The sequence below is a fragment of the Mustela putorius genome, unplaced genomic scaffold (genome assembly GCF_011764305.1).
Source record: "Mustela putorius furo isolate JIRA1106 unplaced genomic scaffold, ASM1176430v1.1 tig00003898_pilon_pilon_pilon, whole genome shotgun sequence".
In the NCBI taxonomy this organism is placed as follows: domain Eukaryota; kingdom Metazoa; phylum Chordata; class Mammalia; order Carnivora; family Mustelidae; genus Mustela; species Mustela putorius.
In genome coordinates this window covers 33,765,483-33,828,298 of record NW_025422047.1, presented here as the reverse complement: position 1 = coordinate 33,828,298, position 62,816 = coordinate 33,765,483, and the positions used below count along the sequence as shown (strand labels likewise).

General features: G+C 39.8%; 2 protein-coding genes and 2 long non-coding RNA genes across 14 annotated transcripts in view; 2 read left to right on the top strand and 2 right to left on the bottom strand.

Annotated features, from left to right (window-relative positions):
- Nucleotides 1-2,364: 2,364 nt before the first annotated feature.
- On the top strand, nt 2,365-7,757 carry FOXA1 (forkhead box A1). Of its 2 annotated transcripts, none has more exons than XM_004773313.3 (2): nt 2,365-2,658; nt 4,987-7,757. In XM_004773313.3, the coding sequence occupies exons 1-2, from the start codon at nt 2,587-2,589 to the stop codon at nt 6,325-6,327; spliced, it is 1,413 nt and encodes a 470-aa protein (XP_004773370.1). In that variant the 5' UTR covers nt 2,365-2,586; the 3' UTR covers nt 6,328-7,757. The 2 variants fall into 2 exon arrangements, with proteins under 2 accessions (XP_004773370.1, XP_004773371.1); XM_004773314.3 differs by lacking the exon at nt 2,365-2,658 and adding an exon at nt 3,472-4,719.
- LOC106003810 lies at nt 6,463-33,613 on the bottom strand. Of its 4 annotated transcripts, none has more exons than XR_001176515.2 (6): nt 33,220-33,613; nt 31,445-31,540; nt 17,808-17,944; nt 15,489-15,629; nt 11,221-13,638; nt 6,463-9,980 (listed from the first exon to the last, which is right to left on the bottom strand). It is a non-coding gene; the product is annotated as an uncharacterized LOC106003810 (long non-coding RNA). The 4 variants fall into 4 exon arrangements; XR_006602820.1 differs by having other exon boundaries at nt 6,463-11,361; nt 12,358-13,638; XR_001176514.2 differs by having other exon boundaries at nt 6,463-13,638; nt 33,220-33,581.
- LOC123388281 lies at nt 30,216-48,391 on the top strand. 3 transcript variants are annotated; one of them, XR_006602822.1, is made up of 4 exons: nt 30,220-30,589; nt 31,092-31,265; nt 35,381-35,677; nt 48,049-48,391. It is a non-coding gene; the product is annotated as an uncharacterized LOC123388281 (long non-coding RNA). The 3 variants fall into 3 exon arrangements; XR_006602823.1 differs by lacking the exon at nt 35,381-35,677 and having other exon boundaries at nt 30,225-30,589; XR_006602821.1 differs by lacking the exons at nt 31,092-31,265; nt 35,381-35,677 and having other exon boundaries at nt 30,216-30,589.
- A 1,923-nt stretch (nt 48,392-50,314) lies between these two features.
- The window catches only part of MIPOL1 (mirror-image polydactyly 1), a 343,108-nt gene continuing 330,606 nt past the window's right edge, over nt 50,315-62,816 (bottom strand). For all 5 annotated transcript variants that reach the window (XM_013046227.2, XM_004773315.3, XM_013046226.2 and 2 more), the window contains one exon: nt 50,315-50,447. In XM_013046227.2, the coding sequence (XP_012901681.1) occupies nt 50,381-50,447 (67 nt within the window). In that variant the 3' untranslated portion in view covers nt 50,315-50,380. The remainder of the gene's footprint in view (nt 50,448-62,816) is intronic.

Genomic DNA, 62,816 nt, shown 5'->3' with positions numbered 1-62,816 from the left:
ATGAGCTCTAGTAGATTTAGGAAGTGGGCTAAAAGTGAAAGAATATTTGATGTTTTAATTGACCCCCCCTATAAAATGACAGCACCCCCCCTTTAGGCGCCGGCTTTTTGTGTACCATAAAAGCTTTTACTAAGTTGTCACTACCCATGGATAATACCCTAGTCATGCTCCATGTTTCTGAAGAGCCAAGAGGGCGTTGGAGAATCACTGCGGGAAGGAACAAGGAAGCTCATTAGCACTGAAAGTCCCCCTGAACAGGCCAAGGAAACTAAGCATCCGTGTTCTTTACGAATGGAACCAGGGTCCTGCTGCTGCTGGGAACTTTGCACAAAAGAATGAGTTTCTGACGGATGCTCTGAGAAATCTGTGCAGATCCACACATTTACAGATACATTTACACAAATTGATGGGACTTGCAGTCTTAGGGGCAGGGGGCCTGCTGAGTTCCAGGTGGATTTAATTTCACTCTCATTCCATTCCTTACAATATGACATTTCTCTCCCCTCCTTTTGTTAAAAAAAAAAAAAAAAAGGAATTGTAATCCAACGCTTTTATCTTTTTTATTTCCTTAACTTCACATCTTCACCCTTTTGGGCTCTCCTGACTTAAGAGATTTGTTTGGTTCGAGGATTTTACGTGATTCTGTTGCCAGATTTCAAGGAAGAAAGATTTAAAAGAACAAAGTACAGAGGGAAAAAGGTATCTTAAAGACAAGTTAAAACACATTGCTTAATATGAGATTAATAACATGCTTAAAACTTTGCCAAACAAGAATATTTGGCAGATTTTTAGTCATTTTAGAAAGATTTTATTTTGTTATTGCTTCAGGAAAACTAGTGGATTCTACCTAGGGTAGGACACACACATGGTCACCCACACACTTAGAAACAGACATGGCCACACTCATTTAGAAGCTCACACACATTCATACACTCAGAAATATACTTGGAAAACTCACACCACCCCACAACCTATCACCAGCTCAGCGCTTATCAATCACTTTAGTTGGTCCTTCTCCAACAAAAGTGATTTGGGGCACTCACTACCCAGGACCTCACAGAAGCCAAGAGGCTTTGCTTTGGGGAGAACTTCCCACCAATGCCCAGGATCCATTAGGAACCAAGCAAGCGCCTGCGGTGCTAGCTTGGCCCCTCCAGGTGAGAGATGGGATCAAGCCCCGCCACAGACCATCCCTGGCTTCAGCCTGGCACCTCTCTAGCCGAGCAGACGCATTCCCGCGCCTGTGTTCATGATCTCCCAGTTAACGCGCGCGTTTAGGGAGATGTCCCCTCCCCCTGACCTTTCCCTATCAGAAACCAGACGGTCGCCTCCAGCTCAGTCCCCGGGGCTGCGGAAGGGGGGCAGGAGGAGGAGCTGGATAGAGGAGGACGGCCCGACTCGGGTGCGCCTGCCCTATCACACAGACATCTGTTCTCAGCCTCTTCCTCTTTATGATCGCTACAGATGACAAGGGAAGTAGAGCGGACCGAGGCGGAAAAAAAAAAAAAAAAGTTATGTCATAAAGATATAAAACGGTGCTGTGACTCACCTGCTCTTAGCCGCAGGTACGGGTTTCGTGGCAGCGTCTCCAGTCTGCTAGCCAGGAGCCCAGATAGGCCTAACGTCACTCGGCAGGTTGACTCAGATGGCCGAGTTTCTAGTGAAGGGGTAAAATTGGGGCTTTCTCCTTTTTTCAAGTCTGAAGTCGGGGAAGGGGGATCATCTGTATTCTCCAGTCTCCCGGGGTTGAACTTTGGGTCAGTAATCAGTACTGTGGGAGCTGGAAGCGGGCAGAAGAGCAGGAGAGGCAGGGGATGGGACTGCGGCCGGCGGCCCCCGGAAGACGGTGGGTCCCCCTGGGAAGGGACTCTGGGGTTATTTAGCTGGCACGGCCCCGCGAGCCGGCATCCAACGCCACCGCCCCCAGCCCTTCTCCGGCTGAGCCGTTCCTATCCAGAACTCTAGTTAGCTTGCCCGGCCCCGCCTATTTTTCTTTTTTCCTCTTCCAAAGGGGTTACCCCCCCCCATCCCATTTCCCTCTTCCCCCAGGCTCCGGGCTTAAACCAATTACGCTGCTTTGCAAACAAAGTGAGGGCCGGGTTTGAGGGAGGGGGCTCGGCGGGAGGGGGCGCAGGGGGCGCGCGGCGGCAGCGCGGCTGGGCGGGAGGCGCGGCGGCTGGACTGGCGGGCGGCCGCCTCGCAGGTGCACCTCGGGCTTTGTAGGTGCGAGCGTCTTTGTGCGGCCGACAAATGGGGAGAGGACGAGGAGGTGGGCACTCGAGCGACGTAAGATCCACATCAGCTCAACTGCACTCGTCTCGCAGAGGCCGCCCGCTCACTTCCCGCGGAGGCGCTCCCGGGCGCCGCGCTCCGCGGCCGCCGCCTGCCCCCGCCCGCCGCGCCGCCTCCGCTGCGCACGCCGCGCCCCGCAGCGCTTGGCTTCCTCCTTGCTAGGGTGGTGTTGGGCTGGCGCGGGCGCTCGGGTGACTGCAGCTGCTCGACTCCCCGCCCCCCAGCCCTGCGCCGCGCGGCCGACCGTCGCTTAGCACAGGGCTGGATGGTTGCATCGGGCAGGGTTGCTCCAGGATGTTAGGGACTGTGAAGATGGAAGGGCATGAGAGCAGCGACTGGAACAGCTACTACGCGGACACACAGGAGGTGAGAAGTGGGCAGCAGGTGGGACCCTCCCGGAGCCCCTGCCGGGGAAGGCCTGAAGAGGCGGGCGGCTGGCGGGCTGGGGGCGGCTGGCGGGCTGGGGGCGCCTTCTCCGTGCCATCGCTGCGGGTCCACCCGAGGTGTTCCCGGACAGGCCTTGGCCGGGCCTTGGAGACCGATCCGCTGCCCCGCGGGGGAGGCTGGATCCCGGCGTTCGGCGCTTGGAGCGGGCCAGAGGGTTTTAGGAAACTCTGGCCTTTGAAGGCACCCGCTCTGGAAAGCGCTTGCCTCTTCTCTGCGGAGAGCGGGAGCCGGAACCAGGCCCGGGGTGCCGCGGGTTGGCGGGCGGGCGCCGGCAAGAGTTGGAGGTAACTCTAGGATAAAGGCAGAGTTCTCCAGCAGGGCGGCCTCTTCCTCCCACGGATGAATTCTCAGATGTCTTCAGATGAAAGCACGCTGCCGTTGAGTTGAGCGTCTTAATAATGAATCGATTCCGAAATTTTAGAAAACTTCTTTAAAAGCCCTGTTTGGGGAGAAGTCGGCTCATTTTACTCTAAAACCGCTGGGTGGCGCTGGTGCGAACTGACTTTTCCTCCAGCACCCCGAACAGAGAACCTGTTTCTCCTCATTGTCCCCTTGGTGGCACGTTCGTGTGGTTTATTTTACAATGTGCACAAAGGGATTGTGAGGAAAACCAGGTACCGGCGGGACCACCACCTACTAAAAGTATTTCTCTTGAAACAGCTGGCAATTAGCCTCCAAAAGTTCACCATTACTAAAAACAATTATCTATAATCTTGGAGAGAGGACGACAAAAAAAAAGGGGGGGGGAGAGAAAGAAAGAAATACTTTAAGACATGAACAGAAAAATATAGAATCTGGAAATATTTGGATGGTAATTAATTTCTTAAATTTATGTATTTATATATTCACAAACTTAGCTTGAATTTATTTGCATACCATAGCAGAGTGTGCCTAGTTAAATTTGTACACCTTTTAATTTTTCAAATGAAATTGTACCTACTGCTGAAAAAAATCAGACATTACTTTTGTTAAACTATCAGAAATGTTTTTATTTTTCCAGACTCTATGATTTTAACATACATATGGCATTCCCAAATTGCTATTGATAAGGGTTTTCTTCTGATAATTTAAAAGTGAGCTCAGAACTCTTCCTCGGGCTTAATTCGGATGCAGACATCTCAACCCACTAGTTAATGAAGTCCCCTATAGAAAGAACTTTCTTACAGGTTGAAGCTGAGAATTGGGAAACAAATAGCATTGGGAGAAAATAAGTAGACTTTGATTTTGAAAATTTAAAGGGGGATTTTAAAGCAAAGCTTTGAAATAATCATGGCAACATATCAGTATGGGAAAACAAAATAGATCATTTTGACAAATTGAGTCACCAAAATTTTCAAATGTTATGGGGCTGGAAATAACGAAATTAGTGCAACTTCCTGAATGGTTTAAAGAGATGTACATGTAAAGTCAAGTTAAAGTTAAGTGTAGTGCATTGATATTATTATGCACTCCCTCCTACCCCCCCCCCATCTATTTTTAGGGTTTTTTTTTTTCCAAAGACTTACTAAACTTCTGAGTTTCTGTCGCTTTTAATATTACAGGTACTACAAGTAGATGGAAAACACTCGTTCTAAACATAATAACGAAAAGTCACCATTTGGGGGAAAACTAAGGCGGTAAAGCCAGTTGTTGAGAAACGGATGGTCATGTGGCCACGAATGATTAGTTCTATCAGGAAAAGTTTAATTAACAGCCACCCTGCATAGCCGAGGCTACTGTGTGGTCAGCCCGGCCTGGCAGGCTTAGGTGAGCTAGGCACAGAGCTAGTGTTCTGTTGCCCGCCCCGGGGGACGACACCACTGCACCCCGTAAGGTGGGGTGAATAAGCAAAGTCAGAGAATAATTCTATTTTCGGAGTTTACCTCCTTTTAACTAAAATGACTTTGCTGAGGGTAATCTGGGGTGGAGACTGGAATACCAACTGGCGTGGAGGCAGAAGGCGATGGAGGGGCCCTAGAAGTCGGCCCCTGAGCCTGGCATGTAAGGCGATTACACATCTTCCTGGGGACATATTTTCTGTGAGCGCTTGTCTTTCAGGCCTGCCGCGATAAGAGTTTTTCCCTGCTGTGCAAGACATTTCTTTACTCTTTCTAGGGAGGGCGCCTGACGGTTTGCCCGGGGTGGGGGGTCCTGCGCTTTGCAGAAATGCTCCCCGCACGTCTCCGGCTTTGCCCCCGGCGGTAGGCCGCCCGCTCCCACTACTAACCCCGCCCTCCGGGGCCTCTTTCCTCGCTGTCTCCGCTCCAGGCCTACTCCTCCGTCCCCGTCAGCAACATGAACTCGGGCCTGGGCTCTATGAACTCCATGAACACCTACATGACCATGAACACCATGACCACGAGCGGCAACATGACCCCAGCTTCGTTCAACATGTCCTACGCAAACCCGGGCCTGGGCGCCGGCCTGAGCCCGGGCGCCGTGGCTGGCATGCCGGGCGGCTCCGCGGGCGCCATGAACAGCATGACGGCGGCGGGCGTGACGGCCATGGGAACGACGCTGAGCCCGGGAGGCATGGGCGCCATGGGCGCGCAGCCCGCGGCCTCCATGAACGGCCTGGGACCCTACGCGGCTGCCATGAACCCGTGCATGAGCCCCATGGCGTACGCGCCGTCCAACCTGGGCCGCAGCCGCGCCGGGGGCGGCGGCGACGCCAAGACTTTCAAGCGCAGCTACCCGCACGCTAAGCCGCCCTATTCCTACATCTCGCTCATCACCATGGCCATCCAGCAGGCGCCCAGCAAGATGCTCACGCTAAGCGAGATCTACCAGTGGATCATGGACCTCTTCCCCTATTACCGGCAGAATCAGCAGCGCTGGCAGAACTCCATCCGGCACTCGCTCTCCTTCAACGACTGCTTCGTCAAAGTGGCGCGCTCCCCGGACAAGCCGGGCAAGGGCTCCTACTGGACGCTGCACCCGGACTCCGGCAACATGTTTGAGAACGGTTGTTACTTGCGCCGCCAGAAGCGCTTCAAGTGTGAGAAGCAGCCGGGGGCCGGGGGCGGCAGCGGGGGTGGCGGCGGCGGCGCCAAGGGCGGTCCTGAGAGCCGCAAGGACCCCTCGAGCGCCGCCAACCCCAGTGCCAACTCGCCCCTTCATCGGGGCGTGCACGGGAAGGCAGGCCAGCTAGAGGGCGCGCCGGCCCCCGGGCCGGCTGCCAGCCCCCAGACTCTGGACCACAGCGGGGCGACGGCGACAGGGGGCGCCTCGGAGTTGAAGACGCCATCCTCCTCGGCTGCGCCCCCGATCAGCTCGGGGCCCGGGGCGCTGGTATCTGTGCCCCCCTCCCACCCAGCGCACGGCCTGGCACCCCACGAGTCCCAGCTGCACCTGAAAGGGGACCCCCATTACTCTTTCAACCACCCTTTCTCCATCAACAACCTCATGTCCTCCTCGGAGCAGCAGCACAAGCTGGACTTCAAGGCATATGAGCAAGCACTACAGTACTCGCCCTATGGTGCTGCGTTGCCCGCCAGCCTTCCCCTCGGCAGCGCGTCGGTGGCGACCAGGAGCCCCATCGAGCCCTCAGCCCTGGAGCCGGCCTACTACCAAGGTGTGTATTCCAGACCCGTCCTAAACACTTCCTAGCTCCCTGGGACTGGGGGTTTGTCTGGCATGGCCATGCTGGTAGCAAGAGAGAGAGAGAGACAGACAGACAGACAGAGGGAAAGAGAAAAATCAACAGCAAACAAAACCACACATACCAAGCCGACAACAGCATAATAAAATCCCAGCTATTTTTATTTCATTTTTTGTGTGTGTGCACAATCTTTTCCCCAGTGCAAAGGACTGTTACTTTGTTATTGTATTTGAAATGCCTTGTGTATATTATTACAGAGAAAACCAATCCCAAACCAACAAAATTTTTTCCTGCAAAGTTTAACAATCTACAAATGTATATATAAAATCCTCCTACTTCCTTATTCCTTTCCCTTTCTTCCCTCTTTCCCTCCAGACACGTCCTAGTCTGTGCAGGGTTTATTTAAAGAAAGAAAAAGAAAGAAAGATGGTCAGACTTGTAAAATATTTGTTTGTGCTCCCCCCCCCCCCATCACCTGACCCTCCACAAGTTTACAGGTCTATGGCAATACTCTTAACCATAAGAACTGAAAGGGTGAAGAAACAAGTTGACACTAGGGGCTATTAAAAGTATTTGAAGGACAACACTGCTGTTATGCAGCAAAACATAAACTGATTATAAACATCAGAGCCATTTGTTATTCAGCTTCCATTTCTGATACATTCAGATAGCAGATGTCTTAAAATGAAATACATATATATTATGTACAAACTTATTTATGCACATGCTCAACTATGTAGACATCCTCCATATATTTGCATAACACGTAGAAACAATAGGTTAGTGATATACATGGGACATTTTCAAGAGTTGCCTGACCAAGAAGTTACAAAGACACCCTCCTCCCTTGTCTTCTCCACCCACATATAGCCAACCCTGAGAAGAATTGCCATCTTCAGTAACTCTGCTCCTTGTTTTGCAGAGTGCCATTGTCATGTCATTCTGAGGTCACATAACATGTATAAAATTAGCTTTTATGTATCTGTACCATTTAAATAATATTTTTCCAGGAAAAAGGAATATTACAATGTTGGAGGAGAGATAAGTTATAGGGAGTGGTATTTCAAAATTTGGTCTGAAATTCCAAAATCTAAATGATTGTGGCCATTTTAATTATTGCCATTGTGTGCTTGTTTCATTCAGTGTTAATGCACTTTTCACAGTTGGACATGGTGTTAGTATAGCCAGACGGGTTTCATTATTCTTCTTTGCTTTCTCAATGTTAATTTATTGCATGGTTTATTCCTTTTTTTTCTTTATAGTTGAAATTGCTTTAAATGATGGTTAAAATTACAAATTAAAAATGTTAATTTTATCAATGTGATTGTAATTAAAATATTTTGATTTAAATAACGAAAATGAAAATTTTAAGCCGTGGAATATGTTCTTGATCATTTGCAGTTAAGGACTTTAAATAAATCAAATGTTAACACAAAAATATTTGTTACTTTCCTCAATTAAATCCAAAGTAAGTATTCTGAAAATGATATTTTCCAAAGTCCAGCACCGAATATAAATGACGGAAAGGAAAATGATCTAAAACAAAATTGTTTTGTTTATTAAACGACCAGGAAGCTAGTAAAAAGAAGTCAAAGAAATCCAATAAAAGTGGGTAGATAAATTGATCTAATATACTAAGAATTGAGATTTTTAAGACTAATTATTCCCTCCCAGTAGTGTTTAATTTTTTAACATGAGCTTAAATCTTCTCTGTTTCCTTTGAGTCTGTCCACAATGAAATCAAATTTATTAATATAACTACATTTCCCCTTCCCTAATGTCTAATTTTCCTTTATCTGAGAAGTATTCCAGTGAGAATAAAATATCAGATGTGGCTGATAAAATTAAGTTGTCTACAACAGAGAATCCTGACCCCCCCACCCCCATTAAAAAAGAAACAAAACTTAACCATCCTGGTAGCTTTGGAAGGGGCCAAGGAATCTAGTTAAATTACTCCTGCAGGGGAAGCTTTGTGCCACCAGGACATTTCAGGGTAGCTGCTATTTTGTATCTTGTGAAGATACTTTTTAAAATATTGTTTCTAAAAATACCATTCCTGAGAACTTAAAGCTGATGATTTGTTTGCCTTCTAAGAAGCTTTTAAATGCAACTTCACACCCCTACAGTTGCTTGAGATCACAAAATCATTAATCTCCTTTGATAGCAGGCTCACTTTCCAGTCCACCTATTTCTTTGTAAGTCTTGTTCGGATTGACATCAACAATAACAACACCAGTCCTAGCAGAGGCTAGCCTGCCTGAGCCCTTGTGTATGAACTCCATCCTCGCTGGGGCTTGAACTTGGCCAGCCTTTACTTTGATCGCCCCACTCCACACTGCGGACAAGATAAAAAGAGCCGTGTGAGTCCCTTAATTATCGCGTAATTGCCTCCCCAGATGAGAGAAGGGGTGGCATGTAGCACTTGAGAAAAATCCAGAAATCCCCCCCCCCTTCAGCTAATGAAAGGAGGAGAGGGAAATAACTTGTTTGAATAATTTAAAAATCTAATTTGGAAGCTTTTTGGGAAGACATTAAAATCCCAAAGAGAGGAAAAAGCTTTCAATCTCAATAGTTATTTATGTTTCTATACAGGGTAAACAAACCCGTTGGCAAATTCGAATTCCAAATGTAACATAAGGCCGTGAGTTTGGGCCGAGGAATTTTACCAGCCCCACTGAGTCTATATCGTCTAACTTTTGCGTTCCCCTCGGTGATGTTCCCTTGCCTCTCTAACATATTAGCAATTTCAGTGTCTTGCCTCCACCAATTAGGCTTAAGTGGGCCTCAGCTCGTTCTGTCTTACTTGGCTGAGACTTTTTCTGGGCTTGCAGGGGGCGAGGCGCCGCAAGTTGCTGGCAGAGGCCACTTTGGAAACCTGCCTGAAAAGCTAGCATGGTGGGTCGCAGGGACCTGGTTTCGTGGGCTTCTCGCGCGCTTTTCTGCCACCTCTGAGCAGTAAAGCACCTCCGGACACCTTGAGCGCGTCCTGCCGCATCTGGGCGACCTGCGCCCGGCGCGTTAGGAAGGACGCCCCCGGGGGCCCGGGCGGGCGGTTGCCGGGGAAGAGGGACAGAGCAGGACCACAGGCATCTCGGGGTGACAAGTGCAGTTAGTTCTGTATTGTTTGGGCATTTTCCCCTCCTAGCGAATAAATCTTCTGTCGAGCCCGAGACCTAAAAGTCAACAAAGAAGGCCAGGCGTCGCTTTACCGCTCCCGCGGCCCCAACGCCCGCGTTGCCGCGGCGGCTCCCGCTGCGTAATCCCTTCCTCGGAAACCCGGACACACAAACGCCGCAACGCCTGGGGCTGGGGCGCCGCGCCCCAGGGCCAGGAGGAAAACATCTGTGGTTCCAAGGGAGTGCTGCGACGACCCTCCTCGAGCGCGCCGCCTTACCTGGCCCCCGCCCACACCCCTTTTCGTCTTCAAATTTCTCTATATCTTCATCTCAGACACTCGTTCCTGCAGATGAGGGCGAAAAGGGGATGCTGACCGCTCAGCCGCGGTCCACCGGGTTCGCTTCATTGAGGATTTTCCCTCGAGATGGGGGAGGGGTCTCCGGATGGGGAAGGAGGGAGGGGAGAAGAAAAAACCTTCCTTGCAGATCTTGTAGTGCAAAGCTTCCAAGGCTCTCCGATCCAGTGACGACGCCACTACCGAGCACTTTTAGAAAAAAACAACAAAAAAAAAAAAAAAGAAAAATGTTTTGGGAGTCAATTCCTGGGGAAGAGAACTTCACATGTTAACTTTCACCTTGTTCCGGGACTGACACATTTTTTAAATTGATAAAAAGAGAAGATACCTAGACTCAGCTAGGGGGAAAGCTCACCAGAAACTACACAAGTTAGAAGTGTTCCCAAGTAAAAGGCAGCTCGGTCTGTTTTCTACTGATGATTATTACACTGTTTACGTCACAGATAAAATTTAATTTCCATTTGTCCCTTCGTGAACTCTTTATAGCAGAATAAACTGGTGAGCATTATTAAGGGAGGAGGGATTAAACAAACAATCCTATTAATGTTCTTAACTTCTGTTTTCATTTCCTGAAGCCTAGAATACTGGACTTCTTTCACTGAAAGCATAAAAAACATTATTTTTCTCAGGAGTCTAACAGATTTGAATGAGCCATAGCAAAAAAGAATTCCTGGAGTGATAATATTAAAAAATCTTGTTGTTTTAGTACTTTAAAAATGATCTCAATTCCACAAAAATGCTTACTAAGTTTCTTTGCAAAAATTTTCTGCGATCAATACAAATTCTTTTCAATGCAGACAAAAGTAGGAGACCTGTAGCCCAAATTAATTAACCTTTCCTCAAGATCAATTGGTTTTCTGTTGATTTAGCAGTAATATTGTAGAACATTTAGCTATAATGTATTTTAATGTGATACCTCAATATGTCAAGAGGAAACTCTCATTGAAAAGATAAAATTGATAAAATTGCTTAAATTATTTAATAGATGTTTAGTAATTTTTCAAAAATCAAATCTTAATTGCTTATTTGTATTGTAGTATAATGTGTTTTGCAACTAAATGGACTTAAGATAATGTCTAATTAGTTCAAGATAATTACGTGCAAAAGTTGATTATTCGTAAGCTACCTTGGGATAAATAGGTCATGAAATTATGCTGAAATTTAGAAATAAGATTTTCTCAAACAGAATCATGAACATCAATAGAAACTCATGAGAGTAAGAATGTAATAAAATGAAACAACTTAGAAGACTTTACAACCTTAACCGTTTAGAAATAGAATCTGGGGAGATATAAGTTTTGGTTTTTGTTTTTAAAGCAGCTATTTCTGCAACTTTTATACTCTACCACTGATCCTATTTGGTATATCCAAATAACATTTGATAACAGATTACTTTCAATGTTCTGGTTTTCTTCTTCCAAATACTTACATTTAAGACCATAATAGTTTCATTGGTGTTTCTCTTTTAGCTCCGGGTCAAGCTAGGTTCATTGAACTTTGGACAGCTCAGACTGCAGCACTCACCTTCCCACTGCCCCCTCCAGTCGTCATTCTAGCAAGCAATAGGGAGCTGGAAAATACCCATCCATTTCAACTTTAACTTGTAAAAGGCATGCATTTTCCTACTATAAGCATTTTTTTTTTAAATCTGACAAGGGGGAAATCCTCACTTGCTACCTTTCTTTTTTCTAGCTTCCTCATTTCTCCAATTATGTCAGCTGTGACTACACAGTGTAAGAGCAAAGCTCATGGTGAGCATAAACTTCCCCTTTGTAGTCCCAGAAAGTGAGAAGCATCCCTCCTTCTAGATGCCACTTCATGATATTTTGGGGTTCTCTATGTTCTACTCAATGTAGAGTATACAAGAAGAATATTCTGCCTCAAAATCTGGGAAGAAAAGGGCTTAAGTGGAATAGGTGGTTGAGAACTTCAGAATTCAGGTGGGATGCTGGTCAAGTCACATCAAGATGGAGTTCAGGACCACCAGCACTAGGGCAGGCCTGACTGGGTGTTCTAAGTGTGATGTTTCCTTGGGTTGATTTTCTACCTCTTTCCTCAAGACTACATCGGGGGCTTTTTAAGAAAAATCCCTGAAACCCAGAAGAACAACCTGGAAATACGCGCCTCCCGCCAAAAACAAACAAACAAACAAACAAAAAACCAAAAAACCAAAAAAAAACCCCACCACCACCACCAAAGACCTGCTTGGAAATAGGGAACATTGTAATCAACGGGCATTTCGTTTCTTTCCCTTCTCTCCCCAAATTTTAGTTACTCCTCTGCTTGTCTAATCATATCCCAGGTCAGTTTTTGTTTGTTTGTTTGTTTGTTTGTTTTCTCTCACACCAAAGAATGGTTATTTTAAAACATAAAACATAAGCAACTTATGAGAAAAATGTAAGGGGTTTGTGGTGGTTTGTTTCGTTTATGTACTTAATCTAGAGGACCCATTATGCACGAGGGAGGAGGGAGGCTCCCCTCTAGCGCTACACTCAGCTGTGATTTTCCCTGCCCGATGCAGGTGACGGGTGCGTGTTTGGAACGTTCCCCCAGCTCCCAGTCCCACCTGGGAGCCTTGGGCTTCTTCACTCCCATAGCCCGGCTGCAGACGCCAAACCCAACATCAGCTCTGTCCAGTGCGTCTTTCACCGATTTTGCCTAGGTGGAGGCCGATTCGAGAGCTCAAACTGCACTGAGTCGTCTCGCAGTGCGGGGCACCGGCCAGGTTTCCTCACCTTTGCCTGGAGTCACACCGCCTTCTGCCGACACGCGCTTCCCTTTGTTATGCCTGGCTAGTGTATTAATGGGGCGGGTAACCCGGATCTTTTGGTAGTTGGGGGGCGGGGTGGGTGGCGGGGGTTGGGGACCAGGCGGGGAACCGAAAGCTGACCCTCCGGCTGATGACTTTAGAGCGGAGAGCCCTGGGGCTGGCGGGCGGGCAGGCAGGGCGGGGTGCGGTGGGGGGGGGGACGTCGCGGGATGTGAATCGAGGTGGGAAAAGTTCATACCGAGGGCACGGAAAGTAAACTTAATTAAATGCGTGCACCAAGTTTTTGGAAAAGGTGACCTGATGCTAATGTTCTGTCCTGGGTTCAGAACTGCGAGGCGGGACGCCGCGCACGCTGGAGAAACTGCCCTGCCGGCGTGCTGCTGAGGGACTGCTACCATCGGCTGGTGCCCTCACCCCCGCCCGGAGCCCGGTCGCGCTGCGCCGGGTGGAGTCACAGGCGAAAAATCTTAACTGCGTGGGCACGGATGCCCCTCTCGGAGGGGTCCGCCCTCTCAGACTCCTCAAGCTCTAAGCCGGCCACCTTAGCTGCTCGGTTCCAGTGGTTTAAAAGTAAAGACTTCCAACCACCGTGGCTGGTGAGCTCGCGAGACCCCTGCCTTCCCCACCCTCACCTCTAAAGGGCTGGGCTCCGGGTCACAAGTACTGATTAACCACAGACGATGGAGCCCCTGCGTGGAGCCACGAAGTGGGCGCGAGAAACCGAGACCTCGGGCCGGAGGCCTTGGGGCCCCGGGAGGCGCTGCTACAGGGTGCGGCCTGGTGTCTGGTCCCTGCCTCCCAGGCCGATCCCGAGGCGGAGCCCCCTTCCCGCCGGGCCTGCCGCCCCGCCCGCCAGACGGTGCCCGGGCGCCCCGAGACATATGCTGCCCGCAGGCCGCGCGGCCCGACGTGGTGCTCATTGCTGAGGCGGTTCTCAGCCCATCAAAAGCCCAGGCTTTCTTCAGCCGTATGGGCCGCGAGGTGAACAACAATGGCCGGGCCCCTTCACTTCAAAAGCGGCGATCAGGGGAAAGGCTCCCCCAGAGAATTTTTTTTTTTCTCCACAGCCTTTCATTCCTAGTTTAAAAAAAAAAAAAAAAAAAAAAAAAAAAAAGGCATCAGCAACTCCAGGGCCCGGGCGAGCCTAATGCCCTTTGATGGGGATTGAATTCATTATCTCCAATAACACAATTGTGCTTGGCCAACGAAAAGAGCAAAGCAGAGCTCTATCCCGCCCGAGGGGCCCGGCCGGGCGGGGCGGGAGGGCGAGGCGCGCTCCTGGGACCCGCTCCGAGGCGCGGTCTCGGACCGCCTGGCCCAGGCTGTGGCTCCCCCTGCGCGCCGGGGGCGCGAGGAACGCGGGGGGCGCGGGCCCGGCGGGAGGCTGCAGGACCGGTGGCGCCGCCCGCGGAGACCGCGCCGGGAGGGGGCGGGGCGGCTCTCTCGTTTGATTTATTTTTCGTGTCTCCCTTTGCAATCATTCCCCGAGGGCCGCCCCGAGGGCCGGGTGTTTACTCTCTTCCCTCCAGGCCTCCAGTTGCGGAGCTGTCCCTGGCGCCCGGGGCGTGCGGGCCGCAAGGGTGGAGAAGCGCCCCTGTCTGAGCGCGAAGGGTCCCCAGCATCCCGGCCGCGCCACCCAACTCGGAGAGCCCTCGGTTCGGAGCCAGCTTTGCTCGCACCCTAGGACCAATAAAACGGGGCTTTAAATCGCCCCTGCTCTGGAGTCCTTTCTGCTCAGGCTCTCCCCACTTGCTCTCACGCCAGCCATCCGCGAGGACTGCGCGCACAACAGCGCTCCAGGGGCCTGGGCCAGGATGGCGGGGGCACCACGTCCTGCATCCGGACGAAGGGTCCGGGTGCCGCGAGTGCTATGCCACCCGCTTTGCTTCCCCCTGGGTGGACGCTGTCCCGGACCATGACCTGGACCACGGCGCCTCCTCCCGGGTTCCACCGCCATCCTTGCCCTTTCAGCCACCTCTAGCCCTTGCTTCTCTGCTCTCCTGAGTGAACGGAGGTGAAAAAAGACACTAAAAACAGGCAGTATCACGTGCCTTCACCCAGTCTGTGTGGGCATGTGTGTGTGTGTGAGAGACAAGAGAGTAGAGAGACAGAGAGACAGAGAGAAATTCTCTAAGAATCATGATCTAAGAAGACCTCTATAGCTTAGTGTCTAAAATACAGGTTTCAGTCATTCATTACTGGCTCTACCTCCTACACAATCCAATTGTGCCTCTCACCCATTACTGAGGAAGTTATGCATTGCGGTTTTATTTCAGTCAGACAAAGAATAATAAGCAATTTAAAGTTTTTTGGTTTTGTTTTGCAACAATACTTATGGAATCTGCTATAGCAGAACTATGGTGGTTCCTTGCCAATTAGTCATGACTATCCCAGTCTTCAAGTGACCAGTTCTTCACCTTTTTCTCCAAAGAATTACACACACACACACCCTAGAGTATACATGTGCTGGCTCTGATATACACAGTGTACACATACAATTAAATATCTGATTTAAAGGAGCATCCATGAGACCTTGCCATCTACAAAATGTCCCCAAAGCATGAAAGCAATAAAGTGGTCAATTGATTTGAGGAAATCAAGCAAAGCATTTCAGATTTAAGATATCCACCTATGCGTTATTCTCATCACAAAATATAAAAATTTATATTTAATTTATCATCAAGTGGAGTAACCTTTACAAATTTAGCCCCTACAACTCTGATCACTTCAATTTTTAGGCACTTGGGGGAGGGAGAGGAGGAAAAAAATCCAGCGTGGTAGGTAAGATTAAAGAGAAGCCTTCAGTTCTTCCTACCTTCATCTTTTTGTCTTATGGAACAGCATCCTGAATATAAATCATGTTAAAACATATATTTACTTTTGTGAAATCTTTTTCATTTACGTCAAAAAGGATATAAAACACTTACCTTGCCGATAGTCTGATACTCTAAGGAAGAAGTTCATGGATAGCACTATTCTTTAGATGTCATTAAGCTCCAAATACTTATTACAAGTTATTGAAGAGTGAGTGCCTTCTCTTCTGGACATTTACCCCACTTTTTATTAACCTATTAAAGAAAAGATTTAAATTTCAGTGACCAGTACATTTTGAGTGTGGGTCATCTTTGTCATTAGTTATGACATGCTCTTCCACATGTGGTGGATAGCTGCTTCCCTCACATGTTTAGAAATGTTGGGGAGAGAAATGCATTTATACCGGGTGAGGAGGGCAATGGTTTATTTAGATTTTACTGATTAACAACTTGAATATGAATTTAAGACAATGTGTATGACCAGAACAGGGTTCTGTGTAGGTAGAGATAGCTGGGCATTAATTTTTATGATATTTTGGGTACTTCAGAGTAACTACATTCTGGATGTAGTCTAAGAACCATTCTGTGAATAATAATATGTTCCAAACAACTACCAAAAAGCTTTAATTCTGACATATATCCACCAGACCACAGAAACTACAGGACAGTCCCATGGTTTATCACATAAACAATTTGTCTAGTGCCAGAGCACACATAAAGGATTATGTGACTTCAGGTAAGCAGGGCACCATAGGATGGATGAATTATTAAATAAAAGATACCATGATTTTCATGTGGTTGTCTTTGGCTATGAGACAAAATTGGGAGGGAAGGAAATGTAAAACATCTCAATAGAATTGAGAATTCCGTGTTATCTAAAGTACAACTCCCAAGTACACTTAGCCTTGAGATTCACTGAATCATGGGGCCATAGAATATGGTGATGGAAAGGACTTGTTTATTATGTTTTCTAGTCCACTCACCTGCAAGATTTATCCCCTTCAGAGTTTCCCCAGGCCAGGTCCAGAATAGATTTAAATGTCAAGAATTGAAGGACTCCCATTTCTTATCAGCATAATGGAGAAGCACTATATTCACAACACAAAACCTTTTGCCAATATTTTCTCTGATATTTAAGTAAAATGCCTCTTTGAGGATATATTTTTATTAGGTCTAAAACCTGTTTCAGACAGCTGAATGCCTATTAGTCAATCTGTATACATTTACTCACTTTAGTGCCTACCTAAGATTGATCCAAATTAAGTGCCCTAGGTGGGAAAACACTGTTAGTATGTATAAGCTTTTGATTTTTTTATTCTTAATTCTGAGAAGGGGATAAGAAAGTTAAACCTCATTAATTCACTTAAATTATACCAGATAATTATCAACAGGAAACTTGGTCCATCTGTGAGATACCATCCAATGCTAGGTCATGCAGACTCTTCACATTTTAAGTATGACTATGATAAGTCAATTTCTCAAAATGTGGAAGTGTTTAAACTATATGTAAGTTTTTCCATTTCTCAAAATGTGGGAATTTATGAAATTATAAGAAAAGAACATAGAAACTAACTTGGCGGGGGTGTTTCATTGAAAGGAAATACTGTTCCTTATACTAGAGTGAGTTTAGAGTATTTGTGAACTTGTGACCCACCGATTTACATGTGGCCTATTAGGAATATATTATGCCAGAGTTTTATATAGTAAAGAGACTGAGGAAGTTCATTAGAAAACTTCTAAAGAGAAGTTAAATTTTTAAATTTCAATTTCAGGGACAGAGAGGGTAGAACTTCAAAGTTGTATTATGGTTTGGAATCTTAGACTCAAAACTCTTCTGGGCTTCCATGGCTCTGAAAGATTCACCCACTTTCTCTGCAGTGACCACTGGGCCATGGTATGGTGAGGATTAACACTCCAGACCACACCTGTGTCTTAAGTTACATCTCTACCGAGTCAGGCAATTAGAAAGGAAATTCTTACAGAATCTGACAAATAATTCACTTTGGAAGTGTAATCACAGTAAGAGGAGACAGAGGTAAGTAGGGAGAACAAATGAGAAATTATCTTCAATGCATTCTACTCATCTGTCTTATAAAACAGAAGAGGTGAAAAGGAAAATTGGAATTATAATCAAAATGAAAAGTTGTAAGGCCTCAGATGACTCAAAGAGTAATATTCAGAAGTCGTGTAATAACATTATAGTCTATAAATGCATTAGATACAAGAATGCAAAGATAACAGTTTCTGCCAAGTAAGATTGTGTGACGGGCAAGTTCCACCCAATTCTTGTTTCATATAGTACAAGTGACGATGCTGGGTTTTATTTATGTCTCTGTATAGTAAGTACAGCATTTTAAATATTCAAGAGCCTTCTTAAATAGAAGGAGGTCTGTGATGTTTCAGGACATATTTCAAAGTCTTACATTCACTTACAGTTGTTACCAGATGAGACTGCTTGAGGAATAACTTGAGATTTTAATAAGCACAAGTTAACAGAATAAACCATAGTCCTTTTTATTTCAGCCTTATCTTCAGCCACAGAAAGAGTGGTGTAGTAGCCAGTGTTAAACCTGGGGAAAAAAAAAAAAAAAAGAACCCAGTGAGATCCTTCTCCATTACACTCAAGACCATTAAAAATGAATTTATCATGAAGGGTAATTAGCAGTAACTCTTATGCTGTGACCCCCCCTTCTCCCATTTTTAAAAAAAATGTTGTCAACTCAGGGGGTAAACTTGTTTTCAAGAGAAACAAGAAAATGGGGATTGGCAAGGGAAATAATACAGGATGAAATGATGGAAGAGAGTGAGGAAGAGATGCCATGGCAGAAAAAGTAGATAGTACTGGGTCTTCCATAGACTCCCAGACCAAGGGACAGGGGCAGTGAGAGAGGGGATGAAGGCGAATTAATGGCTGGACGGAGCTAGACAGAGTGTGCTGGGGAAGGGCCAGGCGTGAAAAGATTTGGTGTCGTCATAGCAACGGGCTCAGCCCTGCTCCCCCTGAAGCCCATTCAGCTCTGAGCTGCCGGAACACGTTTTTAATTAAAGCGTATAAAAGTTGTTTTGTAAGGACTTCTCCTCATCCGATAGATTTCAAAATGGTTAATCAGGCTTCATCTCCTTTTGATGCTCACAAGAGCATGTGCTCCGGCGGGCACAAAAACTGCCGCGGCCGCTGCCGGGTGAGTTATCTCTCAATCACACCTAATACCAGGAAGGAGCCGGCCAGCTCGTTATTTAGATACACGTAAACAGAATTCAGCGGAAAGTCGGGGGTCCATGTTTGTAAATGAAAGTGGAAACGTTAATTTTCTTTGCTCTAGATATTATGGAATTCACCCTTCTGGAGCGTTATTGTTTCTGGTTGATGTTCTCTCTAGCTTTTGAAAACAGCAGGATTTTTTTCCCCCTTTGGGAGAGACAGTATTCAAAAGCTCCCCAAAAAGTTACAAATTATTTGTGTCAAGTAATATTTAATCTAGCATGGATATACCAATTAAAACGTTTCTTTGGACCACTCTTAATGTAAAAAGATAGCAACCATTCCCTTCTTTTGTTGGGAATAAAAGGGCTCTCACTTCTAAATCCTCTGTAAATTCATAAAATATAGCAACAGTTGCATTTTCTTCTTTAATAAAATGGGTGACTTAATAGAAAAATGGTATCTTTTGTTTATTTACTAAACAACTTCTTAGCAGTGACCCGAACCTTCTCCAGGCTTTTGTGTCTCCCTTTCTCCTTTGCTAATGATCTTAGTTTCTAATTTCACTGAAAAAGGAAAAGGGAAAAAAGATGATTTTGCTTGTCATCCATTCCCATATCTACCCCATATCCCAACTCAACATTTCTATTTCTGTACCAATACATTCTCTGCTACATCCAGGATGTGAAGGAGTCCTGCCTTCTCTCCAGGACAGACACACGTCCCAAAGTTCTTAATCTCAGACCCCTCTCTGTTCTCATTGCTTTACTAGCATCTTCACTGTTGCAGTTTCCAATGGCTCCTTCTCCTCAGCTTCAAACATGCAGTGGTCATCTCTATTTTAGGGCGAAAAAACTCCTTTAATTGATTTCACAAAATCTTCTAGTTAACATTCCCTTGCTCTCCTTTTCACTGCCAAACTTTTTAAATGAGTGGTCTTTACCCCCAGTATCTCCTTCTCCACAGCCTTGCAACTTGATCTGTGGCCCCTTATCGTCTATCTTGAAAAAAACAACAAAAATCCTCCCCAAATTTCTGTCTTGAAGATCATCAGTGATACCTTGATTCAATGATGTTTTTACTCCATTTTCCCCCACCGAGTCCCAAATAGTTCTAAATACCCTTAGTAATGTTGACTACCCTCTCACCAAGGACCTCCTGGCACCAGCCTATCCTTGTTCTCTACCTTTTCATGACTGCTTCTCTATCTCCATTACTATCTTTTCTGCCTATTCCAACTTCCACTGCTCTTTCCCAAGGCTATGTCCGTTGGTCTGAGAGAGAAAACCAACCCCTCACATTTGGAAAATGGCTTGACACGTGCAGCTAGGCTATGGTATTTTTAGGAGTTGGCCTGGGATTCACAGGCCTAGGTGTTCTGTCAAATATAAACTATTTTACTGAACACCAACATTAGACAAGGACACTCTAACTGTAGAGAGGTGAGACAAAAGACCCCTTTGTAGTTTTGTCTAAGTATAGTTGAAAATCAAGTCACTGAAAACCACAAAGATAGCAAACATTGCTCATGTTTATTATACTAGTAACTGTTGCTTCTTTACAAATTACAGCTTTAGCTTTATTCCAGCCTTCTCTCTTTCTAGATAAGATTTCTTAAAGTATGGGTGCCTGGATGGCTCAGTGGGTTAAAGCCTCTGCCTTCAGCTCAGGTCATGATTCCAGGGTTCTGGGATCGAGCCCTGCATTGGGCTCTCTGCTCAGCAGGGAGCCCACTCCCCCCCCCATCTCTGCCTGCCTCTCTGTCTACTTGTGATCTCTATCAAATAAATAAATAAAATCTTAAAAAAAAAAGATTTCTTAAGATACTCAATCATAGAATTACCCCACATCCTGACAGTAACCATTTCAAAGTTCTACTGTCTTGAATCCTCTCACAAAGCATCTAACTTAAACCCCAATCCTATAATAAGTCATTTCTAACATCCTCTCAGTGAAATGCCACACAGTTCCCTATGGTGTGTGGTCTTATTTGCAAATAAGCAATAAAGCCATTTTGCTCAACCACAGATATATTCCTGACAGTCTTTGGCTAGAGCACATTGATAGGCCTTTGTTTCCTTGTCATATGGCTTGAGCTACCATGTATCAAGCTAAAAGTCCATCCCTGTCCTCCAACAAAATCTCCCATCTTATTTTTATGCCTATCTACAAGTTATTTCCATGAACATCTAATACATTAAATTATAGCAACACATTTCTCTCAGTAACAAGGCATGTATCCTGGCCTCCATAGTTTTCTTGTTTACTTTGTTACTAAGGCTTGAAAGGTCATAGTCATCATTGACTCATCCTTCTTATGACCCATATGTCCAAAACTAGTTAATATGCCTTATCAATAGCTCCATTACCCCAACCTTTCCTTCTTTGACATCCCAAAGGTCACAATTTTAGGCCATACTACTGTCCACTATTTGTCCAAATAGCCTCCAGAATCCTGTCAACCAATTTTTGTTTGTACACTATTCCTAGCCTAGGATTCTGAAAGTATACTGAATGCTTTCAGTGAACAAAAATAAGTTCTAACCTATTGAGGCCAGAGCTTTCACAGAAGTAAAATTAGGAACTACATGTGAATAAATAGCATGGTTTTCTCCCCTTATAAAAGATACATGTCATTGCTGCACACATGGAGTGGGGAAAGCAAAAATGCCTTGGTAACTATAGGACTTTGTTTCATTTGTTGGGGTCTTTTTCAGAGATATCAAGAAAGTGAGGTACATGTAGAAAATTCTGGGTAGAGGAGAACTGGACTACCTCCTGTGAAGGATGGTTTAGACTGGGGATGTTTGGTTACAGAATAAAACATTTCTGTTCCATTGGAGGGTACTATAATTAATTCAAACATATGTGAGAAAAATAAGAATTATTTATGGTACATCATTGTAGAAGGCAGAATTAGGGCCAGAAGGCAGAAATTCAAGAAGATGATAGATTATCACTCAATATAAAGACATTTGTAGCAAAGCTAGAGTAGAAAATAATGAGCATCTCAACATTAAACTCAAGTGTAGACTAGATGAGCACTTGGGTAAACATTTTCCTCAAATGTGTGCTTTATTTAGCTGTGATTGTTAAACTTTTGATATTAATAGATTTTTTTCTTTTGAACAAAATGAAATGTTTATTACATGCATTCTATTTTTCCTTAAATAGTAAATATTCACTTACCTTATCTCACACATTTTCCCTTTCTAGGGTACTATGATTCCATCTGCGATCACATCACTTTCCAGTTGCCTAATAAACTCTCTTTAGGATTTCTTTTAGTGGAGCTCTGCTTATGAAATTTTCTTATTTTTTTCTGGATATTTGTTTCTAGATTGTTGATTAGTTACTCTCAGCACTTTAAGGTTTTTTTTTTTTCATTTATTTCATTTTATTCCAGTTTCTATTTCTCTGAGAAGTTAACTGTGACTCCTTGTTACTATTCTGAAATTAATGAATTAATATATCTCAGGCATCTGGATGGCTCTCAGTTGGGAGTCTTCTTTTGGCTTGGGTCATGATCCCTGGGTCCTGGGATTGAGCCCCGCATTGGGCTCCCTGCTTGGCAGAGAGCCTGCTTCTCCCTCTCCTTCTGCCTGCTGCTCTGCCTACCTGTGCTTTCTCTCTGTCAAATAAGTAAATAAAATATTTTAAAAGTAAATAAATTAATTAATATCTCTCTTTATGCTTCTTTTTTTTTAAGTCTGATTATTCTAACATCTGGGTCATCTCTGGGTCTGATTCTATTGACTATCTTATCTTTTCACATGGTCCTTTTTTCTTTTTAAGACTTGTATCTCATTTTTTGTTTGTTTGTTTGTTTGTTTGAATTAAATGTCAAATATTCTATATAAAGGAGCAATTTAAACTAAGGTAAATGTCCAAAATGGTAATATCTCTTCTTTCACAGGTCATTAATGTGGGCATTTGAGCAAACTTAGTCAGCATTTGAGGTGAGTTGGGTCTTGTGGTTGCTATAGTTATCTTTAGTGTACCATAGATTTAAATTTTTTCCAGTAATGAGCTGGGTTGCCACTATTTTGTGTTCAGTAGAACACAAAGGCTTGTAGAGCTGGAGGCATTTTTTTCCCCTCAGTTTCTCTGCTCTACCCTCAGATTTTAGCAGGTTCCCTGTGTCTGCAGCCTAGGGGGAGTCTATTCTCATGTTTTTATTTTTCTCAGAAGTACATGACTTTTACCTGCTACTAGATGAGTGGATCATGGTGGGACAGGGGAGGATTTCTCTCCAGCTCCCATCTTAGTCTTAGGCATGCCCTGTGCACATCCTCCAGTGGCAGGCAGCCTCCTATTCAGTGCAAGGTCTAGAACACAGGCAAATTTCCTTCCCCTTCCTCTAAATTCCACTTTGTATTGGTAGGTGTTTTAGGTGTGAATTTGGGGAGAACACCTTGACATAGTGGAAGTTACTCTATTTACAATTTATCTTTATTCCTGTGGCATAGCTTTTCTAGGATCTGATTCAAAAGCTAAGTCTCTCCTCTTTGATTGCACTTCAGTTTTTGTCTCTCCAGCATTGTGGGACTGGAAAATTAACTTCTTAGTTCTTTATCTTTTTAGTAAATGTTTTTTTACTTGGTTTTTCTTTGAGTTTGTATTTTGTCCAAGTTTTGTAGTTATTCTCAGTGAATGAACTAATCTGATTTTAGCAACTCTATTATAGTCAGAAGCAGAAGACTTTTCCTTATTACATTCTAAACCCTAGCCCCTAACTATCAAATCCTGGCAATTCTTGTGATATCTCCTTATTATCTTGTATTCAAGCCTCAAATTCACTCCCTTACCCATATTTTAGGAACTGGTGTTATGGAAGCATTAATTTTTCTGTAAGTTTTGGTTGATTAGTCAATAAAGATCATTTGGTTATATTGTAATTCTAGAAGAGTTGAATATCAATGTACTATTTAATCCATTATATTTGTTTTACCAAAAGGCCAGAAAACCACACATTAATATCATCACGAAGAGCAAAGCTTCACATTAATAATACAGATCAGTTTATTACACTATTTGGATTAGAAACTATCCTTAACAGAGGACTCTGATAGGGAGGCAAGTTGGATAAATATAATTTGATTCAAATTAATTTAGTGACTGAACAATATATAGAAAATCAGTATAGTGATATACAAATCTAGATTAATTTAAAAAGTTCCCTTAAAAACATATTTTAAGCTAGGTTCTAGAGAGCTGGAGTGATAGTAAACTATGCTGATGGGAGTGAAGAGGTAGAGTGTTCTAGAAGTGAAGCGCATTTTATTTTTATTTTAATTTTTTAAAAAGATTTACTTATTTATTTGAGAATGTGTATGTGTGAGTGCACATGGAGAGAGAAGTGGCAGGGGGAGAGGAAGAAGTTGCAGAGGAAGAGGGAGGGAGGGAATCTTAAGCAGCCTCCACACCCACTGTAGATTCTGTCATGGGGCTCAGTCTCACGACCCTGAGATCATGACCTGAGACAAAACCAGGATGCTGATCCTTAACTGACTGAGTCACCCCGGTGCCCCAGTGAAGCACATTTTAAACTAAAGATTGTTGGCAAATAGCAAGAAGATGTAAGATTAGGGAAGAAATGGAAGTGTATTAATATTGAACCAGGTTTTTTTTATTAATGGCCACAGAAAGAGGAAAGATTTGAAAAGAAATATAATCTGATTTTAAATTCACAGCTAACTTATGTAGGATGGGTTAAAAGAAGGAAGTAACTCTATTTGAGTGACCCTTCTTTTTCTTTTTTTTTAAGATTTTATTTATTTATTTGACAGACAGAGATCACAGGTATGCAGGCAGAGAGAGAGAGAGAGAGAGAGAGAGGAGAATCAGGCTCCCTGCTGAGCAGAGAGTCCGATGCAGGGCTGGATCCCAGGACCCTGAGATCATGACCCGAGCCGAAGGCAGAGGCTTAACCCGCTGAGCCACCCAGGCGCCAGTGAGTGACCCTTCTTAAGTTTTTTTTTCTTAAGGAATCTCCACACTGTTGATTTTGGCCATTCTAACTGGTGTAAGGTGGTATCTCAATGCATTTTTTTTTTTAAAGATTTATTTATTTATTTATTTGACAGAGAGAGAGAGAGATCACAAGCAGGAAGAGAGGCAGGCAGATACAGAGGAAGGGAAGCAGGCTCCCTGCCGATCAGAGAGCCTGATGTGGGGCTCAATCCCAGGACCCTGGGATCATGACCTGAGCTGAAGGCAGAGGCTTAACCCATGAGCCACTCAGGCACCCACTCAATGCGGTTTTGATTTGAATCTGCCTGATGGCTAATGATGAGGAAGAAAAAAAAATTTTTTTTTGAAATATTTAATTTATTTTTTTGAGAGAGAGAGCAAGGGAGAGAGGGAGAGAGAGAAGCAAGCTCCCTGCAGGGAAGACAGCTTGACACAGGGCTCAATCCCAGGACTCTGGGATCATGACTTGAGCTGAAGGCAGGCACTTAAGGGACTGAGTCACCCAGGCACCCCCAGTGACCCCTTTAAGAAGGAAGTTATAATATGGTCACCAGCTAAGTGAGGTACTCAAGGAGGTATAAGTGGAAGGACTTGATTAATATTATAACTTCTGGAATTTTTCAATGGAATATATGGAGCTGAAGATGGAAGAATTTAAGAGAATACAAGGATGTCAAATACCATTTTTTGAAAAATGCCATTTTAAGACAGTTAAATTGAGGAAGTGACAAATTGCATTCTTGCAGATAATGGTAGGAGAGAACTTCATGGCAGGGGGGATAAAAGTCTTGGGTGCTATCTTTGTTTAACAGAATTTCAGGGGATGGATCTCCATTTGAGATTAATTTATTCATTAATGCAATCAACACATTTATTATATAATTACTAGTGTAAAACACTGTATTAGATATTTCCAGAGCTGTATTAGATGATTCTTGATATCAAAGAATTTATAGTCTGATAGGAGTGGTGAGATAAAATAGCAACTCATCTGTGGAAAAGAGTAGAAAATGGTCTTTTTGGTGTCTGGCACATAGTAGGTACTCAGAAAAGTTTTGTTGAATGAATGGCATAGAGACACACATATAAAAACTGAGGTTGAGAAGAAAAGTAGTATTGTGAAGATCCAAAAAGGCTTTTATAGGAAATATGACAACTAAGTAAGACCATAATTATATGTCAGACAGGATTTAGACATGAGGTTGCAGGAAGGGAGCCATTCCAAATGAAGGTAACAGTGTCCGGAAATTGAAGCCAGAACGTTCAGGGTGTACAGAGAGGAAGGTGAAGTTGAAGATGAAAGAGGAGGGTACAGGAAGATAAAGCTAAGAAAGTGGCTGGAACGAAAGTCTGGAGGGCCTTGAACGCTCTAAGAAATTTGGTTTATTCAGTAGTTGGTGTTTGGCGTTAGAAAGATAAGTGTAGATAATAACATATTTGAATCACTTGAGGATATATGGTTAGAGGTGTAAGAGAAATTATGAGAAAGATGGAAGGGGCACCTGGGTGGCTCAGTGGGTTAAAGCCTCTGCCTTCAGCTCAGGTTATGATCTCAGGGTCCTGGAATGGAGTCCCACATCGGGCTCTCTGCTCAGCGGGGAATCTACTTCTCCCTCTCTCTCTGCCTGCCTCTCTGCCTATTTGTGATCTCTGTCTGTCAAATAAATAAATAAAATCTTAAAAAAAAAAAAAAAAAGAAAGATGGAAGAGAGGGAGGAAAGAGAACATTTCACCTAGGTATACTTGGCAATCGAGACTGAAACTCCAGAATAGAAAGAAGGAACAGAAGAACTGAGAATCAAAGATACCATAATGCAAAGATGTAGATCTGAACCTCCTTTAGGTAAGGCTCTTGCTGGAAGGATTCATGTTACTGAGCTTGTACAAAGGGAGTTCAATTTATTCACAAACACGGAGGGAAAAAAATCCATTATTAGCAATAGCATTAAATTGTGCTGTGCAATGTGAAATTCTTCATTAAATCTATTCACAGGTAGCAAGTAAGAAGTGTTAGAAAGAAATTTCCTGGGAAAAGTAGTCTACACTCATTGTCTCCATTTCTACATTTTTTCATTCACTTCTTAATTATCTGCAATTTGGGTTTTGTGTCTTATTAGAGTAGAAATTGCTCTCATTAAAGTCACCATGGACTCCTTAATTGCCAATCCCAATGGCACCTAACTCAAACACCATCTCCTCTGGGAAGCATTCCTTAATCTATAGGCAGGGCAAGATGCCCTTTCACCTGTTCTGCTAAAGCATTCTGAGCCTACCTCTATTATGGCACCTACCATACTTTATTCTAATTATTTATAGCTACATCATTCCCTCTGGACTCTGATTTCCTTGAGGGCAGAAACTGTCTGATTCGACTTTGTATCCTTAGCTCCCTGGTATGGTTTTGTCTGAATTATTGATAAACACAAACAATAAAACCCTCTCTAGTATCTCTTTCAATCTTCTCATCAAGATGTAGTTTTAGAAAAAACTGAAGACTTCCACATATAAAGATAGAAACATTTCCTCTGAGAACACTACTTTCACCTTCACTTGTATTTTAAGTTATTTGTTAGTCATTACATGATTAATATATTAATAAGGCTTAGATGTTTTACAATCTCTCTTACTCCCTAACCCTCATCCATTGCCACAGTCTGTTATCCACACTTCTTGTGACTCTATCGCAGTGTTATTTCTTTTGGTAAGCGTTATTTTGAATTAGCTAAATATTTCAAGTGTCTCCTATGCTCAGTATGTGTTAGTGCCGGGTTTCAAAAATAAAAATAAGGATTAATAAAAATAAATACCTTCCATGGGATTTATGGTTTTTAAAAAATTATTTCTAATTTCATTGAACAAAGTTTTATCTAGTAATATAGCTTGTGGTCAATAAAGATGCTTCAATATTTTATTATTCTATTTGTTACATCCTTACACCTTTAAAATTTAATATGTGAAGACCACCACTGTCTACATTTTTATAAACACACATAATCTCTTTTACTCAATTTTACAAATATTTTGGGATTTTACCAACATTACTTCATGTGGCAGTTTGGAATTATCTTTGCTTCTTTCTCACCCTTTTACTCCTTTATTTCAGTTTTTCCTAAATTGTTTCTTCCCATAATTTATGAAGTCCACACTTCTATTTTTTCCTTTGATTCTGATTAATATCTGCCTTTTCAATCTTATACTTAATTATCATCATTTCTCCCATTATTTTTTTCATCAGTATTTTGACCATTTTACTGCTGTGAAAGATCTTTCTATGGCTATCTTATGGTAAGACCATGGATGAATGATATAACTATATAGGCATCTATATATATCATGAAGATAGTGATCCAAAATCATCCTCGGAAAAATTGAGGCAGGGCACAACATTTAGTAAGGCAACAGGGTGTATAGTCCTGTTACCTTTTAAGACAGTTTTATCAAATCAGCATCTAATTGCAGTGCGAAGTCCAAGAGAACTAAGGAGTTGAGTCTGAGAGGTAAATTAAAGTATTCCGATTGTCAACTCATTGTTCCCTGTGAATTTATAATTTCCATGAAAAATGATACATATTATGAATTTAAACAACTGATGGCATGTAAAAGTGTTGAGTGCTAAAGACTAAGCTTCAATCCAGTATGAGGGTTGGTTGGGCTGGAACCAATAAATGTAGCTGGGGCCGAGGTGGAGAGCAATGATGAAATGATTTGATATTACTTGTGATAAATGTTCTAATGTCCTAAATGCATCATATATATTCCATGGTTTTTTTTAAAGATTTTATTTATTTATTTGACAGAGAGAGATCACAAGTAGGCAGAAAGGCAGGCAGAGAGAGAGAGAGGAGGAAGCCGACTCCCCACTGAGCAGAGAGCCCGATGCGGGACCCGATCCCAAGACCCTGAGATCATGACCTGAGCCGAAGGCAGCGGCTTAACCCACTGAGCCACCCAGGCGCCCCTCCATGTTTTTTTTTTTTAAAGGATTTTATTTCTTTGAGAGAGAGAGACAGAGATAGTGAGAGAGAGCACAGGCAGGAGGAGAGGGAGAAGGAAGCTCCCAGCTGAGCAGGGAGCCGGATGTGGGGTATTGATCCCAGCACCCTGGCATGATGACCTGAGCTGAAGGCAGATGCTTAACTGACTGAGCCACCCAGGTGCCCCTATATTCCATATTTTTAAAAAAAGTATCCATTAAAACTAATTTCAATATTATAGTTTAAATGAAATATGCTGTGTGATAATGAAATACATGACCAATTCACAAATACGTGAATTTTTTGTTTTGTTAGGAAATTTTCAATTTAAAAATACCGAAGATAGTTATTTTTTTAAGATCATTTTTTTCCCAAAGATTTTTGTTTTTTAAGTAATCTCTACATCCAACATAGGGCTCAAACTTACAACCACTAGAGATCAAGAGTTGCATGCTCTACTAACTGAGCCAGTCAGGTGCCTCATGAACATAGTTGTTTTGAGCAGTGGATGAGTATGTGTCCATTTTATTTATTTATTTATTTATTTTATTTTTAAAGATTTTATTTATTTGAGAGAGAGAGAGAGCATGAGAAGGTAGAAGGTCAGAGGGAGAAGCAGACTCCCTGCCATGCGGGGAGCCCAAAGTGGGACTCGATCCCGTGACTCCAGGATCATGACCTGAGCCAAAGGCAGTCGCTTAACCAACTGAGCCACCCAGGTGCCCATATGTGTCCATTTAAAAAATTATGCTCTTCACTGGGTGTTGTATGCAACCGATGAATTGCTGAATTCTAGTTCTGAAACTAATAATACAGTATATGTTAATTAAATGGAATTTAAATAAAAAATTTAAAAAATAAAAATTATGTTCTTTTAATAAACAAAAATCTAAGTTATATTTAAAATTTAGTTTGTGATTTTTTCCTTAATGTAACAAAAGTCAATGAAAGAAAATCATTTGGACAATTATAAGTTTGTTGGTAGACACTATTAAAGAAACAAGCATTCGTATAAGCAGTATTTTTTTGAATGTCAACTTAAATATTTTTTTTGGAAATAGTTTCCTTGTTGTTTATAAACAAGTAATCTGTTATGATGGGGAAAGCAGCAATAAAGTTTTTTGCTTTTGCTTTTAATAAAGAGCATTGGGACATCTGCAGATTTAGATACAGTGAAAGCAAAGACTTCGCAAACAAACTGAAAGAAAACAAAGGTCTTGAAAATTAGTTTTTCAAATGTACCTCATCATCATTCCTAATGTGGACTTTTCCACTAATTATTTTTAACTTCTAATAAAGTATAAACCATGCAAACATGACAATGCTAGTAAGAGAATCTTAGAGAAGATTTTCAGGAAATAAGTTTTTTTAGGAAATAAAATATTCCTTACAATATGTCATTTGTTCAAACTACATATGTGAGTATAAACTGGCTATACATGTATTTAATTTCAAAGATCAGAATTAACATGTTACATAAAATCACCTATCCTTAAAACAAAGCATAATTGTTTGCCATGATGATTTTAATACATTTCTCTACTGAGATGAATTTTAACCTCAGGAAAGCAAGGTTTGGAATGGGAAGAGTTAAAAAACACGAAGCAACAGTAACCCCATTTAGATAAGGGATAGATGGGTGGAGCAAGGGAACAATACACTAAAGTGCTTTTCTTTCACAGATCTTGGTTCAAATTAAGGTTAAATTCCAAAGGAGGATGTGTTTTCCCCATATGGAGTCTTAAAGGACATGCCTTTGTTTCCAACTTCCCAGCGAAGATATATGTTAACACAAACAAAGTATTTCATAATAAATTTAACTTTTATAGAGTGACTAATGCCCTGTGAAGATAAGGTAGACTCTCAGTCACCTGTGTTTTAATCCAGGCTGAAGAAATTATGCCAAAGGCACACTGACAAAAACTTGATTCCTTTGGAGAGGATGGCAGTAGCTTGGTGGGGAGCAGAAAGGGTCTTGATTTTAAAAGTCTCATTGGAATGACTCTCCCTTCCTCACTGTGAACACAGTTTAGCATTTATGTACTTTGGAAGGACAAAGAGGTGAGGTAAGCCTGCCAAAATTTGAACCTGTGTTTCTGGGAACCTGTTAGTAGGTCAACTGTTACAAATGTAAGAGAAACTGCAAAGGAGCGGTGGGTGCTAGAAACTTGGCAATTGGACTGCATATAGCTTTATTAAAGCCTGCATGCTGTTCCTTCCAGATCTCAAGGGAGGTGACATGAAGTTTAAAATGCCACGGAAGATCACTATTATTCAATCAAATTAGATTTTGGTGGGGAGTAGGGGCAGGAGGTAGGACAGCATAGAAAGAGACAACTCTTTCAGTTAGAAATATTTACTTTACAGTTAACAGAAAAGGTTATCTTTAAAAATGTACTTGGTAACAATAATTTATTAATCCATCTTTTCCTTTTAAGAAAGATTAGTTATATATATACCTCTTTTCTTTCCTTTTGCCTTTCTTTTTTCTTTATATTATTCTTTATTAACTAGAGACTGAATTATTAAGTCCTTATTCTTGCAAAATGTCTCTGATTTTGTTTGTAGGTAATTCACTCCTTAAACATATACAACTCTATTCCATGTGCAAATTCTATTAACTTCAGCTGAAGATGTAAAAAATTAGTCCTGCGGCATGTGAAGGGATTCCTTTTTGAGAAAGGGAAACAAAAATGTATTTGTGCCAACTGTATCAGACATATTTTACTACACAGAACACAGGTTTGTTTTTTATATTTACAAATTCATCCTTAATGAAAGGCTTACAAAATCTATTTAAAATTTAAATAAGATAGAATACCATTTTCCCTTCTTTCTTCACTCACTAAAAAAGGAGACACTGACATAGAAAAAACTTGATTTTAAGTTGCTCTATGAGAACTTTTGAAACGTGTCTTTACCTTGTCAATCTGCAGGCCACTGATATTGATTCGAGACAAAATTGATTTTCATCACTTATTCCAAGCAACTCATTTCTTGCCCAATTTCCTTGTGTGCTGAAACAAAAAATCAAAAAAACTCACTACTGTTTTCCTCTTCTTGTGTTAGCCAGTGGCTAAGAGAAGAAAACTTTTCTGACTCTAGGCTGCAAGACAAGAGTAATTCTCTTTTCAGGATATTTAATACCAAGTCCAAATTTCAGAAATCAATTAACTATTATTCAGAAAGGAACACCACAAGGGGGCAGGTGAATCCAGGCTAGGTCCTAGGTGAGAGGGTCTTAGTATCGGGAATACTGGTCAAAGGAGGGGAAAGATGAGATGAAATTAGAAATAACACTAAAGATAATAGTTCTTCATGAATGTTAGCACTTATATCTGGACCTTCCAAGTGAAATCTTACTTAGAATATATCCAAAGGCATTAATTACAATATACCAAGGAAATAAATGAAAGAGACCAAATCCATATAGTAATACTGAAAGTGATTCTTATATTTACAAAGGCCAATAGCATGGTTTTACCAAGAAGAGAAAGACTGTAGCTGAGAATAAATGTAAAATTTACTACAGAGCAATTAGGGTATTCATTGAAAATAAATTATAACCAGATAGACAAAGAATCAAATAATTAAAAAGATATATGAGAAGATGCCTTGGCTTCAAAGCGATTTTAATAACCAACACTTTCTGTTCATATCAGAAACGTAAACTTTGAATAATAGAGCTGTAACATTTTTCCCCCCACACAAAAGTTGAGAAATTAATTTCAGGTACTTTAGAAAAAGATAAACGCTGCTTAAAAAGATTATTTTGATTCCCACTGGAAATTAAACTTAGCCTACCAATAGGAGGCGAAAATGGATATTAAAAAATTCGTTCTTCTAAACAAATATTTAAAAATCGACGCCAGACATCCTCTGTGAGAATGTCAATGACAATGTCTTCAACGGCCAACATATATACATACCTACTACGCAAAGTAGCCAGGATTAATTCTATTTGGTAAAGTTGGAAATTACCACCGGCCTCCCTTTCAAGTTTCACTAAGGAAACACATTTAATTATTTGATGTGGTATGATAGTATGTTATTTATCTTTTACAGAATAACAAAATTAAATGCAGAGGCTATTATAGCATAATATGTAGTATAATATAGTATAGTACAATATACAGTATAAAATGGTACAGTACAATAAGAGTATAATATATAACATAATAAAGTATGTACGTTGATCTCTTACTGGTAGTTTTTATTTAGTTTAGAATAACAATTAGAACCTTTACAATGAGCATCCAAGTGTCTTCTCTTACTTATGATCGAATTAACTCCTTACTTAGTATCCTACAACAATTTGCTATAGTTGTAACGTAGAAGTCACATCTACCGTAAATCTATTGATTGAGGAGGTCATCTTCTAATAGATTTTAGGGCAAGCTAGGTTTTAGAACTTCGGTCACCAAGTTCGGTGATCTTTCTGTTATACTATGATACATTTTGGTTTCATTATACCATAAGACTTAGTGTTATGTAACACTAACCAGACGGTTAAGCCTATTTCTAAAGCAAAGCTCTGAACTCAAATGCAAATGCCCATTCTTATGTCACCTTAACAAAGTCTACTTTTCTCAATTCACTCATTCTTCTCCTCGTGTGTATATTAATATACACACACATAAAATACACTCATGCGCTAAGTTCTTACACACTTATATGTATATACACACATACATACATGACGCAATCCATCGGTGATATTTTAGGTTAGTTTTTCTCCTCTTTTCAGCCTGTTAATTAGATTTCTCTTCCTTGTCTTTCTTTATTCCAAGTAATCCGGAGTCGTCATAGCCTTTGTCACCTAAAGGACATGGAGGCAGTTTCTGCAATGCTTGAAATAATAATGCCTGGATTTGTCAATGTGAAAAGTTGGATGGCTTTTAAAAGCTGACCAGTCCAGGGCTATTTGCACATAGTAGACATTCGATAAATATTTGTTGATTTGATTTATTCTAGGGTAAAGAACTGGGTAACAACTCTTTTTTTCTTCACTCATGTACTATGGTTAAGCCTGTGTACAAATGCATTTATGAGTAAATATTAATGTTCATGGTCATTAAAGATGTTTTAGAGAGAAAAAAATCTAGGTCTTCAGGCTTTAAAGAATAGCGATGATTGGGTGTATGTGTAATAAAATACTCTAAGTGGTTATCAAATAATAGATGACAGACACCATAAAGTGGGGGGGGTCTAACTAAAGGGAATACTGATAAATTATTTGGAACAAAGTAGGTACTCCATAGCTTTTGAATCGACTACATGTTGAAGGATTAAATTTTTGATTCCACATACTAAGGCAAAGGACCTTATAATTTAAAAATTTCAGAATAATATTTTTATTATAAATTTAGTGAGCATATGTAAGCCACATAATATTTTCTTTGGATATTCTTCCTTGTGATAGAATGTGTTCTTGTGTTTTATTGACAGTTGAGAGGCCCTGGACATACAAAATGAATATTACTCCTAAATTTCAAGTAATGTATAACACTTAAAGAGTTAAATTCTATACTCCCATCACTTAGAAGAGAATAACTGATTTGTTTCCTTTTCTGGTCACTAAGAGTAAAAACTCTGAGCTTACAACATGTTAAATTTTGGCTCAAGGCAAATTTACAACAGCGGGATTTATGATAAAATCTGTCAAAACATTAACCATGATGGCACAAGTTTAAGCTCTTAACAGAAACAGGGAAGCAGGAGCTTAGGAATGGATACACATCTGTACTTGAAATGCCTGTTGAGGTCACACTATAAAAATTATTCAATTCCTTTGTTCTCATTTTACCCAAATGTGAAAATTCCATGAGGTGACTATGTGTTTTAATTAATTGGCTTCAAAGAGATGGGAGGCTCTTGGGACTAAAAATATACTTCTAAGTAAAAAATTACTAGCTAAGAGAACTTCAGAGATTCAAGATAAAAGCTAAGAATCTATAGCATCTTCCATTTCCTGTCTGATGAATATCAAGGAAGATTAAGTCTTAACATAGCTAGTGTCTTAACCTTTTGCTACTTTTAAGACAAAGATGAACCATCTAGCCGCATGCCAGCATTTGAGCACTATTCATTACGATTTTAGTTTGTCAACATGGCAAACAACATTGGTAGTTTGGGTTTACTGTTGCTTGATGAGTAAAGGAACTGTATTTCCCAGAAAATTACAAACAAGATACTGTTATTGAAAGTGAATTGCTCTGCCAGCAATCCATTATAACCAAGATAGTTAACTTTGTGTGTGAGGTATATACTAAAAACAATTTCAGAGGACATACTTACTTGAAAATGTAATTTGGTTAGGCACAGCCAGGGTAGATTTATGAGAAGAAAGTCTTCTTTAAGGAACTTAAAGATTTTTAGGGTGTTAATGTCGTGGTCATACAAGTAAATGCAGTGACTATTCTATGCTTGAGTGTTTCAAAAAGCCTCGGATATAACTGACCTATTTACTGGAAAACGGTGTGCACTTTTTAAGCTTTAGGATTTTCACTTAACAAGCTGCCTGATGAAAATTGGTGGAGAATAAAGTAGAGATAAAGTAGAATTAGTGACTAAATATTAATTTTTGAAACTGTAGCTTGGTAGGAAGTGTTCATGCCCAATTTATTTGTTCATAAATATTTTAAAATATGGCTTAGGTATTGAAAGAATAATATATAACCAGAAGGTAAAATATCAGGAAAATTTATCTTAATAATCAGAATTCAGAAAATTTTACTTTTCAGAAATGAGAAATCATTGAATTTGAAATCATGATTTAAAGTAGATCACAGCAATATCAGAAGGCATCAGAATATATCACACTGGTTTATACATTGCTTATCTTCTCTCTCTGACAGATTTTTGACACACTTGGCTCCAGAAAGCAATTTAATTATTACTGTTGTCCAGTAAAGATTTAAATGGCCTATTTTGGGGTCTGGAAATTTTGTTTCAACTTTCCAAGACAATGGGACCTTGCCTTCACTTTATCACAAAGTGAAACTTCAAACTTTGAACTTTCTAGGACCAACATTTAACAGCTACACAAGAAGTCCTGATTAACAAACGAAACCTATATCAGAATCACACAAACAACAACAAAGTCTGCAACTCTTTATTTTAAACTGATTATGGTTAAAAGTCGAAGTCTTCAGGTAATCATGTTTCTTCTGGTGATATGCCAGGTGCTAAATAATTTGACATGCTAGTACCTTTTAATACTTAGGAAAGGATACTCAAATCTCCTATCTTAAGGTCATATATATGTATGTATATATATATATATTTTTTTTTGAAAGACAGGTCATACAAATGTTTATAAAACAACAATATAGTTGGAAGATTTAGGTTTCATCATTAACTCTTGTTAGTTTTGATAAATGACTATTTATCAGGTTTTACCTGTGCAAAGAAACATGAATAACGTCTGACCTCTGGAAGCTGCACTCTAATGGGAGATAGTACAGGGATACTGAAACAAGGGGAAACCTAGTAAGTGCCCTAATAGAGATGAAGAGAGAGCTATAAGGCCTACAGAAGAGAGATTAGCCGTGGCTTGGTGGTGAGGTGGGGGCGGGGAATTAGGGAAAGCTTCATGAAGGGGGTGGTGCATAAGTATTCTTGAAGGATGAATTGGATTTAAACACATGAAGGTGGATTTGACCGAGTAGAGGATTAAAAACGTAAATGAATTAAACAACGAAAATACAGGGTAGGAACTGAAATGGGAGAGTAATCTTGGAGCATACATAGGTCAGATGTATTAGTATGACAGAAAGTTACTTTTATTAATTTTCTTTAATCCATATGAAAACAAAATAACATGCCAAAATTTCCAAGTATGATTTGTGCACTTTTTTCCCCTTAAATCCAATATGGAACCAGAAAACTTTCCTAAAATCTATAAAACAAACACCCAAACAAAACTGTACACATACACTTCATTCTTTGACTCTTGAAATAATAAAACCAGTTTCTCTCACTGTAACTGAAAGACAGTAATATCTGCAGTATTTAAAATTTCAGTCTAGAATATAGCTATATTTCCAGAATGAGTTGTTGCAATTTTATAAAAGCAGAAATAAAGTGATGATTTTGACAAGACTGAAGTTTTGAGACTTGATTTCAAAAGGTTTTCTTCACTTTTTTTGACAAGCAAGATTACATATTCACTTAAATGAAAGTATGTCACTATGTCACCTAAATGAAAGTATTCAGCTCCTCTTTTTAATATGACCACAGTTTAAGAAAATAAGATGCAAAAAGCAAATCTAATTTCATAATGTGAAAAGACTCTGATGTAAGACATCAGAAGTCAGTGCATACATTCAAGTGTAGAGTAATTCTTCACAGTGATTCTTCAAACTGAGATATTTCATGTCACATTACATATCATTGTTCAAACTATACTTAAATTTTCTCATCCAGAATTATCTTCACAACTAGTTTCTGAGTTGGAGAAGAGATTCAGTCTCCTCTCTTACAGTCACCTGTTTATTTCAAACAGCACGCTTCGAAGCAAAATGAAGCCTAGAGATTTAAAATCAAAACTTGTCTTTAGCGAGCCAGTGTGTACACAATCTATATGGGTCTGAGAAACATTCTTTGTGACGTTATCAAGAGGATCTCCCTAGGCAACAACAACTGTTGGCATGGAAAAAAAGGGCCACATGAGACAAAGTATACTTGACTGGTGTGTTTGGCAGCACTCACCTTTGCAAATATTATGTAAGTCTGTTTCCTTTATTTTAGGCAAAGTTCCTAAGCTTTAAAACAGGTCTGCATTTTGAAGTTTTCCTAACAGTAGGTGAGGTTTTTGAAATGAAAGTCAGTTCTTAATTTAACTTTCTTAGATGCACCTTGGTTTATTTCTTTATTTTTCGCACATATTATGAAGGCTGCTTTTGGGGCAGCAGTTGGGACTCGATAGACCAGGGCAGCTTACTTCCTAAAACACAGAAATCATATGATTTTAATTATAAAACCCGAAATGTTGATTGCTGCTCTTTTCTAAGTCTTGTTTTACATCGAGCCGGTGTTAAAAGTTCGTTAGCTAGAGCTTAACAACACAATGGCCGAAAGGAATGGAGTTACCACACAAGTGTTTAAATTCCATGCCGGATCCCTAGCTACAACGGAGAAGAAAGTTCAAACAACAAAAACAGAGTTGCATGGTCTGAACTTGCGTGTCACGGATACCTCTTACTCATCACCAAGCAGCTCTGATTCAGGGCAACCAGGCCCTCCCAAGCAACATGGTTAATTGAATAAGGATTCTAAACCTTTTGGCTGCAGATAAACCAAAGTGGCACATGGCTCATAACTCAAACATTTCATTTTAGGCAGCTGTTAGTTTTCTTGCCCAGGCTAATTTGGATTATTCAATCATTTTCTTTTCTTTAATGAAAAACTGCTTGTAGTTACTGGTGGGGACAAAGAGCTGCAGTTACGGATCTTGGAAAGTAAATTTATTATCGACTCATTTTAATCATGTATACAAGTGATGTTAAATTTGGAACTAAATTCAGAACATTTTATTAGTAGTACAATTTTATCTGTGTGTGTGTGTGTGTGTGTGTACACACATTTAATAACATTCAGCCCTGACTACTGTTTCCTGCCATGATGAACCTGGAACCGCTCTCAGTAATCAACTAAAAATGCTGGATAGAAAATGACAAACACCCTCTCAAAAGCTATCAGTAAATTTGCTAGTTGGTGAGGAATATTCAGAGGCCAAAACCTAAGGAAAACTAGGAACCTTTGATGGTAAGTAGAGTACAAAAGGCAGTTTTTACCTTGAAAGAATTTGCCTTATGATGGGATGAAGTTGAGCTCTGGTTTTCATGGACCTCCAGGGGAGCAGGGGATAGGAGACAAAGTCCAGAGCCCACACAAGGAAAAAATATTGAACTCAGGCTATGAATGTAGAATAAAAAAGTATTTCCTCTATGAATTTTTCAGGATTCCACATAAGAACAAGACCATACAAATTTGTCTTTCTCTGTCTGACTTATGTCACTTAGCATATTGCCCTCAAGTTTCAACCATGTTATTACAAATGGCAGGATTTCTTTTTTTTTTTTAAAGGCTAAATGATATTCCACTTTATATATATATATACCACAGCTTTTCTATCTATTCATCTGCTGATAGACACTTATGTTGTTTCCACGTCTTGGCTATTGTAAATAATCCTGCTAGAAACATGACGGTGCAGCTGTCCTTTTCACATCTTTCAGATATATTTCCAGAAGTGGAATTCCTGGATCATACGGTAGTTCTATTTTTAATTTTTTGAGGATCTTCCATATTGTTTTCCATAGTGGCTATGCCAATTTACAATCATAACGATATATGAGGGACTTCCCTTTTCTCCACAACCAGGCCAGAATTTATTTCTTATCTTTTTGATGATGGCGATTCTAATAGGCATGAGGTGAGATTCTTTTGTGGTTTTGATATGCATTTACCTAATGCCTGGGGATGTGGAGCATCTTTTCATATATCTGTTGGCTCTCCACATATCTTTTTTGGAAAAATGTCTATTTACGTCTTTTGCCCACTTTTAATTAGATTATTTTATGCTATCAATATTTCTTTATATATTTTGTATATTATCCCTTTATTAGATATATGGCTGCAAATATTTTTTTCCCATTATGCAAGTTGTCTTTTCACTGCCAATGGTTTCTTTTTCTGTGCAGATTTTATTTATTTTTAAGATTTTATTTATTTATTTGACAGACAGAGATCACAAGTAGGCAGAAAAGCAGGCAGAGAGAGAGGAGGAAGCAGGCTGCCTGCTGAGCAGAAAGCGCGATGCGGGGCTCGATCCCAGAATCCTGGGATCATGACATGAGCTGAAGGCAGAGGCTTTAACCCACTGAGCCACCCAGGTGCCCCTCTGTGCAGATTTTTAGTTTGATATAATCCCACTTATTTTTCATTTTATTGCTTGTGTTTTGGGTGTCATATCCAAAAAAACCAGGGCCAAGACCCATGTCAGGGAGCTTTGTTCTTATGTTTTCTTCTATGAGTTTCATGCTTTCAGGTCTTACATTTAAGCCTTTAATCGATTTCAAGTTAATTCTTGTGAGTGGTGCAAGATAGGGGTCGAGTTTCATTTTTTTACACGTGAATATCCAGTATTCCCAGCACCATTATTGAATAGACTGGTTTTTCTTGAGTATTCTTGGCTCCTTTGTCAAATATTAGTTGACAAAATCTGTTCATCTGTTTTTATGCTAGTACTGTACTGTCTTGATGACTATAACTTTATAATATAGCTTGAAATCAGGAAGTGTGATGCCTCCTACTATGTTCTCTCTCAGGATTGCTTTAGCTATGTGAGGTCTTTCGTGGTCCCATATAAATTTTAGAATTGTTTTTGACACTTCTGTAAAAAATGCCATTGGAACTTTGAGAGAAATTGCATTGAATCTATAGACTGCTTTTGGTAGTATGGATATTTAGTGATATTAACTCTTCCAATCCATAAACATGGGACCTGCCATGAGTTTTATAATCCTAACTTAGAACTCAGATGGGCTTCTGACCCAAACCCAAATTACAATCAATAAAATTGGCCCAGTACAATTCAGATTATTATTATTTTTTAAGATTTTATTTATTTGTCAGAGAGAATGAGCACAGGTAGAGGCAGGAGCCCGATGTGGAACTCGATCCCAGGGCGTTGGGATCCTGACCTGAACCGAAGGCAGCTGCTTAACAAACTGAGCCATCCAGGCATCCCTCAGATTATGTTTTTTTTTTTTTTTTTAAATTTATTTATTTGACAGACAGATATCACAAGTAGGCAGAGAGAGAGAGTGGGGAAGCAGGCTTCCTGCCAAGCAGAGAGCCGGATGCAGGGCTCGATCCCAGGACCCTGAGATCATGATCCGAGTGGAAGGCAGAGGCTTTAACCCACTGAGCCACCCAGGCGCCCCTCAGATTATGTTTATAAAGTGCTCTAAGGCTGGTACATTCTCCCAGAGGGCATTAACAGAAGCAAATGTGAAGCCTCTGCTGAGGCACTGTCTTCAACCCAGGCCTTGAAGAGCCCCACAGATGATAATTCTAAGACAGACAGGCTCACGTTCATAAATCACCAAACATCCAAAGAAACAAGATAGCATAAATGTAGCTGGCAGACATAACAGCAAAATCGGAGCTGGAAATACCTGAGCTATAAAATGATCAGAAGTTAAGTATGGAATAAGCGTGTTTAAAATGTGTAAGATAAAAAGGGACTGAAAATATGAGATAGGAACAAGAGACCATAAAAATGACCAACTGGATTTAGGAATGAACAGAATACAATGTGCAGACATGAAAAAATATTACAGAAATGAAAGACTCACTGAAATTCTGCTTCTAGACAGAAGACAGTAGTTTGTGGCAGATAAATGCTCCTGTTGAAAACAAGTAAAGCTGGGTAACTTACAAAAAGTTATTTGCTTAAGGAGTATCAGAGACAGGCTAAAAGAAAGAGGAGAGGGACTAGGATTCTAAAAAGAGAACAACAGAGGTAAACTGATGATCTGCAGCAGCTTTTCCCCTGGAGGCATTTGCTGGGTTTGGGTGAAGGTGAGAGAAAGATAATCTGGGCTTTGTCCTAGCAGAAGACTGCTGCTAGAGACAGAGGAAACAGCTTTTGGCCATCTTGCAAGGCTGGAGGGACAGACCTGGGGAGGCAAAGGGCCTGAAACACACACCCAGTTTCCCTTCAAAATACTCAAAATACTTGGCAAATTCGGAGCTGTCTTAAGTTGATTAAAAAACGCTCAGAAGAGGGGGGGCTTGGGTGGCTCAGTCCATTCCGCCTGACCCTGGATCCCAGCTCAGGTCATGACCTCAGGGCTGTGTGTTCAAACTCTGCTTTGAGCTCCGTGCTGGGCATGGAGCCTACTTAAACAAACATCCCCCCCCCCAAAACTCAGATGAGGCTATCTCAAAGGGCCCCCATGAAACTATCACTTGCACCACTGAAAGCCTGACTGAGCTATGCCATTGGAAGAGAGGCAAGCCAGAGAAAATGGAGGCTTACTCAGGATATAACCCAGCTACCATTCAGCACAGTACCTGACTGGATTAAGGTGATTAGCTTCCCCTCAATCTTCCTAAGACAGGAAAGGCTAAACCCTCTCCGGAGGAACACAAAATCATCCAGAGGGTCATGATGTCTTATATTGAGTCAACAATTCATAGGCATGCCAAGAGAGAGGACCATGCATCTAGAAAGCAAAAAACAAACAGACCATGGATGATTCAGATACTGGAGTTAGCAGACATGTGGATATAGCCTTTTAAGTATATTCAACTAGCATATTCAAAAAACAGAAGCAGAGGGGGAGACAATATACTTAGAAAGATGAGCATTTCACCAGAGAATTGCAATGTAGCAAAAAAACAAAACAAAAAAACAAAATCAAAACTAAAATCAAAACAAGAGGAAACTATAAAATTGAAAAGCATAGAATCTAAAATTCAGACCTGAATAGATAGCTTTAATAGCAGCAGACAGGATTAATGAAATAAAAGACAATTTTTAAAACTCACAACTACTGTACCTAGAGGAAAAATAGGAAAATACAGAAGAGGGTTAAAGTGGCATGTGGGAACATAGAGAACAAATATAAAATATATACAATTGGAATCTCCGAAGGAGGAGAAAAAGATATTCATCAAAGATTTCCTAAAGTTAAGAAAAGATACTTAGAGATTTAATAAGATGGATGAAATCAAGCAAGAAATACACAAAGAACACCTCAGCTAGGCACAAAACTGTCAAAAACAAAGAAAAAGATGAAAATGTAAAAAAAAATCAGATAAAACAGAGACTTTACTTTCAGGAGAAAAATGTTAAGACTGACAGCTAATTTCTCAATAGGGAAGAGGGCAGCTAGGCAATAAGACGACATTTTAAAAGAGTTACAGGGTGACTTATAGTTTTGGTTATGATGGAGTCACTGGGACCACGTTTATCCCCTAACTTTAAAAAAAAAAAATCACACCCCAAGCCAACTACGACAACAGCAAACAATGGTGAAAATACATGGATCAATGTTTTTGGACTTTGGACAATAGGCAGCCCAGGACAGTGATCCCTGAGAGAAGGGAAGTGTATGAAGTGAGCTCTACGATTAACCCAGCTTACCATCTGGAGAGATTACAGAGCAGAGGGCAGGGAGGAACAGAACCTGGCAGCCTCCCTGAGTTGAGAACACAGAGCTGAGAATGTGAGGGAGGCCGAGGTGGCTAGGATCTGCAGGTCAGAGTACGGAAGAAGAGGGTCTGCATGCAGTGGGTAACATGACACAGGGAGAGTCCGTGAAAGCGGTGGGGTGTAGAGAATGGCCGTGCATACCCCGACTTCCTCTCTGCACTGATCCAGCATAAGTGACAGTAAGCTACCAAGTGACAGCAAGAACTACCAGAAAGGAGCAGGTAGGATAACTACTAAAACTCACACAAGGTTGTGACCAGTCAAAGAAGAGAAGCTTCATACTCCACAGGTAGTGCATTCAGAGGGGTGTTGCCTAAATTGTGGGGAAGAATCAGCCTGATATTAAAGGTACCCGATCCTGCTAATAAGCTTAAAAAACCCTTGTAAGGATCAAACTGTTTCCAAGTAGTCTAAGTGTATCACTGAACAAAGTTCAAACAATTTTAATAAAAAACAAAAAAAACCCCCAATGCTCAACAAGTTAAAATACACAATGACTGGCATCCAAAAAAAGTCAGCAGGCATGCAAAGCAGGAAAATATAACTCATGATGAGGGAAAAAAATCAATAGTGAGAGACCTGGAAATAGATTAACAGAAAAGAACATTAAAACAGTTCTTATAAATATTTTCTATATTCCAGAAGATAACATAAGGCACAAATAAATTCAGGAGAGAGATAAGAGAAATTAAAAATACACAAATTTAACTTTTAGAGATAAAAATACACCTGCAATGAATAAGGCTCTGGATGGAATTAAGAACATATTAGACACTGCAAAAGAAAAGATTAGTAAATTTGAAAATAAAGCAATAGAAACTATCCAAAATAAAACAGAGGAAAACAGCCTGAAAAAAAGAGTAAATGAAGCATGAAATAGCTGAAGGACAACTTAAAGTGGCCTAATATATATTGAACAGTAGTTCCAGATGGAGAGGAAAAAGACCTGGGGGACAGAAATCTATTAAAAAAAAAATGGCTGAGGGATGCTCGGATGGCTCAGTTGGTTAAGTGTCTGCCTTTGGCTTGGGTCATGATCCTGGGGTCTTGGGATCAAGTCTCACATCAGGGTCTCTGTTCAGCAGGGAGCCTGCTTCTTCCTCTTCCTGCTGCTCTTCCTGCTTGTGCTCTCTCAGACAAATAAATAAATGAAATCTTCAAAAAATGGTTGAAATTTTTTAAAAGTTAGACTACAAACTCACACGCCAAGAAACTGAACAAACCATGAGCACAGAAGCATGCAGAAATATATACCATAATATATCCTTTGGTTGAAAGAAATGACAAAGGGAAAAGTCTTTAAAGCAGCTAGAGGACATTATTATATAGAGAATAAAAATAAAAATGACAGCGGGAACAAAGCAAGCCAGAGACAAAAAAGCAACATCTTGAAAATACTGAAAAAATTTTATCCTAAAATTCTGTATTCAGCAAAAAAACTTTTTTCACAAAATGAAGGCAAAGACAGACATTTTTCAGACATACAAAAGCTAAACGAACTCATGACTCATAGTCCTGCATTGTATAAACGATAAATGCTTCAGGAAGAAGGAATAGGACAGTGGGTGGAAACTTGGATCTACATAAAGAAGAGCCTTGGAAATGGTAAAAATACAAAATAATGTTCTTACCTTTTAAAATTTCTTAAAGATTGTTCTTTAAAGCAAAAATAATAATGATGTTATTATTGTGTACAAATGTAGAAGTAAAATGTGTAATAATATCGCAAAGAACACGCATGGTCAGACAATTTCTGTAAACTGTGATGTGACAGTTTAGACATGAACAGTTTATAGAATCTTTGCCTCAAAGATTCTTACTGTCCACCCCACCCTTAGTACTTTAAACTTCCAATTCCAGAGATGCCTGCGTGGCTCAATGGGTTAAGCCTCTGCCTTCAGCTTGGGTCATGATCTCAGGGTCCTGGAATAGAGCTCCACTTCTGGTTCTCTGGTCAGCGGGGAGAATGCTCCCCCCCCCCCCGGCCTGCCTCTCTGCCTACTTGTGATCTCTCTCTCTCTCTCTGTGCGTGTCAAATAAATGAATGAATGAATGAATGAATGAATAAAATTAAACTTCCAGTTCCAAGTTCACTACATTCCCTGCAGGTATTATGTAGTGTATGTAAGGTACTTACATTACCTTACCCTGACTGAATAATTTTTTAAAAAGATTTTATTTATTTATTTGACATACAGAGATCACAAGTAGGCAGAGAGGCAGGCAGAGAGAGAGAGAGAAGGAAGCAGGCTCCCTGCTGAGCAGAGAGCCCAATTCGGGGCTCGATCCCAGGACCCTGAGTTCATAACCTGAGCTGAAGGCAGAGGCTTTAACCCACTGAGCCACCCAGGTGTCCCCTGACTGAATAATTAAACAGAATAGAAGCAGTTTTTAGATTTCAGCTACTGCTTACAGCAAAATTCCATGTAAAATTACAAAATTAAGTAGAGGTGCTTTGCAGTAGATTTCAACCAGTGTATTGTTTTTTCATTAAGAGACCTAATCTCAGGGCGCCTGGGTGGCTCAGTGGGTTAAAGCCTCTGCCTTCGACTCAGGTCATGATCCCAGGGTCCTGGGATGGAGCCCCACATCCAGCTCTCTGCTCAGCGGGGAGCCCGCTTCCCTCTCTCTCTGCCTACTTGTGATCTCTCTCTGTCAAATGAATAAATAAAATCTTAAAAATTAAAAAAAAAAAAAAAGAGAGAGACCTAATCTCCCTTCCTAGGTTCTTTCTTCTTTTCCCTTTCCTCCCTCCCTCCCTTCCTTCTTTCCTGTCTTAAGATTTTATTTATTTATTTGAGAGAGAGAGAGCACGGGCATGAGACAGGGGGAGAGGCAGAGGAAGAGGGAGAACCAGAATTCCCTCTGAGCATGGGCCCGATGTGGGGCTTGATCCTAGGACCCCAAGATGATGGGGTCCTGAGCCAAAGACAGACCCTTAACCAACTGAGCCACCCAGGTGCCCCCTTAGGTTCTTCTAACCATATTACCAAAAGTAATGTTTATCTTTAATATTTTATTGCTATTCTTTTTTTAATATCTAAATAGTTTTTAAACGTTCTTATGGTACCTAAAAATTTGTTCATATCAATTTCTATCTTTATTAAACTTGTTAAGGAAGTCAGACACAGTTTGATGGTGAACCTAATCAGTCTTGCTACTACAGTGTATTTTATAGGCGTATCCAGTATAGGATCTTCGGGATTGTACCACTCAAAGTTTCATTAAGATCAATGTATAATATTTGCATTGAAATGTGTAGGATTTGCAGTAGTGGATTTTATATGAATAAAAAATAAATATATATTTTAGATATTTGAGTTTGTGCATTAAAATGCATCTTTGTTAATAATCAGACAGTAAGAAACTAGTGGCTTCAAAAGTACTAGTGTACTCCAAAACTACGCTTAGATAACTATAAAATTAAAAATAAGTGTATTAAGATTTCTGCAAAGAATTATCAAAATGGGCATACAATATTTTAATGATTCTCAAAAATAAATACTCATCGTTGTCTTCTTCTTTTATGAAATCCTACATTAAAAATAATAACTCCAACCTCTATAAATTTAACTTAAAGTACATAATAAAAAAGAACAGAAAAAAACCTTTCAAAAAAGGTTATTCTAGTAAAAGGATTACAAAAAGTTTGGTAACTTGAGAAGTTATTCTGGAACGTATGCTACTAGTTCAAATGTGCAAGCTCCAACTTAACAAATGTTTAAAATATTTGAGTTTTTAAAACAGTGCCAAAATAAACCACATCTTTTCTAGAGATGACATATTTAGCTAAGCATGAGCAATATAAATCTTTCAACCATTCCATGTATTTGTTTAAAGACCTCAGAAACCATGTGCATTTCTAATAAAACATGAACAAAATACTGAAGTCACTGGAGCCTAACAGTGGACTTATAACACAAATTTTTAAAAAGGAAAATGTATGTGTGTGTCAGTGTGTATACATCTAACTACATAGAATATACATGTATATAGATATGAATAGGTCAAGAGATAGGTTAGTTGTAAATAATAGTTATCAACAACAAAATAATGTCTTGGGGAGAATCTGGTTCTATGCAAACCATATGTGAGAAGATAAAATGTGTAAGCCATGGTTTTTTTATCACTATAGTGACTCATTAATCATGAGTACTTGAAAATAGAAATATAAAAAATACCTATGATCTTTAAAGATATGACATATGAAAATGCTTTTCTATGGAATTATATCCAATAGTAAAACTACAGATTTTTAATATTCTAACATTTTTGTGAAGTTAACTAATTCTATTAGTAAGTGATTGACAAGATTCCTCAGTTTATTTGAATAAGGATATATACAAAGGATCACGTTTCTTATTGAATAAGGAAAATATTTTATTAGATAAAATACTTCAAATATTTTAAATAATTTTAACATTAATGGCTTAGTCATAAGGGCAGAATTAAAATTTCTCATATATTAACAGTTAACTAATAACTTTGCTCTAACTGCCCATACTTTGCTTATAACTAGCAACCTTGCTTATAACTTGTCTATAACCAGTTCTGTCTCTAATAGTTGCTCTAGGTGGTAAGGTAAGTCTTGAAGTTCAGACCACCATTTGATAAAACTACACTGTCAGGTTTCAGCATCAGGCCAAATTAAAAGTAGTACAAAGCAACTCAAGGTTACTTTTTACTAACAATGAATTGTCACTCTTAATGAGTGAAGCCTAAGGCAAAGTGTGCTGCTACTAGAACACAATAGAGAGGAGGTAATAATGTGAGGCTATTACCCATGCACTTCCCATGATTGTACTTCAGTGAAAGAAATGCATACCGTCTCAACTGTTAGCGAATTTATATATATATATATATATGTGTAGAAAAGAAATGACACAATAACAACAAAAATTGCCAGAGTTAAAATTTTCAACTTTTTTTTTCTTATAGGAAGATTTCAGGAAGTATTGCTGAGTAGAGTTTAGTCGTAGGACCTCAGTTGTAAGTCTTAGCCAGTCCTTGGCGAACTCCTAGCCCCTCTGATTCTATTTCCTCATCTGTAAAATGTAAAAATAATAACGATATAATTGCAATTATCATCATCGTTATTATGTGGTTGATATATATGTATATATAATCTACTATTATTACTATTATATGGCTGTTGGTAGGATCAAATAAAAAACACTGATGTGAAAGGATTTTATAATAAATCATTAAGTGTTACACATGTTTGTATTATCTTTTCTGCTTTTCTTCTGAACTACTTATTTTTACAATTGTAAGTGAATTCTCATGTTACCACAGGAATTGGACTTGATAATATTCAAGGCAAACTCAAAGCAACATCTCTGGGCAGCATGAAATACATCTGAAATTGCATTATTACCGAATATGTGGAGAACTGATCTTCAGTGAGTTGGGCCATTCCTTCGCGGACCAAAAAAACCAACAAAAAACCCCACAACAATGTAAAGACTGTTTGCAACACTGTTGGTGGACATTTTTAAGTGTAAGAAGTCAATTGATAAGATCTGGCTGTAATACTTGGCATCTGCAATTTTGTACACAAGTCATTTTCAAGGGGATGTGATGTTTTGATGGAGATTACCTGTATTCACAACAGTAAATGTTACAATTGTTTTATAAATTCAGCTTCAAAATATCCAATTCTTTAAAAGTTCTGGATATTAATTACGGGAACTGGTTGCCCTAATCTGATCAGTTAGGGACAGAAAGAGATGTGTGAAAACTGTAAAATGTCTTTATGTTTACAGTGTGTTTTATAAAACCCCAAGCAGAAAAACGCAAGAGACATCGGTCTCTTCTTCAGGACTAAACTGAAAATTCAAGTTTACTTGTGATTTATTTGAAGAGGATTCAGGAGTGGACTATTTTGTGACAGGAACTGTTCCTCTTTACTTACCTGGGTGACTTGAAAGGCACTGTTCCTTCACATAGGGAGCTGCCACGTGTTTCGATTAGAGCCCAGAGACCAAATTATTTCAGGTTTCTCTATTTATATAGTCACGGGCCCATGAAAGACTATAATTCTCCTTAGGGCTGAACAGGAAATCCAGTTAGCTTATTTCTAACCCCTGTTGTTGCTTATTTTCTAATTCTAATAGTTTAAAGAAAAATTAAAAGCAGGCAACATGAGTAAATTCTAAATTTGAACTCAATGGGGTTCTAACTGCCAGTTAATTTAATAAATGTAATGAGGAAGAAGTTGAGTTTGTTAACATCATGATTCTTTTGTCACTCTGTGATAAAGCACTGCACATTTTCCTGCAGTTAAAACAACAACAACAACACACAAATAATCTCCATTCGTGTATGAAAGAATAGTGCAATAAACTGTCCTGTTTTTGTCCCCAAAACAAGCAATGGTAGATAACTTAGCTCCATCTCAAAGTTCAATTCAAATACAGTATGGACTTAGAAAAATTTATACTTTCCTACAAAATTTTCACTAATTTGATAGCCACTTGCCTATTTCATCCTGTTCCAGGCATAGTCATCTTCTACTGGCCTCTCACCTATTCAGTCTATAAAAAAAGAAGAAATTTTTCCTATAGCCAAATATATAAATCCTAGTTTTGTTCATAATTTCATATGGTTAGAAGTGACTGCCATGCCATAACTATTTCAAATTATCTTTTAAATAAAACAGTAGGTAACCAAATTGCCAGTTTTCTTTTTTCCATATCTTCATATTTTTACATTACAGTTTTATTGAATATTGGGTTCCCCTCCCTCCCAACAAAAATTCAAGTGATAATCTAGATAAAGATAACAAAAAATAATACTTAACATGTTTGATGCCTTCTTGTCTTTCAGAGTCATGCTAGCACATGTTACTTTTCAAGCCAAAGGTGTCCCAGCCCACGAGACAGACTTGGCCATTTCTATAGCTTAAATGAAGTTCAGTTATTCGGTCACAACATTAAAAAGTGTTGACAATATGAATCTAAAAGTACGCATAAACAATTTCCTCTTTTTTATTGAAAACAGTTTGCATTATTTGTAGTGAAACAAAAATCATGCCTTGATTAATGTAATTTTAAAATATCAAACTCTCATTAGAGCTAAGTGTACATTTGATTCCTGGTATTTAGACTTAATATTCTTTAATACTGACAAAGATTATGTGAATGCATTGGAGGAAGACTATACACTCTCATGTCTGAGCTCTCATCAGTTAAGAAATAAATTCTATATTGAAAAATGCATGTATTTTAAGTTTTGACCTAACACAGTGGATTACGGTTTAGACAATATTTACTTTGCTGTATTTTGATTTAGAAAGGGCTGTATGCGAAGATATGACCTATAATGGTTTCTCCGTAAAAAGATTTATATTCAATACAGTGAGATATAAAATAGTTACAAAATAAGCTGCAACTTTATAGCTACTCACTGGTAAAAGTCTGTAGTTAATACATTTGGATAAATAACTCAAGTCAGCAGCAAAGTGGTTAAACATTTGTGATTTGATTTTATCTCAGCTTGGAATGTGGTTGGAGTGTCCTACTTCTAACAACTGTTTGCTAAGTTAAGGCTTTAGTGTTTACACAGTGTTGAATGAAGCAGCCTGGTCACCAGATGTGATTGCTTCCCCAGACTGTCGTTTTTTCAGTCAGATCACTGTCCTCATGGTCCCTGTTCCAACTTTCTTCCTCAGGACGTCCACCAGCCTTTCCAACCTAAGTTGGGGGCAGGAGGGCGGGAAGGGGAAAAAAAAAGAATACAAAAGGTGCAGTTATTGTCAGGAATGTTTTGGCTGAAAAAGAACAGTTATTTGCCTGTGACCAAGCAGTGCTGGTAGTCACATTAAGAGACAAAGCATTACTGTCAGCAAGACACACTGGTGCAGAGTGCCAAGTATCTGAGGTTAAAAAAACAGTAACAACACAAACTTTAACCTAGATCTTCAGATTATGTCAGCTTTAGAAGCTACATGAAAAATATAACATACTTATTTCAATACATTTACCTGCTTGCGTTAGGTCGCAAATGAATCATTTACTATGCAATGAGAAGACGGCACTTGACATGCACAGCAGTTTCAAACTGATTTTTACCTGAGAAGTAGCTATTCCAATACAGAAATACCATCGCTCTTACACCTGTTACGTAGCTACATAAGTGATACACTGGTATGTTACACAATTCTGACACATTACATTTCTTCCTTCTTCATAAAGTCAGCTGATGAAAATAATTAGGAATTAGCTAGCTGGAAAAAACCTCTTAGTGGCATGAAAATAATTTAAATATACACAAATGATTTGATGCTATAAAACCAGACTTTCTGTACTACATTTAAAAAGGAGTTTCTATTCTGATTAACATAAACAGGCAAGAGGGTTTATAGTTTCTAATCAAAGATATGTGATTTTTTTTAGTTGATTAAAAACCCACGAATTATACTGAAAATAAAGTCAAAAGTTCAGAAGTCCATTTCGTAGTGTTCTTAGGCTACTCTATGGGTGGGAGATGACATTCATGTGGATCAGTGAGATTTTGCTTGACAGGAGATGATGGAATCTGACCATTAAATTTTTTTTTTTTTGCTGAAAACATAAAACCTCAACAAAAAAATCCTGTTTGATGTTACACACAGAGAAATCTTCCAGTTTTCATATATACAATCTTCCTCCTGAAAGACTGGTGAGCGACATAGTCTAGTCTGCTCCAGCTTTGCCTCATTTATATGGATCCAAGCATGAGGGTCCTTTGCAAATAAACACAGCATAGAGCTAGACACTAAAGGAATGAGGGTATTCTTAGCGTCATACACACTGGTTTACACGGCTAATCAGCTGCACGCAACACTGAATGCTAGCTCTAGTTTATTGGATGATTTTGTGTATGCTGAGTTCTGTTCCCAGAAAACAAGAGGATGAAACAAAATAATTCAGTGCATCAAAAATCTTTGCTTTGAGAAATGGTAGTCATTAGAGCAGATTCAGCTACTGAATAAGAAGATTCACTAGACAATTCACGATGTTCACAGGTCAGTCTATATTAGTTGATTTTTCCCTAATGACAAAAGCTAGTGCTATCTTATATACTCTGAAAATGGTGACTTATAGGATTAATAAATTCTTATTTTATTTTTTAAAGATTTTATTTATTTACTTGACAGAGATCACAAGTAGGCAGAGAGGCAGACAGAGAGAGAGAGGAGGAAGCAGGCTCCCCGCTGAGCAGAGAGCCGGATGCGGGGCTTGATCCCAGGACCCTGGGATCATGACCTGAGCCAAGGCAGAGGCTTTAACCTACTGAGCCACCCAGGTGCCCCTATAAATTCTTTCTTTAAAAAATTTTTTATTTACTTATTTGACAGAGAGAAATCACAAGCAGGCAGAGAGGCAGGCAGAGAGGGGAGGAAGCAGGCTCCCTGCCAAGCAGAGAGCCCGATGTGGGGCTGGATCCCAGGACCCTGAGATCATGACCTAAGCGGAAGGCAGAGGCTTAACCCGCTGAGCCACCCAGGCACCCCAGGATTACATAAATTCTTTTTTTAATTAATTTTTTTTAACATAAATTCTTGAAGACAAAGTTTCACTGACCTAAATTTTGGAGGAGGGGCAAGAAAACTATCAGTCTGAAAATTTAAATGTATTTTTAAAATATGATAATCACCTCAATTAACTGTTAAAAAAGGACTCGACTACTAAAGGAAATATTGACAGGCCACTTAAGAGCTTTTTTTTAAATTTTGGCATACATTGTAAAAAAGCCAGAAAACATTACTTTTAAGTTGGTTAGCTTTATCCCAGCACCATAATATCACTTATACTACAATAAAAAACAAACAAACAAACAAACAAACAAACACCTTCTTCATATTGTCAAAGTAAGATGTACTCTGCAGAGTTACTATTAAGAATCAATGGAACCCCAAATTACTGAGATGAATCGGTGTGCCTCTTTTGGATTCTGCTTCACTAGTAGGCTCACCTAATTTAGTTTCTTTTTTATACATTAGGACATACTTCCACTTAGAACTTTTATAACTTGCTAAGGTAAGAGGTTAGAAGGAAATACTTAAATATCACATCTTACGCTCTCTTTCCTATGTTTCAACAATTACGAGATCAACCACATTCTCAGTTTATCCAGGTTGAATGATGTATGAAAATTTGATCTCAGAAATGAAAAAAAATGTCAATTACTTGGTTCTGTAAAAGCTTACTGACTTCTGAAACACAATGAAGCACCTATTCCTTCCTGTAAGGAATGGAATACACCTGCCAAACGTGGACGGTGCCAACAGGAAGGGAGCTGTGTGCGGCTGTTGAAGCACCTTGCAGGATTTGCCCGCAGGCAATTCTTTACCATCCAAATCGACACTAGCCTTTAAAAAAGTATGTAGCTTACTCAGTTGGTTCCAACTGCTTTACATGTTGCTCAACGATAATTTCCCAAGGCTTCATGAAATCGGAAAGTGGTTAGAGCTGGGAGTAGGATCTCTCCATTTTATTTTTATTTATTTATTTAAAAAAAGATTTATTTATTTATTTATTTGACAGGCAGAGATCACAAGTAGGCAGAGAAGCAGGCAGAGGGAGAGGAGGAAGCAGACTCCCTGCTGAGCAGAGAGCCCGATGTGGGGCTCGATCCCAGGACTCTGGGATCATGAGCCGAGCTGAAGGCAGAGGCTTTAACCCACTGAGCCATCCAGGCACCCCAGGATCTCTCCATTTTAAATATGAAGAAACAGAAGCACAAGTAAACCCTTCTACGGGACCTGCAGTAAAACAGTAACACCTTTGGACCTGCTTTCCTTGTTTGAAATTCAAAGCTACTTCCAAGAGGGCTTTGGGTCACTGGGAGAGCCACAGGTTTCAGACTATAGTTTAATGGATTATTTGGCTTCATTAAAAATTTTCTCAAGTTCTGGGCGCCTGGGTGGCTCAGTGGGTTAAGCCTCTGCTTTCGGCTTGGGTCATGATCTCAGGGTCCTGGAATCAAGGCCCGCATCAGGCTCGCCTCCCGGCGGGGAGCCTACTTCCCCCACAACCCCGCACCTGCCTCTCTCCCTACTTGTGATCTCGCTCTGTCAAATAAATAAATAAAATCTTAAAAAAATTTTTTTTTTCTCAAGTTCTTACTGAAGTCAAATTGGGAAGGCATTTGTCAGTGTATTTCTTTCTTTCCTTTTTTTAAAAGATTTTATTTATTTATTTGACAGACAGAGATCACAAGTAGGCAGAGAGAGAGAGAGGGAAGCAGGCTCTCTGCTGAGCAGAAAGCCCAACACGGAACTCGATCCCAGGACCCTGAATCATGACCTGAGCGGAAGGCAGTGGCTTAACCCACTGAGCCACCCAGGCGCCCTGTCAGTGTATTTCACCTGCTATTTTAGTAACACATTAAGAAAGTAAAGTAATGACAGTGCACAGAATAAGAAATAATAGTTACAAACTAACTTTTGCTATGGTACAATTTCTATATAAACTTAAGAAATACACTTAAAGCTGTATTTTAGGAAACTTATTTTTTAATTAACATTATTTTTATATTTTCTAGGTATTTAGATAATATACATGTACTACAATGGAATATATACTTTTCCAATAGGTAGATGAACATAGTTATTTACCAATTTTCCTAATCAGTGTACTTATATTTTTCACTCTTAATGAATAATGTGATCTATTTTAAGTGGTAACTCTTTTTTAAAAAATTATTTCTTAAAATCAATTAATTAATTTGATTTTTAAAGAAAGAGATTGCATGAGTGAAGTGGGGGAGGGGTGGAGGGAGAGGGGGAGAGAAAATCTTGAGCAGGCTCCAGACCTAGTGTGAAGCCTGATGTGGGACTCGATCTCCCCACCCTGAGATGATAACCTGCTGAAATCAAGAGTGGGATGCTTAACTGAGTTGCCCAGGAGCCCCAAACGGTAAGTAATTCTTAATACTGACCGTGTGCCAGGAATTATAAGTAAATTATGCACACACTTTATTTGCATGATAACTCCATGGAGTAGACAAAATTGGCTGACAAAACCAAAACACAGAGACAGTAATTTGACCAGAGCCCCACTTTTAGTGAGTTCTGGAGCTATGACGTGATACTAAATCTAATTACAACCTCCCTGATCTTTCTGATGTGCTATACTGCTTCCAAAAGCACTACAACATTTAAGGCTTATTTCTAAATTTTGGTAGGCTTGAATTATTCTTGCTGATTTTATATATATATTTCACCCCCCCCCCCCAGCAGAAAGGAGTGAAACAGAACAAATTACTCATCACCAACAGAATAGTACCAAAGAAGTCTCACTGTAGGTTCCACTTTTGAGAGTAATTTTTATATCTGTTAATGTGAGAGTGGAAATTCTTCTTGGCTTGACAATTTTCACTCCAGAAAAATTATACCTGCTATTTTAGGCAATGAGGTTATCCCATCAAACATATTTGCCTTAAAATTTTTTTTTGTTCAAGGAGAAAGAAATAGGGAAATCCAAGAGAGATAGATAACAACCTCCATCCAGCAAAGGAGATAGAAAAACCACTTGAAATGTGGGGTTACCATTAATATCAAAGATCTTGCCTGCTTTCAACCATGGCAGCAGGGTGAGAAAAAGACTTTAAATGTAGTTTTTTTCTTTTAGGATTATGGCTGTTCTTCCTCTACTGGTCATTTTAATGTGGATTTATCATCTTTTTCTTTATGCTTTTCATACTTTCCTCAAAAAATGTTATTCGGGGGCGCCTGGGTGGCTCAGAGGGTTAAGCCTCTGCCTTCGGCTCAGGTCATGGTCTCAAGGTCCTGGGATCGAGCCCCGCATCAGGCTCTCTGCTCGGCGGGGAGCCTGCTTCCCCCTCTCTCTCTGTCTGCCTCTCTGCCTACTTGTGTTCTCTCTCTCTGTGTCAAATAAATTAAAAAACAAAACAAAACAAAAAAATGTTATTTGTTTCCTTGATTCCATCTACATGCTTTTACTTCCAAATACATAGCCCCCATCCCAAAACTCCCTTCTGAGTTTCAGACGCACATATCCTACCGCCCTCAAGACGTCTCCTTTTGCTTATTGCACTGGCATATGACACTTAGCATATCTAAAACAAAATTAATTTTGCTTCCCCTCAATGTTTCAGTATTTATCTTTATTAATGTTGTCTTTCATGAAGTTGAAAAAAATCAGAAAAACTTTGTCTATTTTATGTATGTATGTATGAATGTATGCATGTATGTATTTTTCTCATTTCAGTGTGGACCTGTGAAAACTTTGTGATGAAACCACTAATGCAGACAGTAGGAAGTAATGAATAGGCTTTAACTCATTTAGTAACATCATTTGCACTTTAGGGAGATTACACAGGCAAGAATGTAGGGATGGGATGGAGGCAGGTTACTCTATAGGTAGGAAGCCCAGATAGTTCCTGATTAAAATAATCCTAGTGAGCACAACATGAGAATGTATTTAAGGCCATACAACTGTGCACTTAAAAATGGCTTAAATGGTAAAATTTTATGTTATGAAGATTGGCCATAATAAAAAAAATTCCTTGTAAAACTGGAAGCCTTGAACTAGAACTGCAGCAGTGCAAATGGAAAGAAGGGGGTAAGTTTGAAAGATATCTAGGATATGGAATCCAAAGGACTTAGTGACTTTTGAGGGTAGGGTGGGGAGAAATGGGGTGGGCAAGGATGTCTGGTTTTGGTTATTAAATGGATAGTGGTAACCAAGACAGTGTAGAGGAAGATTAGAAGAATTTGGTGTGTGTGTTTGTGTGTTCAGCTTAGTACATATAAATTTGAAGTGTTGGTGGGACATATGAATGGGAATGTTAAGTAGATACCTGGATGTAAGAGTCTGTGTTAGAGAATTCCAGCTTTATGATATGGATTTCAGTTCAATCAATAAGTACTTGTTTGGTAACTCCTATGTACCAGGTATTGTTCTAGACATTGATTATTCAAAAAACAGGACATGGTCCCTCCTTATAACCATAATCTGGGGAAGTAGATCTTTACATAGGTAACTCAAATAAGTTATTAGTAGATGCTGTAATAAAACACAGATATTAAACAGAACGTAGTTTGGGTAGGGGAGGATAAGGGAAGGCACATGAAGTCTTCCTGATTTTGTCTGAGTTAAGTATTGAAGAATGAGAAGGAGACAGACATCTTGAGAAGGGTGGGAGTGGAGAGGGGGAAGGATGGGCATTAAAGACAGAGGAAATAATATCTGTGAAGGCACAGAATTATGAAAAGCATGATATGGGTCAAGTCCTATCGGGAGTAAGTTTTCTCAGGATCATGAAGTAAGAGGTGGAGAATGGTAGGAAATGAGGCTGAAGAGGCGGGTCACGACTAGATTGCTCTAGGTTGTAACTGAAGCCATGGGAGTAGATGGAAATGCTTAGAAAGATAAGTAAAAAAGAAGAGAGGTGGGAATAAGAAAGAAACTAAATGAAAACAAATATTTAGAGTAAAGAGATTGGCAAAAGAATTTGAGGAAATAGGGAGTAAAAGATGAATCAAGAACAGGTAATTGTTACAGAATCCAAAGGGCATTTGAAGAAGGCAGTGATCAACAGGGTTAAGTACTTAAACAAGATCAAAGTGAAAAGTGCCCATTTGATTTGGGAATTGGGAAAAATGACAACTTTTGGGGTCAGTTTTAATGGCATGATGGAAGTAGGAGGAAGCCTGAGAGGAATGTGAAAATTGAAGGCCAGGGGTACCTGGGTGGCTCAGTCAGTTAAAGCATCTGACTCTTGGTTTTGGCTCAGGTCGTGACCTCAGGGTCATGGGATCATAAGCACAACTTACAGCATTATCTTAAAAAATACAACTGGACAACTTTTCTTGGAGATTAAAGGGAAAGAGGTGGGAAAAATACAGCCGTGGATAATTTAGGTATGGAGGAAGTTAACCAATAGAACTTAAGTCTGCTAGATTCAACTTTCCCCATAGAGTAGGAGGCAGAGTTCTCTGCTGAAAGCAAGGGTAAAGAAAAAAGGTAGAGGAAGATGCTAAAGTTTAATGTGACAAGAAAGGGAGGTGACTTGGAATATATAAAAGAAATATTAGGTGAGATTAATGATATAGCTACAGCTAGAGACTACAAATTTGTAGGAGGTACTGGTCATCATAATATGATGTCATCATGACTTTTGTTTTCCACATCAGGTCTACACTTTGGGAATAAATTTGGAGAGGACAAATAACAGAAGTAATTAATTGAGAGTTTATGACTTGTAAGACAAAACAAGAGTATAACAAGACTGTGTCCTTGAGAGAAAGTGATTAAACTTAGAATTGAGATTGGGTAGAGAAGAAAAGTGAGTCTGTAAGGGGCTGTTAGTTCAGAAAAAAAAAAAAAAAAAAGTGAAAGGAGCAAGGGACCAGATGTCTTGATCTGTGATGAAGCTAAAAAGCATGAGTAGTTGGAATAAGTCTGTGGTTATTGTGAAAGAGGCAACTTTGATCTTAGGATTTCAGATGTAGAAAATTCTGCCTACATCCATTGTGGCTTTAGTGGATAAGAGATAAAAGTCATTAGCATTCAAGAGACAAAAGAATAGGGTACATTACTGACATGGATATTGAAGTTTCTTGGCGCAAATGTAGAAGTTGGAGTAGAGAGGAAGACACTGAGTCAGATGCCTGAAACATATTTTAAGGGAATATCACTGATCACATCAGTAGATAGCACTAAAGCACAGTGGGTGAGAAAGCTGGATGGTGTAAATCTCAAAGGAGGGAGGGTTTTTACATCATTGCAGGTCTGAAAGCAGCAAAGGGGAACCAGAAGAATTCTCCTTCATAGAATCTGGGTATGGGAAAAAGACTGGTGTTCAGTGGGCTGCCAGAAAACAAGTGTCCTCAGTAAATTCAAGTTTCAGGTAGAATGTGTGTGTGAAACACTCAGTGTAGAAGTTGTGGATAGATGCGAGGTAGTAACAATGGAAGGAAGGTTCCAGAAAGCAGACTAAAAAGAGCTAAGATAAGAGGAATAAAAAGAAGGAGAGAAAGATGGGGAGGGAGGAAACACAGAGCTATGAAAGAGAAGAGCTGATGGTCTGAGTGTGCGCACTCTCCCATGTATAAATTATAACTGATAAAGTAAGAAGTTCTTTCTCTGTTTTAGCTACAAAATGTAACCGAGGAATACAGATTAAGATACACTGATGCTAATAAAAATGGACATATACACATGTATTTGTAAATATAGAGACATGCTCATATCAATATGGATCATCAATTTCATTTTTCTTCACAAAAGAACACATAAGAAATAAGTAAATAGCCTATGAAGAAAGAATGAAGTTGAAAAAAGACGACTATTTACATTTGAAATACACGGAAGAAAGTTTGTAAGTGAAAAGGTGAGGATAGGAGTAGATAAGAGAGCAGATTGAAAATCATGGTGAAGAATGTAATAATAAGACTTGGTAGACAGTAGTAAGAATGGGGAATTAAATAATTATATGGTCAAAAATCATGCCTTATTTTAACTGGAAACTGCCTCCTTGAATCTTCTACTCATCTACCCAGACCTACCCTTTAAATTATTACCCTATTTGATTTCTGTAGGAGGTGCCGTCAAAATGTTAAGAGAGCTGTCATGTCCTTACGATATTTTATTTACACTTCCAGTCTTCAGATGGCTGGTATCTTAAAGTTAGTAGACGCCTCACTATTATTCATATTTTTTGTGCATGTTCTCTAGTATGTCCAGTTTCTTTAAAAATATTGGACATGCGGTGCCTGGGTGGCGTGGTCAGTTGAACGTTCAACTCTTCATTTCAGCTTGGGTAGTGACCTGAGGGTCATGGGATCAAGTCCCATGTCAGGCTCCACACTCAGTAGAGATTCTCTCTCTCCCTCTGCTTCCCCCCTCCACACTCTTTCTAAAAGAAATAAATAAAATCTTTAAAAATTTTGCCCCTATGTAATAACCCAGTTTAATCATTATAGAGGGAAGGTGGACTGATATCTTCCTTGATTTAGACTTTTACTTCTGTTTCACTATCCCTACTTATACTAATACTCTAACACTAATACTGATATCACCAATACCTAGCTTGCTTTGTCTCCCATGCCACGCCAAGGGTCTCCTATTTTGGACATATACAATTAATACTTCTTCTCCATTTATTGCTGTACAATAAACCACACAAAACTTGATGGCTTAAAACAGCAGCTATTTTATTTAATTTTGTCAACTTGGAATTGGAGTAGCTGGGTAATTCTGCTAGCCTTTCCTGGCATCACTCATTCAGCTATAGTCAGTTGGGGTGGGGTGGTCATGTGCCTGACAGGTAGTGCTGACTTCTGCTAGGACTCTCTGTTTCTGTGGTATCTCATTCTCAAACAGATAAGCCCAGACTTATTTACCTAGTGACCACATCGGTAAGAGGGGGATGCTGAAATCACTACGGCCTCTTGAGGCCTTGTTTAGAAGTTGTACATCACTTGGTTTATTTTATTGTTTAAAGGGAGTCACAGGCCAGCCCAGATTTAGAGCGGGGGGGGGGGGGGGAGTCCACCTTTTGACAGAAGGCGGTGCCAAAAATTCAGGGTCTTTTTTTTTTTTTTTTTTTAATTTCTTTTCAGCATAACAGTATTCATTGTTTTTGCACCACACCCAAGTGCTCCATTCATGGTCATTTTTATTGCACAATATTGATCTTAAGCAGAAGATTCTATGTTTATCCATGTCAGACTTTATCTTGGTAAATTTATTTATTTATTATGTACTTATTTATTTATTTGGCAGAGAAAGCACACACAAGCAGGGGGAGCGACACACAGAGGGAAAGGGAGAAGTAAGCTCCCTGCTGAGCAGAGAGTCCAATGTGGGGCTTGATCCCAGGACACTGGGATCATGATCTGAGCCGAAGGCAGATGCTTAATGGCTGAGCCACCCAGGCGCTCCTTGAGTTTATTACTTTTTGTACTTATGGTACTTTAACTTAGGTATTAAAAAATGTTAAATAAAAAAGTACTGAAACTCTTAGGTATATCCCTACATGTCATAATATGTATTCCTATTCAATTAGCATGAATTCTCTGAAACAGAGAATTGCTAGTGTGCAGTCACTTTTTGATCCAGTCCACAAAGATATTTTGAGATAGTCTGTCAAATGACTGTTAAAATTAAGATATATGTGCTTTGGTGAGTGCTGTGAAGTGTGTAAACCTGGTGATTCACAGACCTGTACCCCTGGGGATAAAAATATATGTTTATAAAAAATAAAAAATTAAAAAAATTGATATATTAGAGTTCTTCCTCCTTACCTACCAGTTATAGAGGTTAATTCCTGAGATGCATTTATTTTATTTTTTTTAAAGATTTTATTTATTTATTTGACAGAGAGAGATTACAAGTAGGCAGAGAAAGAGAGGAGGAAGCAGGCTCCCTGCTGAGCAGAGTGCCCAATGCAGGACTCGATCCCAGGACCCTGAGATCATGACCTGAGCCGAAGGCAGAGGCTTTAACCCACTGAGCCACCCAGGCGCCCCTGAGATGCATTTAGACTTGCAAAGACCCAGTATATGGCAACTGGGATCAGCCTGGCTGTCAGAGCATAAGCTCTTAGTGGGGACAACACGAAGTGACTCGGTGGGTCTGCAGCTATGGTAACTGGACTGGCCATAGGGTGTTATCCAAAAGTACTGTTAACTATTTCAATTAAGTACCTAAAGGGCTTAATTTGGGCTTTAACAGCTATCCAAATAGGTCTACTTGATGATCTGTTGCATGGAAACAGTTTCTGGGCTATGATGATATTTGGCACATATGATGAGTTTGTAAACCACTGCTTGCTTAAGTTGATGCCATGCCTAGTATGGTCCATAGCACATAGCACTTACTCTATCTCTAAATTTAATTTTGAGGGTTGGTCTACTTGTGTTTCAACATTTAAGATACACTTACTGAAAAACTTCACTGAAAAGTCCATGAGTCATTTTTTATTAAAAGCAAATAATGAATTCCAAAATATTACCAACTTAAAAACACTATGATGGTATTATGCATTTTGCCTTACCAAAAAAGTCATCGTTTTTTTTTTTTTTTTTTTTCCAAACCGTTTCACTATTAAACAGATGTGGACCTAGAAATAGATCTTGTTTTTTTATAAAATTTAAAGATTTATTTATTTATTTATTTATTTATTTGACAGACGGAGATCACAAGCAGGCAGAGAGGCAGGCAGAGAGAGAGGAGGAAGCAGGCTCCCTGCTGAGCAGAAAGCCCGATGCGGGACTCGATCCCAGGACTCTGAGATCATGACCTGAGCCGAAGGCAGTGGCTTAACCCCCTGAGCCACCCAGGCGCCCCTTGTTTTTTATGAAATTTAAAGCTTAAAACATTTTTGTATTTTTGTTAGCAAACTCAGTGTTAATAATAAATTGTGATTAATTTGGAAATGGGTATAATTTATTATCCAGAACAGGATATTATAACATTAACAGTTAAAATAAGATTTCAAATGTAATTATACTACAGAGAATGAGGTAAAAAATTGATACTGGCAGGAATGTACTAGCCAAAGTAATTATACTCAGGACAATTTACTGAAGGAAAGAAGTTATAGGACAATTATTTACTATTTAAATTTATACAAAATATTTTGAAGAAGACATCACAATATGTCATTATAACTAGATAATAAATAAGAATTCTAGATGAGCACCAATTTTAAGATTTTATTTATTTATTTTAAAGATTTATTTATTTGAGAGCGCACACAGAGGGAGACGGAGAAGCAGATGCCCTGCTGAGCAAGAAACCAGACATGGGACTCAATCCCAGTACCCTAGGATCATGACCTGAGCCAAAGGCAGACACTTAACTGACTGAACCCCTGGACATGCCTTGATTTTAATTATAAAAACATATTTAAAAGATATTAGTCTTTTTCTTAGAAAATATTACCAATGCAAATGACTGGGAAACTTTAAAAAAATCTTGACAGGGGCACCTGGGTGGCTCAGTGGGTTAAAGCCTCTGCCTTCGGCTCAGGTCATGATCTCATGGATCTGGGATCGAGCCCTACATGGGGCTCTCTGCTTGGCGGAGAGCCTGCTTCTTCCCTTC

What these genes read in the sequence shown, in the direction of transcription:
- FOXA1 (XM_004773313.3), top strand. Translation starts at nt 2,587, where the DNA reads ATGTTAGGGACTGTGAAGATGGAAGGGCATGAGAGCAGCGACTGGAAC. An exon ending in ACTACGCGGACACACAGGAG is followed by an intron (nt 2,659 to 4,986) that starts GTGAGAAGTGGG and finishes TCTCCGCTCCAG; the next exon opens with GCCTACTCCTCCGTCCCCGT.